Genomic DNA, 72,089 nt, shown 5'->3' with positions numbered 1-72,089 from the left:
CCAAGGCTTGTCTGTGTAAATTCCTACCCCGCTAGGCAGAAATTAGGCGACCTAAAGTCGTGCGGAAGTAAAATCGGTCGTCATGGTACTCGAACGAAACTGAGTGCTTTAACGCTCGCCGCTCGGCCCCACAGCCGTCCAGAGACTCGGGGGAGGCCTCCCCTGAAAGCTGGATTCCCACCGATCGTTTGTTTCAAATCTTAGCCCACTAGCTCAAAAGTAGGCGCTAAAAAGTCCTGCCAAAGTCACATAGGCCGTCACGTTACAATTTAGTCAATAAAGGCCTACTACTGGAGCGAAACCAAGTGCTTTGACGCTCGCCGTTAGGCCCCACGACCTCTGAGAGGCTTGGAAGTGGCCTCCCCTGAAAGCTGGATTCCCAAGGATTGGCTGTGTGAATTCCTAGCCCGCTAGGCTGAAATTAAGCGACCTAAAGTCGTGCCGAAGTCAAATCGGTCGTCATGGTACTCGAGCGAAACTGAGTGCTTTAACGCTCGCCGCTCGGCCCCACAGCCGTCCAGAGACTCGGGGGAGGACTCCCCTGAAAGCTGGATTCCCACCGATCGTTTGTTTCAAATCTTAGCGCACTAGGTCAAAAGTAAGCGCTAAAAGGTCCTGCCAAAGTCACATTGGTTGTCATGTTACAATTTAGTCAATAAAGGCCTACTACTGGAGCGAAACCGAGTGCTTTGACGCTCGCCGTTTGGGCCCACGACCTCCGAGAGGTTTGGAAGAGGCCTCCCCTGAAAGCTGGATTCCCACCGATCGTTTGTTTCAAATCTTAGCCCAGTAGCTGAAAAGTAGGCGCTAAAAAGTCCTGCCAAAATGACATAGGTCGTCATGTTACAATTTAGTCAATAAAGGCCTCCTACTGGACCGAAACTAAGTGCTTTAACGCTCGCCGTTCGGCCCCACGAGCTCCGAGAGGCTTGGAAGAGGCCTCCCCTGAAAGCTGGATTCCCACCGATCGTTTGTTTCAAATCTTAGCCCAGTAGCTGAAAGGTAGGCGCTAAAAAGTCCTGCCAAAATCACATAGGTCGTCATGTTACAATTTACTCAATAAACGCCTACTACTGGAGAGAAACCGAGTGCTTTGACGCTCGCCGTTCGGCCCCACAGCCGTCCAGAGACTCGGGGGGGGGGCCTCCCCTGAAAGCTGGATTCCCACCAATCGTTTGTTTCAAATTTTAGCCCACTAGCTCAAAAGTAAGCGCTAAAAAGTCCTGCCAAAATCACATAGGTTCGTCATGTTACAATTTACTCAATAAAGGCCTACTACTGGAGAGAAACCGAGTGCTTTGACGCTCGCCGTTCGCCCCCACAGCCGTCCAGAGACTCGGGGGGGGGGCTCACCTGAAAGCTGGATTCCCACCGATCGTTTGTTTCAAATCTTAGCCCACTAGCTCAAAAGTAAGCGCTAAAAAGTCCTGCCAAAGTCACATAGGTCGTCATGTTACAATTTAGTCAATAAAGGCCTACTACTGGAGCGAAACCGAGTGCTTTGACGCTCGCCGTTCGGCCCCACGACCTCAGAGAGGCTTGGAAGACGCCTCCCCTTAAAGCTGGACTCCCACCGATCGTTTGTTTCAAATCTTAGCCCAGTAGCTGAAAAGTAGGCGCTAAAAAGTCCTGCCGAAATCACATCGGTCGTCATGTTACAATTTACTCAATAAAAGCCTCCGACTGGAGAGAAACCGAGTGCTTTGACGCTCGCCGTTCGGCCGCACGAAGTCCGAGAGACTTGGAAGAGACCTCATCTGAAAGGTGGATGGACAATGATCGAGTGTGTCGAACGTCAGCCCACTAGCTCAAACCTAAGTGTTCAAAAGTTCTGCCGAAATCACATAGGTCGTCATGTTACAATTTAGTCAATAAAGGCCTACTACTGGAGCGAAACTGAATGCTTTGACGGTCGCCGCTCGACCGCACGAAGTCTGAGAGGCTTGGAAGAGACCTCATCTGAAAGGTGGATTCACAACGATCGATGGAGTGTGTCGAACGTCAGCCCACTAGCTCAAACTTAAGGGTTCAAAAGTTCTGCCGAAATAACATTGGTAGTCATGTTACAATTTCGTCAATAAAGGCCTACTACTGGAGCTAAACTGAATGCTTTGACGGTCGCCGCTCGGCCGCACGAAGTCCGAGAGGCTTGGAAGAGACCTCATCCGAAAGGTGGATTCACAACGATCGAGTGTGTCGAACGTCAGCCCACTAGCTCAAACTTAAGGTTTCAAAGGTTCTGCCGAAATCACATCGGTCGTCATGTTAAAATGTTGTCAATAAAGGCCAACTACAGGAGCGAAATTGAATGCTTTGACAGTCGTCGCTCGGCCCCACAACCGTCCAGAGACTTGGGGGAGACCTCCCCTGCAAGCTGGATACAAAACGATCGAGTGTGTCGAATGTCAGCCCACTAGCTCAAACTTAAGGTTTCAAAAGTTCTGCCGAAATCACATCGGTCGTCATGTTACAATTTAGTCAATAATGGCCTACTACTGGAGCGAAACTGAATGCTTTGACGGTCGCCGCTCGGCCCCACAACCGGCCAGAGACTTGGGGGAGACCTCCCCTGAAATGTGGATTCACAACGATCGAGTGTGTCCAACGTCAGCCCACTAGTTCAAACTTAAGGGTTCAAAAGGTCTGCCGAAATCACGTAGGTCGTCACGTTACAATTTAGTCAATAAAGGCCTACGACTGGAGCGAAACGGAATGCTTTGACGCTCGCCTTTCGGCCGCACGACCTCCGAGAAGCTTGGAAGAGACCTCATCTGAAAGGTGGATTCACAACGATCGAGTGTGTCGAACGTCAGCCCACTTGCTCAAACTTCAGGGTTCAAAAGTTCTGCCGAAATCACATAGGTCGTCATGTTACAATTTAGTCAATAAAGGCCTACTACTGGAGCGAAACTGAATTCTTTGACGGTCGCCGCTTGGCCCCACAACCGTCCAGAGACTTGGGGGAGACCTCCCATGAAAGGTGGATTCACATCGATCGAGTGTGTCGAACGTCAGCCCACTCGCTCAAACTTAAGGGTTCAAACGTTCTGCCGAAATCACATAGGTCGTCATGTTACAATTTAGTCAATAAAGACCTAGTACTGGAGCGAAACGGATCCACTTTCTGAATTGCGTTCTGTCTAAGCAATTCAGAAAGTGTTGTGTAGCTATAAAATGTTTCCACCTCCTAATAGATGATTTAAAGGGGGACAGTTTCAGGGTTAATGCCAATTGGCCAACCTCACTGACATCACACAGTGTCACTGCAATATGTACAATATTTTCTACACATTTTGTTTGCAAATTTCTGAATGTCCTTGTTTACAGTGTGTTTAAAAAGTGTTTTTAATAAGTTTGTGTTTAAAACATGATGGAGGAGGGCAATTACTTTTTTAAATGATTAATTACGTGGTCTTTTGCAAATTTTTACCTATTGCAGGTGGGTCTGGAATGTATTCCCGCAATAAATGGGGATTCAAAGTACAAGTGAAAACCCCTTTACCATTTTTACAATTTTTCTGTCAAAATACACGAAGAATTACAGCGCAGTTAATATCCACTTGTCACAAGCTGGTCCAAATCATCACGCAAATACAGAGTACTGCATTTGTTACCATGATGACTGGGGCGGAGCTAGTGCATGGAACTTAGAAAATTGTAAACAGCGTTGTCAACTTTGGCTTTCCAACCTCTAGCGACATTTTTTCAATAAATTCACACTTGAAGGCTAAGCAGGCACCCCAGAGACCCAACTATTTGTATCCAAACAATAAAAAGTAAATTTTTCCATAGTTTTTCCGCTTTACTAAAATTGATCAAACCTTAAAACTGTTTTTATCAAGTGTCTGTCAGTTTTGAATAGTCGGAAGCTGTAATGCAACAGAAATCTAAATGTATGTTCCATAGAACACCCTATTTACTTAGCATCTTCAGAAACCTCTATTTAGTATATCCCTGGCCAATCTGATCATATTACAATTTCTTGAGATAACAGAGTATTAGGATCCGAGATTAGTCTCCTTATGTCCTTGTCTGTTTTGACAGTGTTGACAAATTAGATTTTGCCTCTTCCCTCGTTCAAAGAATGAGGACCTGTATGTCTTTCAACTCCAGAAAATGAAGATACCAAATCAGGTCAACGGCCGCAAACAAGTTCTCACGAAGGTACTATTTACACCCTAGTAATTCCTTGTGAGTCAATTTTAAGAAGCAGGTTAATGAATACTTTTTTAAATATCCCTCTCAGAGCTTCTCGCCCATACCAGCAGTCAAATGAACAACGGGAAAATTTGAAATCCCAGGTAGGTTTCATTTACAATGTTCCCATGGAGGTGGATTGCTTCCAATCCAATTCAACTTTATTAACAAAGCAAACAATAGAATGAAAACAAATATTTCAAAATGAAAAAAAAATATATATACAAAAAATATATACAAGTGAATCAACTGTAAGTAAAGTGACCAGCAGAGAGACCTGTTTGGATGTACTAATAAGATATTCTGGTGTGCCGACCTTGGTCACCGGGAGGTAGGACTGTACAGTATAATATAGTCATGTGGACAAAAAAAGAAGAATAGACTTCTTCTGCTGTAATACTAACTCAATAAGTCGCTATAATACTCGTTGTTTTTTGAAGGGGTTGAAGAATATATGCCTTGTGATTATTGTTATTTTATCTGCATGTGTTTAAATATCCGTTGCTTAAAGGGTTATAAAATTGTGACTGTTGGTGCTAACGTTAGCATGTCAATGGTGTTTTTCTTTTATTTTTAGTTTTTTCTTTACATCAAGCTAGCAGAATTTGAGGTATGTGCTGAAGGAACCTGTGTTTAAAATCTCCTATTCAGAATCATCAGAATCATCTTTATTTGCCAAGTATGTCCAAAACACACAAGGAATTTGTCTCCGGTAGTTGGAGCCGCTCAAGTACAACAGACAGTCAATTTACAGAACACTTTGGAGACATAAAGACATTGACAAAAAACAATTGTGCAAAAAGATGCAGAGTCCTCTAGTTCGAATGACTAATATTGCAATAGTCTGGTGCAATGACCATTGTGCAAAGGGCGCTGAGACTTCAAGGAGTATATGCGGTTTAAAGTGACGAGTAGTGCGATCATCTGGGACAATGTTGGTTGTGCAAATGTTACAGATACTCCTCAATCACTGTGCAAATGGAGCAGATGCTACTCTGGCATGAGTGGCCAGTATATGCAAATAGTGCAGCATGGCGAGACAACTACAGTGAGTGCACGAGTAATACATAATTGGCCCCACAGAAATGTGACAACGAACTCAAGTCAAAAAATTGCCAGCTTATTGTAATGGAATTATAGGTTAGGTGTTTAAGAAGTTGATCGCAAGAGGGAAGAAGCTGTTGGAATGTCTACTAGTTCTAGTTTGCGTTGATCGGTAGCGCCTACCTGAGGGAAGGAGCTGGAAGAGCTGGTGACCGGGGTGCGGAGGGTCCGAGAGGATTTTGCACACCCTTGTCTTAGTTTTGGCAGCGCGTCTTAGTTCTGGCAGCCTCAATGGTGGATAGCGGGGGTACCGACAATCCTTTCAGCAGTTTTGATTGTCCGTTGCAGTCGGAGTTTGTCCTTTTTTGTAGCAGCGCCAAACCAGACTGTGATGGAAGAACACAGGACCGATTCGATGACCGCTGTGTAGAACTGTCTCAGCGGCTCCGGTGGCAGGCCGTGCTTTCTCAGAAGCCGCAGGAAGTACATCCTCTGCTGGGCCTTTTTGAGGACGGAGTTGATGTTGGTCGCCCACTTCAGGTCGTGAGAGATTGTAATTCCCAGGAACTTGAAGGTCTCGACGGTTGACACAAGGCAGCTGGACAACGTGAGGGGCAGCTATGGCGAAGGATGCCTCCTGAAGTCCACGATCATCTCTACAGTCTTGAGCGTGTTCAGCTCCAGGTTGTGTCGGCCGCACCACAGCTCCAGCCGCTCCGCTTCCTGTCGATATGCAGACTCGTCACCGTCCTTGATGAGGCCGATGACAGTGGTGTCATCTGCAAACTTCAGGAGTTTGACAGTCGGGTGCGCTGAGGTGCAGTCGTTCGTGGAGAGAGAGAAGAGCAGCGGAGAGAGGACACAACCTTGGGGCGCCCCAGTGCTGATGCTGCGTGTGGATGAGGTGGCCTCCCCCAGCCTGACCTGCTGTGTCCTGCCCGTCAGAAAGCTGTAAATCCACTGGCAGATGGCAGGTGAGACGCTGAGCTGGAGAAGCTTGGTTGAAAGTAGTTCAGGGATGATGGTGTTGAACGCTGAGCTGAAGTCCACGAACAGGATCCTCACGTAGGTCCCTGCACTGTCGAGGTGTTCTAGGATGAAGTGCAGTCCCATGTTGATTGCATCATCCGCAGACCTGTTCGCTTGGTAGGCAAACTGCAGGGGGTCCAGCAGGGGACCTGTGACACTCTTGAGGTGGTCCAGCACGAGACATTCAAAGGACTTCATGACCACAGATGTCAAAGCGACAGGTCTGTAGTCATTCAGACCAGAGATTGCAGGTTTCTTGGAATGATGGTGGAGCGTTTGAAACAGGATGGAACTTCGAACATTTCCAAAGATCTGTTGAAGATCTGAGTGCATAGATCCTCTTTGCAATGTTAATTTCTTTAGTAAGCTGGTTTCTAGCTCGATTATACAGGGCCCTGTCCCTGTATATGTATATTACTCTTGTGGTTCCCAGCGTGCTCGTTTTCGTGAAAGAACTACGTTCATAACAATGTATTAAAAACCAACCAATTTATTCCTGACAGAGGAGTCTTTACATTTTGCAGAGCTCTGGGTTCGTAACTATCCCTATCTTATCCTTAGCAGATAGAGTAGTCGAACAAAAACTTTCTGATTCTACCCCAGACTTATACAATGTTTCAAATGGGCCAGTATGGAATCGCTGTCGTCTGATTGGTCCGTGGTCTCATCTGACGTCATCATTGTTCTGCAGAATGATGACCATTTGAGCTGGCTCCAGGTGTCGCCTCCAGACGGCGTCCCACATTCCTGAATTCAATGCCTGTAGTGGCTCCCCGCAGTCCTCTTCTTCCTTGACATCTGTTTCTTTATTGTCTCCATACACCCTGATGAGGGGGCTTTCCTGCAATAGACTCCTACCCCCTTATCTGATTATACTGCAATACACATCCTTGCTTACCTTCCAAACTAGTTACACCATGAAACTCCATATTATATTATATTACATATAGAATTACATATTAGAATATAAAGTATTCTATATTTCCTTCAATGAGCTTCCTTTTTAAAACCAATATACACATTGCAATCATATGTTCAGAACAAGTTGATGATACAATTTCAAAAAGTTACACATTGTACACAAACATTTTATCTTCATCAATAAGTGATTCATGAGTCTACTTAAGCTTTGGCTTTAAGCTTCAAATGGATAACGTGGTTACCATGGTAACACGTTGGCCCAGCGCATCAGTGGACACAGGAGACGGAACGCCACAGCCATGGATCACATCAATGGGCGTGCATTTTTACATTACATATTTAATAGTTCACAAATAAAAATTCATATTCTTCACCTAATTTGACGTAAACGCGTATACACGCACATTTCCCCCATCAAGGAGTCTGTAAAGTGCGAGCCCAGACACAGTAAACTTGAAATGAACGCCACATTGCACACACCACTGGAGTGTGTCGCTTTACTTGGCACAACACCACAAAAGCCTGGAAGGCAAAAAGGCAGCAGCGCACACTGGATGCAGAAACAGCACCCGACTACAGTGGAGCTTGGCGATGCTCGACCGTGAGCGGAAACAAGCATGTTCCTGCACGCGCTATCATTTTGTATGCCCCTCACAGCAAGCATCTGCTTACACTAAACATGCTTATGCAAACGACGAATTTGCCCATTTGGCCAACTTGATTTTTTGATTGATCCTATCGTGTTTATGAACGCACGGGGTGGGGTGGGGGGTGAGGGTGTTTGGGGGGGAACCTGGGGGGTGGTGGGGGATTGGACAGCAAACCCACGAGAGCAAGACGATAAGAACAATTGGGAACTACTGGCAAAGCAAACATTCACATTGGTGCATTACATCTAGAGTCAGCTGATCATGAACCACCCCCATGATCTCTTTAGTTGAGGTCACGACAAGCCAAACAAAGTCAAAACCACTTGAGCACCTTGCATGTGCACATCATTATCAGTATTATTATCGGTAGTATTATTAACAGCTCAACGCACAAATACATTCACTGTTTTTCTTTTATGTTCAACGTCCAAGATTTCTGCACATCGGCTTCTGGTGTCATTGCATGATGTAGAAACAAGGTGTCCCCGAAAAGTCTCATTTCAGTCTGAAGGCGGTTTCGATCGTGTTGTTTCTAAAAGATGGCTGTACTCTGCTGCATACAAGCAACGTGTAGACACTGCTTATGACAAAATGACATAATTGTAGGCTCTTTCATTAGCACAGCAGGCCAGTGGAGGAGCAATGCAAGTGACACTGCTTCAAAAAAAAATGCACAGTAAGGAAACGCAATCCTTGCCGCCTACGCCACAGTCAGGACAGCGGGTGCCGGCAGATAAGAGGACGGCATCTCCTCACTCGCGGCGGTCAAGGTTCGGGGCCGGAAAAGATCATCAGTTGCCTGGCGATTCTGCTTCAGGAGTCGTACACTTGACATCCCATGTTCCTAAAGCGGCACGACCACAAGCGATTAAACTCCAAATGCGCGTTCATACAAAAACCACGCTGTATCCTATAGGTTGGATATCATTGGCGTTGGGTGGAATACTTGCATGTCCAAAACCATGACTTTTCAGGAAAACAAAATAACTACGTCTTTATTAACACTGCATCATCAAAGAGCAAGCAATTTACAACGCTCAGTCATTTGTAAGAATAACAGACCCACGTGTGGACTGAACAGCAGTATCAATAGGTGAAAAAATATTCAATTGAACAGATTTGGGTAAGTCACTGATGGTGTAGTGGTGCACTTGCCTGACTTTGATGCAGGCAGCGTGGGTTCAGTTCCCACTCAGTGACGGTGTGAATGGTTGTCCCTGTCTATATGTGCCCTGCAACTGACTGGCGACCAGTTCAAGGTGTCGTCCGCCTTTCGCCCAAAGTCAGCTGGGAAAGGCTCCGGCGCAGCGCCCCGCGACCTTTACCGGGATAAGCGGTGTTGAAAATGGATGGATGGACGGACCAAATTTGGACATGTAAGATTTTGGCCCGATGCCCGCAATATGTACTCTATATACACGTGCACACAAAAATGATTTTAACAATTGGCCACAACTTCAGGACTAATTATCATGTATAAAATACTTTTTGGATTGAAAATGTCAGAGAGGTATTTATTTAAAAAAAACTCACTACGCATGCTACTTTGTGTTGAAAACAATCGGAGCTGGCACGCTGACATCTAATTATGTTAATGTTGCAACATACATCGGCAGTGTGCAAGCACACATGTTCTCAGGACAAAGGCTATTTCGGTGGGTGAGGCTCTCAAAAAGGAAAGGAGAATAAATTGGTGGACAATATGGAAAGGGGGGAAAAGGAATGCTGTGTGAAAGCAGCTTCAAGTAGCTGGCCATGCAGCTGCAAATTCTACCTCACCAGGCCACTAGAGGGAAGCAAAGTAACCTGCTCAAAACAACAGTCCAAATTCCAATTTGTCTGCTCGATGACTTTGGGTGTGTTTTATCGGCTGTTCCAACCTGAGAGCGAGCTGTTTGACTTCTGCTTGTGGAGCTTTTCCTTCTCCCTCTTCACCTTGGGCATGATCTCAAGCTATATGCTGCTTTTACTCCTGGGACGCACCAACCCCTGGATGCACGCACAATCACATTTGGCACAACGCACGCACGCCAGGGTGTTTCGCAATCCTTACCTCCTCAGCACAGTGCATCACCTGCCATCTGCCAGTGGATTTACAGCTTTCTGACGGGCAGGACACAGCAGGTCAGGCTGGGGGAGGCCACCTCATCCACACGCAGCATCAGCACTGGGGCGCCCCAAGGTTGTGTCCTCTCTCCGCTGCTCTTCTCTCTCTACACGAACGACTGCACCTCAGTGAACCCAACTGTCAAGCTCCTGAAGTTTGCAGATGACACCACTGTCATCGGCCTCATCAAGGACGGTGACGAGTCTGCATATCGACAGGAAGCGGAGCGGCTGGAGCTGTGGTGCGGGCGACACAACCTGGAGCTGAACACGCTCAAGACGGTAGAGATGATCGTGGACTTCAGGAGGCATCCTTCGCCACAGCTGCCCCTCACGTTGTCCAGCTGCCTTGTGTCAACCGTCGAGACCTTCAAGTTCCTGGGAATTACAATCTCTCAGGACCTGAAGTGGGCGAACAACATCAACTCCGTCCTCAAAAAGGCCCAGCAGAGGATGTACTTCCTGCGGCTTCTGAGAAAGCACGGCCTGCCACCGGAGCTGCTGAGACAGTTCTACACAGCGGTCATCGAATCGGTCCTGTGTTCTTCCATCACAGTCTGGTTTGGTGCTGTTACAAAAAAGGACAAACTCCGACTGCAACGGACAATCAAAACTGCTGCAAGGATTGTCGGTACCCCCCTACCCACCATTGAGGACTTGCACGCTGCCAGAACCAAGACAAGGGCGTGCAAAATCCTCTCGGACCGTCTGCACCCCGGTCACCAGCTCTTCCAGCTCCTTCCCTCAGGTAGGCGCTACCGATCAACGCAAACTAGAACTAGTAGACATTCCAACAGCTTCTTCCCTCTTGCGATCAACTTCTTAAACACCTAACCTATAATTCCATTACAATAAGCTGGTAATTTTTTGACTTGAGTTCGTTGTCACATTTCTGTGGGGCCAATTATGTATTACTCGTGCACTCACTGTAGTTGTCTCGCCATGCTGCAGTATTTGCATATACTGGCCACTCATGCCAGAGTAGCATCTGCTCCATTTGCACACTGATTGAGGAGTATCTGTAACATTTGCACAACCAACATTGTCCCAGATGATCGCACTACTCGTCACTTTAAACCGCATACACTCCTTGAAGTCTCAGCGCCCTTTGCACAATGGTCATTGCACCGGACGATTGCAATATTAGTCGTTCGAACTGCTCTAAGTGCTAGAGGACTCTGCATCTTTTTGCACAATTGTTTTTTGTCAATGTCTTTATGTCCCCAAACTGTTCTGTAAATTGACTGTTTGTGGTACTAGAGCGGCTCCAACTACCGGAGACAAATTCCTTGTGTGTTTTGGACATACTTGGCAAATAAAGATGATTCTGATTCTGATTCTGATTAGTGGACAGATCCAATGGATGTCATCCAGCTTGTAGAGCTCAGCACTCAGGCTGTTCAGGGTTAAGCGGAGCCCCCCTTCCTCAGGCAACTCGGACTGTGGAGGATAAGAAGAAGGGTGCGTGAGAGATCAGATGGCCAAAAAGTGGCAGCAGCTAGTGGCGAGAGAGGTTACCAGATGTTTTCCATCCAGAAGCATGGCTGTCTCTGCCTGGAGAACTTTGCTGCTGTTGACAATTTCCACGGCTGAGCTGCGACTCCAAAACTGCAAATTAACAACACTGGTTTGAGTGATTTATCCAAAACCTACAAAACATGTATTTTTGGGAAATAAAGTCAAACATTTGGGGTTAGTGCTACATCAATAGCAGAGTTGTGGCGCACTTTTCTTTTTAAATCCATGACATATCAGGCCACATGTTCTCTGGACGACAGTAAAGTAGTCCTGTAACATTAGTCGAGCCCGACACTCACTTTATTCGCGTACATCAGAATATGGTACAAAAATGGTATGAAATTCACACAACACACCGCACTTTAAATGCTGTATCACGGGTACTTCGCATTGATGCACTCTGGGATGGTTTGGGGATGACACGTAACAGCATCCCCGCACATCTCACGTACAAATGTGCATTGAGTGGGTCCAACGGGCCATCTGTAGTCCCGTCTGGACCCATCTGCCTACACCTGGTGTCCCTACCTCAGGGCTGGACAGCTTGGCCTCGGTCAGCACCGTGGCACTGGCATTGACAGCGTGTGCCAGCTCCTGCTCCACCAGCTTGTGGGTCTTGGTGGCCTCGCGGATCCTGGGGATGAGTGAAAACAAGAAAGGATGATATATCAAGTGTTATAAAAAAACAATGGTATGTCAAGTTAGGACATCATTCTGTTGGATATACATTGATTTATATGGACATTACAAAACATTTGGCCATTATGGGGTTAATTTCTACATTGAAACACTAAATGTTAGTGGTGTAAAAAGAAAAGTAAATACAATGACAGCAGAGGTTATATAAGGATGTGCACTCAGTTTGGCTCAGTTCGAGTTGGTTCACCGGAGTGCGAACATCGCGAACCTGCTGTGCTGTGACTGTGTGCCATTACACCTGAGGAAGGCTCAAGGAGCCGAAACATTGTCTAGGCACACAGAATTGGACCGCAAGTCACAGCCTATTTCAGATTTGGCCATTTTTTGAGTTTTTTTTTTAACTTTTTTGGGGTTTATTAATATATATATATATATATATATATATATATATATATATATACTTTATCAATACAGATCTAACCTAATAAATAGCACAATTGAAAAAAACATTCTTATTTGTATGGCAAAGGCGAAACCATTACAATTAATAAATACATAAATATTACTGAATAAAATATAAATATACACATAAATTAAAAACACAAAAATGTGAAATGAACAGTGGACCCAAGTCTTCTGTGGACGACAACGCCAAATAGGCGCGTCACCAGGAACGGGAACAGGAGGACAGAGGGGAGCTTTGGTGGAAGGACCGTGCACCTCCCTCCCGATCATGGAAGGGGGATTACATCCCTGTGTCCAGGAGAGGGAGGGCTCGGTTCCCCTCGCCTAACCCCTAACTAACCCTAACAGAAAATTTACTATTTGGACACAACCACTTATAAAGGACCTGGATTCAAGGAACACAAAAAGATGGACATTAAAGTTTATTTCAAACAAATATTGTATAAAAGCTGTGATTGGATGACTCTGACTTTATTTACTTTATGGAACTAACCTATGCAACCATGGTTACCCACTGAAGTAAGGTTTGTAGAGTAAACAAGTAGGCAGGGCATTGAGCATTCCAGCATTTTCAAACATGAATAGTTCCCCTCTGGTCAGAGAAGGCAGAGAAACATGCTGGAAGAGCAGACAGAGAGATGCTTTGTCTCCTCCTTCCCACCTCAAAGTTTTGCACACCATTCCTCACTCAAGTCTCACAAATGCTTCGTCCTACTTCTCCTTTCCATCATTCCTTGTATTCCCAAAACTAACTTGAACCAAAGACATGCTGGCTCCTCACTGCCGCGTGCTATTGCTCATCCTTACTCAACAGGTAAGACGTATTTTGACTTTTATTATAACACAATAAAAGACATAAAATAGCATAGTGGCAAAATAAAAATTGTTGTCTGGTCACTATTTTCTTCAGTCACAATACTGACAGTTTAACAATTTTAAATATCTTTGTGTGTACCAAGCATAAATAACTAAGCATATCAAAGACCCCAACGCTTATTCCAGGGTCTTGTGTGCTGACCTCACTTCTGCATTTGAAAAAGTTAATGCACATCTGCTTATAAAAAGCTTATTCAGCTGAATGCTAACATTTTGATTGTTGAATGCTTTTCTAGTCATCAAATAGCCCACAGTGAGTTCTCTTTTTTTTGGGTTAAAATTTACATTCATTCATGGTGCTTCACTATTCCCATATTTTGATGTTACAGCCTCATTCCAAAACGATTTAATTTCTTTTTAAGAGGGGAAGTAACAATAAATAGTATAAATAATTTGTCCACCCTCGTACAACTGGGAAGTGGCTTTATTTCAAATTAATCAATCTCATTCAAACTTATGTTAAATGAGAATCAGCACAGACCTGCAACCAGTTCAAATGCCTCTGACTAACCCCAAATAAATTGTAGTAGTCTTTTCCTGACATTTTTAAAAATCTTTCAAGCAGAAGCCAGGTTTTCAGCTAACATTAACTATAATTTTGAACCGTTCATAATTACCGCCACCTTATCTAAGGCCACAGCTCCAGCTGAATAAAAACAACCCCAGATGTATAATGCTGACACCACCATGGTTCACAGTAGTGATGGTGTTCTTTTTGAGTTTTGTTGCCATCAGACATAACTTGTAATTATGGCCAAAAAGTAAATATCTGGTTTCATCAGACCACAACACATATTGTTACCTCCCAATGAAAACAAGTTCGAACTGTTTGGATATAATTCCAGAAGGCAGAAAATCTTCAAGCTTCAACTGGAAAGCAAAAACATTTCTCTTTACAATGCACATTTACAGTGAGTAACAAAAGTTTTGAGACCCCTTAAAATTTGCACTCTTTTTTAAATTGCAGCCATTTTCTAAAATAATTTAAATTCATTTTTCCCCCTCATTTATGTTCAAACAGCACCCCATATTGACAGGAAAAAACTGAATTGTTGAAATTTTTGCAGATTTATTTATAAAGAAAAACTGAAATACCACACAGCCATAAGTTTTCAGACCCTGTGCTGTGACACTCATATTTAAGTCTGTTGCTATCTGTTTCTTCTGATCATCCTTGAGATGGTTCTACACCTTCATTGGAGTCCAGCTGTGTTTGATTATACTGATTGGACTTGATGAGGAAAGCCACGCCTGTTTATATAATACTTTACAGCTCACAGTGCATGTCAGAGCAAATGAGAATATAGGTGAAAGGAACTGCCTGAAGAGCTCAGAGACAGAAATGTGGCAAGGCACAGATCTGCCCAAGGTTACAAAAAATTTCTGTGGGACTTAAGGTTCCTTAGAACAAAGTGGCCTCCATAATCCTTAAATGGAAGACGTTTCGGACGACCGGAACCCTTCCTAGAGCTGGCCACCTGGCCTAACTGAGCAATTGGGGAGAAGAGCCGTGGTGAGAGAGGTAAAGAAGAACCCAAACATCACCGTGGCTGATCTCCAGAGATGCAGTCGGGAGATGGGAGAAGTTCTAGAAAGTCAACCATCACTGCAGCCCTCCACCAGTCGGGGCTTTATTGTAAAGTGACCCAACGGAAGCCTCTCCTCAGTGCAAGACACATGAAAGCCTGCATGGAGTTTGCTAAAAAAGACCTGAAGGACTCAAAGATAGTGAGAAATAAGATTCTCTGGTCTAATGAGACCAAGATAGAATGTTTTGGCCTTAATTCTAAGCGCTATGTGTGGAGAAAACCAGGCACTGCTCATCCCCTGTCTAATACAGTCCCAACAGTGAAGCATGATGGTGGCAGGGGTGTTTTTCAGCTGCAGGGACAGGACGACTGGTTGCAATCGAAGGAAAGATGAATGCGGCCAAGTACAGGGATATCCTGGACGAAAATCTTCTCCAGAGGGCTCAGGACCTCTGCTCAGCACCTCAGACTGGCCCGAAGTTTCACCTCCCAATAAGACAATGACCCTAAGCACACAGCTAAAATAACGAAGGAGTGGCTTCAGAACAATTCAGTGACTGTTCTTGAATGGCCCAGCCACAGCCCTGACTTAAACCCAATTGAACAATCTCTGGAAAGACCTGAAAATGGCTGTCCACCAACGTTCACCATCCAACCTGACAGAACTGGAGAGGATCTGCAAGGAAGAATGGCAGAGGATCCCCAAATCCAGGTGTGAAAAACTTGCTGGATAATTTCCAAAAAGACTCATGGCTGGATTAACTCAAAAGTGTGCTTCTACTAAATACTGAGCAAAGGGTCTGAATACTTTTGGCTGTGTGATATTTCAGTTTTTCCTTTTTAATAAATCTGCAAAATTTTCAACAATTCAATTTTTTTCTGTCAATATGGGGTGCTGTGTGTACATTAATGAGGAAAAAATTTATTTTAATGATTTTACCAAATGGCTGCAATATAACAGAGTGAAAAATGTAAGGGGGTCTGAATACTTTACGTACCCACTGTTTGTTAGTGTACATTTATACATACAGACATAAGTACATTTACAGAAGTATTTAGAAAATCGCTTAAGGTTAGCAAGTTAGCTTTTCGTGGTTTTTAGGACCACCCTCTGATGAGGATTTGCTGCAAGTGGTTGAGAGCAACCACTCTTCAGAAGGATCCGAGACCGTGAACGGGTTTGCGGAATAATTCTTCGTTCAGATGAGGAGCACCAGTCCTCTTGAGAGGGGTTGGACTCTTTCACTCTGGAGTTGTCCACGATGAGAGGCGCCGAGCAGGTGTGGGCATACTTATTGCCCCCTCGACTCAGTGCCTCTAAATTGGGATTTACCCTGATGGACAAGCAGAGGGAGGCTTCCCTCCGCCTTCAGGTGGGGGGACGGGTCCTGACTGTTGTTTGTGCCATTGTACCAAACAGCAGTTCAGATTACCTGCCCTTTTTGGAGTGAGTAAGTGGAGTGAGACCTGGAGGGGCAAGATTGGGAGGAATGACCTGCCGACCAGAACCCGAGGGGGTTAGGTTAGGAGGAAAAGTTATAAAAAGCTTTGACAATTGGGAGGCACATGTAGCCCCCCAAGACGTCCAAAAAAAGTCAGCAGAAGCCATTTCCTAAAAGCACAGCAAGTGAGCTATTCATTTTTTAAAATCCAATTCTGGACATTTTTAGACCATTCCCCCCCCCACATTTACAGCTTTCATCCAATTGACTTAAACTTGGTGTGTAGCATCTCCAGACCTGGGACATTAAACATTGTTGAAATCATTTTCATTTTGCCATACTATATGATGTTCCTTCGCGAGAAAACATTCCGAACTTCACATTTCATGACTGACATTACACATTACTGTTACTGACATTACACTTCCCTCTCAGGGAAGAGAGTGGACAGGGCTGAAAGATTCGCCACTTGTACTTGTTTTCCTTGTACTCTTTATGCGATCATGAGAAGAATGAAGAACCGAAAGCCTGCTGACAACAGATGTATTAAAGATATACCCACTGGAGAGGTGATGCAAGGGTGACAAATGACGTTATAGTGCTCAACGCATGCTTACACAAGTGGAGATATCTAGTGCTTACAGGCAGCATCACTGGTGGTCAAGAAGGGATGAAATAGAACTCTTCTGGGTGCATTATCAGAACAAAAATAGTCACTCTGTTGAAATAAATCAGGTGCACTGAGAAAAGCCAAAGGTATAGGACTGTGCACATAAAGACATGTTGAGATAAGTAACATTAAAAATCCCACTGTGCATTGCGGTGACAATCTGTGACCCCTTTCACTTTAAAGGTGAGTAAATACAGCAAGCTTCAAATTTTTAATATTTATGAGTCTCTGTGATTATGTAAATAACTTGTGTTAAGGAGAAAATCCACGTCACACATTGTTGAACAAAGGAAAATTAACTCTAAAATGATGTCCATATAAAACTCCAAATTATTGTTATTGTTGACATCACATGTTTAGACTATGATACTATTACAAAGGCTCAGGTTTATTTTTTTCAGTGTACAAACTCTACAGTATATCAATATGTGGGCATCCTGAAATTAATTGTGGAATTTATTTTGCCTTTTTATTTAGTGTTTTTGGAGGGTTCTGGTCAATGGGCAGCATCTGGTTCATCGTCATGGAAGTGACCACGTTATGGCTAAGAGGCAGCAGTTCTGTCAATGGCCCTGCAAGTGTGGGCAAATACCTCAGTGTACACCAGGAGTGAGTTCTGTGCTGGATGGGTGTGGCTGCTGCAAGAGTTGTGCTCAGCAAATTGGGGATCCCTGCAACGAAAGGGACATCTGTGATATTCACAAGGGAATGTACTGTGACTTCTCAGCTGACCATCCAAGATATGAAATTGGAGTATGTGCCTGTGAGTATCATTTGCATTAATAACATATTGTATATTGTACACATAAGATGTAGTTGTAGATGTTCATGTTAGTATATCTATCTCATGGACCAGGAACCATCCTTCTTCCCAACTCGTCCTTGCATGGTGGAGAATAAGTAGAACAGTGTGATTCTCTTTTTAGCCTCAAACCAGTATATTTGTTGTGCATTAAAATCAACACCGCTCAGTTCTATGCTTGAGCAAGGTGATATCATCACATCACATCACATGAAGATCAACAGGACATTTAGTACCATAAGACATGGAGTAAGGACACACTTGTATATCAGTAATTAACAGGGGGGGGGGGGGGGGGGGTGTGCCCCGTCTCCCGCTCCATAAAATAAATATATACATATATTTTTAACTATCTGCACGGCCAGTATCACACGGCAACAACAACGGATTGTGACCATGACCAAGCACACCAACATGGTTAACTCATTCAGTGCCAGCCCTCTCAGTAAAAGTTGTCACGATAGGTAAATGTTTCTAATTGGACTGGACCCAAAAGCAGACTGGAGCGGAGGGAGTAGATGAGAATGGTTTATTTACAACCCTAATTCCAATGTAGTTGGGACATTGTGTAAAACATTAAAAAAAAGAAAATACAATGATTTGCAAATCATGTTCAAACTATATTTAATTGAAGACACTACAAATTTCATGTTCAAACTGATAAACTTTCTTGTTTTTAGCAAATAATCATGAACTGAGAATAGGGCTCCAACACGTTCCAAAAAAGCTAGGACAGGGTCATGTTTACAAGTGTGTTACATCACCTTTTCTTTTAACAACATTCAATAAACGTTTGGGAACTGAGGACACAAATTGTTAAAGCTTTGTAGGTGGAATTCTTTCCCATTCTTGCTTGATGTACAGCTTCAGCTGTTCAACAGTCCGGGGTCTCAGTTGTCGTATTTTACGCTTCATATTGCGCCACACATTTTCAACAGGAGACAGGTCTGGACTGCAGGCAGGCCAGTCTCGTACCCGCACTCTTTTACTACGAAGCCACGCTGTTGTAACACGTGCAGGATGTGGTTTGGCATTGTCTTGCTGAAATAAGCAGGGGCGTCCATGAAAAAGACGTTGCTTGGGTGGCAGCATATGTTTCTCAAAATCCTGTATGTACCTTTCAGCATTAATGGTGCCTTCACAGATGTGTCAGTTACCCATGCTTTTGGCACTAACACAGCCCCATACCATCACAGATACTGGCTTTTGAACTTTGCGTCCATAACAGTCCGTATGGTTCTTTTGAACCTCGCCCCATCTTTGCTTGTGAATGACTGAGCAATTCAGTGAAGCTCCTTTTATACCCAATCATGGCACCCACCTGTTCCCAATTAGCCTGTTCACCTGTGGGATGTTCCAAACAGGTGTTTGATGAGCATTCCTCAACTTTCTCAGTCTTTTTTGCGACCTGTCCCAGATTTTTTGGAACGTGTTGCACCTATAAAATTCTAAGTTAATGTTATTTGCTAAAAACAATAACGTTTATCAGTTTCAACATTAAGTATCTTGTCTTTGTAGTGTCTTCAATTAAATATAAGTTGAACATGATTTGCAAATCATTGTATTCTTTTTTTATTTATGTTTAACACAACGTCCCAACTTCATTGGAATTGGGGTTGTAGTAGTGGCTCAGAGTTTGTGTATCCAAGGTATGATCGTGGTCTGTCTGAACGAGTAACGTGCAGGAAGTGGGAACGTGAGGGTTAGGGGTAACCTAACCCTAACCCAGCTCCAAAAGATGAATTGCAGGGCACAGATCATGACATACGTTTTGATAAAATGTAAAACTTTTCAAACATTTTCAAGGTTATTTACAATAACGTTGTACTGTAGTGGGTCTTTTAGGCCACAAAAAAAAAAAAAATACTTTTGGACTGTACATTAATATGGGATCAATATAACAGACAGTCGGTCTTAACCTCCTGCCCCTATTAGTCCATTAATCGAGGTTCCACTGTATTATATACTGTATTATATACTGTATATGTGTATATATATATATATATATATATATATATATATATATATATATATATATATATATATATATATATATATATGTGTGTGTGTGTGTGTGTGCAACTCCCACCTCTGGCAGAAATTCGCCCATGCCCCAGGGGAGGTGGAGGACATTGAGTTCGAGTGGACCATGTTCCGCGCCTCCATTGTTGAGGCAACCGACCGAGGTGGTTAAAGATCTCCTCGGTGGCAAGGCCCCAGGGGTGGATGAGGTCCTCCTGGAGTTCCTGAAGGCTATGGATGTTGTAAGGCTGTCCTGGTTGATAAGCTCTTTGCAACATCGTATGGACAACGGGGACAATGCCTCTGGATTGGCAGACTGGGGTGGTGGTCCACCTTATTAGGAAGGGGGACCGGAGGGTGTGTTCCAACTATAGGGAGATCATAATCATCAGCCTTCCTGGTAAGGTCTATTCTTGAGTTCTGGAGAGGAGGATCCGTCAGGAAGTCGAATGTCAGATTCAGGAGGAACAGTGAAGTTTTTGTCCTGGCTGTGGAACAGTGGACCAGCTCTTCACCCTCGGCAGGGTCCTGAAGGGTTCATGGGAGTTCGCCCAACCAGTGTACAAGTGTTTTGTGGACTTGGAGAAGGCATTCGACTGTGTCCCTTGAGTAGTCCTGGGGAGGGTGCTCTCGGAGTATGGGGTACCCGATCCACTGATACAGGCTGTTTGGTCCCTGTATGACCGATGTCAGAGTTTGGTCTGTTTGGTCAGCAGTAAGTTGAATATGTTTCCAGTGAGGGATGGATGCCGCCAAGACTGCCCTTTGTCGCCAATTCTGTTCATTACCTTCATGGACTGAATTTCTAGGCGCAGTCAAGGTGTTGACGCGGTCGAGTTTGGCGACATCAGTATTACGTCTCTGCTTTTTACAGATGATGTGGTTCTGATGGCTGCATCAAGCTGCGACTTTCCGCTCTCACTTTACCCAAGCAGAGTGTGAAGCAGCTGGGGTCAAAATCTGCACTTCCAAATCTGAGACCATGGTCCTCAGTCAGAAAAGGGTGGAGTGCACTTTCCGGGTTGAGGAAGACATCCTGCCCCGAGTGGAGGAGTTTAAGTATCTCAGGGTCTAGTTTACGAGTGAGGGAAAAATGGAGTCGGACATTAACAAGCGGAACAGTTGCAGCGTCCGCAGTGATGCAGACTCTATATCAGGCTGTCGTGGTAAAGAAGGAGCTGAGCCGAAAGGTAAAGCTATAAATTTTCCCAGTCGGTACGTTTCTATCGTCACCTAAAGATCGTGGATACAGCGTCCAAAATGAGTTTCCTCCGCATTGTGTCCGGGCTCTCCCTTAGAGATGAGAAGGATGAGAAGGAGGGGCTTATCCGGGGGGGCTCAGAGTCAACATAGTGTTTTTTCATTTGCAAACGAAAAAGATGCAAAAGAACGAATCTTTTTAGTGAATGAATTTAACTCAAATCAGTTTATGAAATGGTTCGTTCTTTGAGCTAGGCCGCTGCCCGCCACCGTGAGGCAAGCGAGTCAGCTGGGAGCGGAAATGGAACTGCTGAAGCATTCTGTCACTTACTTCTGAATCTTCGGCGAATGACCAATGAACAGCCAGCGTGCAGGCGGGGGCGGGACTTCATTAAACGTACTGCCATGTGATTTGCGATTTGAGAGCGTTGTCACTCATTTCCGCCAATGACCAATGAGCAGCCAGTGTCAAGCAGCGCCGTGAAGGCGGGGGAGGGACTTAATAGAAATGAATGTACTGGTGTACTGGAGAACTGAAGAGTGATTTATTTGGGAGAGGGACTTAAGTGAACTGAATGTACTGGTGTACTGGAGAACTGAAGAGTGATTCATTCGGGGAGGGACTTAAGTGAACTGAATGTACTGGTGTACTGGAGAACTGAAGAATGATTCATTCGGGAGAGGGACTTAATTAAACTGAATGTAAATGAAATTGAAACACCCAGACTCACCCCTAATTATTCCTGGTGACTTTAACAAAACTAAACTCAACCACGAACTCCCCAAATACAAGCAGCACATCGATTTTCCTATCAGGGAAAATAACATTTTAGATCACTGCTATAATACGCGAAATAACGCTTACCGTGCTATACCTCGTGCAGCTCTGAGCTCGTCTGATCACTGCTTAATTCACCTAATACAAAGATAGAGGCAAAAACTTAAATGTGCGAAGCCTACGGATGAAAACAATGAAAAAGTGGACCAACAAACCATAGATAGAACTTCAAAGCTGTTTCGACTGCACAGACTGGAGTGTTTTGAATATTCAGCTGCCAGCCCGGATGAATATACAGACACTGTAACATCCAATATCAGTATCTGTGAAGAGGAACAATGTCATTTCGCACGCATATTGAAGTGGGCATGGAGGCCTGTATAACTGCGCTAGACACCAGCTGACTAAAGAAATTAACATCGCAAAGAGAAATTATGCTGTAAAGTTCGACAAAGAGTTTACCGCTAACGGCTCTAAATCAGTCTGGCATGCATTACAATCGCTAACCAATTACAAGCGACCATCCCCCCAAGCTAAGAACATTAAAAGACTAGCCGATGACTTGAACACCTTCTACTGCATATTTGAAAAGGACACTTTCACACCCCACATCCAACAGCAGTTTGCCTACCGAGCAAACAGGTCTATGGATGACACAGTCAACATGGGACTGCATTTCATCCTAGAACACCTTGACGGCGCGGGGACCTACGCGAGGAACCTGTTTGTGGACTTAAGCTCTACGTTCAACACTGTCATCCCCGAACTCCTCTCCTCCAAGCTTCTCCAGCTCAGCGTCTCGCCTGCCATCTGCCAGTGGATTTACAACTTCCTAATGGGCAGGAGACAGCAGGTGAGGCTGGGGGAGACCACCTCTAAACGCACCACCAGCACTGGGGCACCCCAAGGTTGTGTCCTCTCCCCGCTGCTCTTCTCTCTCTACATGAATGACTGGACCTCAACGCACCCGGCTGTCAAACTCCTCAAGTTTGCAGACGGCACCACAGTCATCGACCTCATCAAAGACGGTGATGAGTCTGGGTATTGACAGGAAGTGGAACAGCTGGAGCTGTGGTGCGGCTGAGACAACCTGGAGCTGAACACGCTCAAGACTATGGAGATGATCGTGGACTTCAGGAGGCATCCGTCGCCACAGCTGCCCCTGACGCTACCCAACACAGTCGAGTCCTTCAAGTTCCTGGGAATTACAGTCTGTCAGGACCGTAAGTGGGAGATCAACATCAACTCCGTCCTCAAAAAGGCCCAGCAGAGGATGTACTTCCTGCGGCTTCTGAGGAAGCACGGCCTGCCACAGGAGCTGTTGAGGCAGTGCTACACAGCGGTCATCGAATCAGTCCTGTGTTCTTCCATCACAATCTGGTTTGGTGCTGCTACAAAAAAGGACAACCTCCGACTGCAACGGACAATCAAAACTGCTAAAAGGATTGTTGGTAACCCCCTACCCACCCTTGAGGGCTTGCATTCTGCCAGAACTAAGACGAGAACATGCAAAATCCTCTTGGACCATCCACATCCCCACCACCTCTTCCAGCTCCTTCCCTCAGGTAGACGCTATTGAACAATGCAAACTGAAACAAGCAGACATTCCAACAACTTCTTCCCTCTTGCCATTAACTTCTTAAACAGTTAACATACAATTCCATTGCAACATGGTGACAATTTTTTGTCTTGAGTTTGTTGTCACATTATACATAATTATACTGTACGTTACTCGTGCACTCACTGTAGTAGTCTCGCCACTCTGCAGTATTTGCATATCTGTTGTTGACCAATTCTGGCCCCTCATGTGCTTGAGTAGCATCAGCACCAATGCACAATTGACATTGTCCCAGATTATCGCACTATGTGTCACTTTAAACTGCATCATATTCTCTGCGCCCTTTGGCACAGTCGTCATTGCACCGGATTATTGTTCTATTCGTTAGTTCAAACTGCTCTAAGTGCTAGAGAACTCTGCATCTTTTTGCACAATTGTCAAAAAAATAATAAAAAATAATAATTTGTACCAGCACTACCACATTACTGGTAACCTTTTATTATTTTATTTTTTTATGCCTTCATGGCTCAAAGGTATTCTCTGTCAATTGACTGTCTGTTGTCGTACTAGAGTGCCTCCAACTACTGGAGACAAATTCCCTGTGTGTTTTTGACATACTTGGCAAATAAAGATGATTCTGATTCTGATTTTGATTCTTATTCTGCTGTACTGGTGTACTGAAGAACTGAAGAGTGATTCGTTTGTTGATCTTCATTCAGGATCCGTTAGACACGAGTGATTAGTTCATTGAACTTCTTCGCTTGTGATCCGCTAAGGAGCGAAGTACTAGGATGATGATGATGAGTGATTCGTTTGTGCAAGGAACGACGTACTAGTGATCACATTCATTTAGTGATTTTAACTGCAAGTCCTGACATCATCGTGGGGATAGCTTTCCCAAGCAGCCTTTTCTCCAAGCTAACGGCTAATGTTGAGTCAGTCAAGCACATGAAAACAAGCACACACATTAAAAATAAATGTAAATGAATAATAAATGTATATACGTACACATACATATTCCCTCTGTGTCTCTAATGCGATTATAAAAGCTTTTTATTTCATAATAATAATAGTAATAATCATACATTAAACTTACATACATTAAAGCGCTTCTGAAGACACTCAAAGACGCTTTACACTAATCAGATGACAGCCGGAAGCCTGGGTGGCGGTTGCTGGTGTCAGCGATAAAGTCCACCACAGTGAAATGCAGAAAAGTCTCGGCAGCCGGCAAGAGCTGAGCTGGACGTCAGGTGATTCGGTAGCTGAGCTCGCTGCGCGCATGTTCACAAGTCACAACCGAAGCCGGGTGTTCGAGAGATAGGTAGGTGATAATTTAGCTTAAGTGTTTTTTTTTTTTTTTTTTTTTTATATAAAATCTCCCCACCTTTCCAAGTTTACAATACGTGACAATATCAACGCATAGTCCTTCGGTGAACGTGTTGAGTTAACGTAAACCTCAGGGATTGATCGTTAACTGAATGAGGATGCACTTGAATGATTTTTTGAAAAAGAACTGATTCTAATGATTCAGTGCACTCAAAAGAATTGGCGTGCCCATCACGAAGTCAAGCCGCCTTTCCTCCTAAAGAGGAGCCAGGTGAGGTGGCTCGGGCGCCCCCGGACGCCTCCCTCGTGAGGTGTTCCAGGCATTACCCACCAGGAGGAGGCACCAGGGATGACCCAGGACACGCTGGAGAGAGTATGTCGCCCGGCTGGCCTGGGAACACCTCGGGATCCCCACAGAAGACCTGGATGAAGTGACTGGTGAGAGGAAAGTCTGGGCTTCCTTGCTTCAGCTGCTGCGACCCGACCTCGGATAAGCGGCAGTAAATGGATGGATGGATTATCATTACTGTTATGTAGAGCCCTCAGTCTTTCCATGGCTGTCAAAAAAGAGGTATCACTTTAAATTAAGCTTGGGTTATTCATTTTCTGTATAAGCATGAAATAAATCATGAAAGGTTTCGACAGATAATCAAAATTGCTCCTTTATCTGAAATTTTACACTGAATCCCGATAGGAAACAAGGTTGGGAAACAAGGTTGGCACAAGGGTACAAAAGTCCCAGATTTATTCCTTCCTAGATAATGTCATAATACAGTAATTTTTACCTATACAGGAAGTCCTCGAGTTACGACGCACTCGGCCTACGACGTTTCGACTTTACGACGCGCGTGCCTCGTCCGCCATTTTGTCCCAGCACCATAATGTTTTTGCTTAGCTAGTGCATAGTGCTTGTCTGTGTTTGTGCGCCGGGAGTATCTTTGCCTTTTTCGCCCTCCTTTTTTCACGCTCTGAGCAGTAATGGTAAGTACAGCATCTTATTTTTTTATTTTAATGTATTTTAGTTTCTTTATACGAAGTGTTAACCTTTCCTGCTATGGTCACCTGACCGTGGTCGGGAGACGCAGGGGTTAACTCCCTTCTCTCGTTGCACAGCTGAGTGGGTTAGGGTTAAACCCTAACCCTGGGTGGCGGCAACAATAAAGGCACGAAGCACCCATTTGCTGCTTTAATGGCTTTATTAGCTCCTCTGCACATTCAACGTCAACGGATCCTCCGCTAATCGCTACTCTTCCCCGGTCGCCGTCACTACATTTGTACTGTACACACTCGCACCGGCGCGCACTCCTTCCTCTTTCACAGTCCCGTCTTACTCACACATCGACGCCCACACACACTGAGGTTGCTGTCACAATCATGTGGGACAATACCCGTAACAGAAGTATTTCGCCGTAAATTTCGACTTTAACCGTGAAATCCGACTTACGCGGAAAATCGTGTCACGTCGCCAGCGTAGGAACGAAACTCGTTCGTAAATCGAGGTCTTCCAGCATATGGGCTATTACCTCTGTGCTCTCTCTGGACATCAATAAGGCAGCTATCCACAAGCGATGTAGATAGCCACAAACCTGTACCTCAAATTGTTCTCTGCTCAAATTTAGAGTGGGTATTTGAAAGGGATTGGTCAAAAGTCACACAGATTTAAAAACAAAAACATACCAATAAAAAATGGTCAAATCTTTAGAAAATTTATATCTATTTACACAGAACAAAAATATAAACGCAACACTTTTGTTTTTGCTCCCATTTTTCGTGAGCTACACTCCAAGATCTAAAACCTTTTCTCCATACACAAAAGGCCATTCATCCATCCATTTTCCGTACCGCTTTATCCTCACAAGGGTTGCGGGTGTGCTGGAGCCTATCCCAGCTATCTTCGGGGGCGAGAGGCGGGGTACAACCTGAACTGGTCACCAGCCAATCGCAGGTCACATATAAACAAACAACTATTCGCGCACACATTCACACAAAAGGGCAATTTAGAGCCTTCAATCAACCTACCATGCATGTTTTTGGGATGTGTGAGGAAACCGGAGTGCCCGGTGAAAACCCACGCAGGCACGGTGAGAACATGCAAACTCCACACAGGCCGATCCTGGATTTGAAACCCGGTCCTCAGAACTGTGAGGCAGATGTGCTAAACAGTCGTACACCGTGCCGCTTACACAAAAGGCCATTTCCCTCAAAGATTCACAAATCTTTCTAAATCTGTTCTCCTTTGTCGAGATAATCCATCCCACCTCACAAGTGTGGCATATCAAGATGCGGATTAGACAGCATGATCATAGGCTGGCCACAATAAAAGGCCACTCTGAAATGTGCAGTTTCATCATACAGCTCAATGCCACAGATGTCGCAAGTTCTGAGGGAGCCTGCAATTGGCGTGCTGACTGCGGAATGTCCACCAGAGCTGTTGCCCGTGAATTGAATGTTAATTTCTCTACAATAAAACGTTTCCAAAGGCATTTCAGACAATTTGGCAGTACATCCAACCGGCTTCACAGCCGCAGACCATGTGGAACCACACCAGCCCAGGACCGCCACACATCCACTAACCCGTGATCTCCAAGTCTCACTGGAGCGGTTCACATCCGAGTGTGAAGTGGCTGGGATGAGAATCAGCACCTCTAAATCTGAAACCATGGTCCTCAGTTGGAAAAGGGTGGAGTGCCCTCTCCAGGTCGGGGATGAGATCCTTCCCCGAGTGGAGGCGTTCAAATATCTTGGGGTCTTGTTCACGAGTGAGGGAAGAATGGAACGTGAGATCGACAGGCGGATCGGTTCGCCCAACCAGTCTACATGTATTTGTGGACTTGGAGAAGGCGTTTGAGCGTGTCCCTCGGGGAGTGCTGTGGGGGGTGCTTCGGGAGTATGGGGTACCAAACCCCTGATACGGTCTGTTCGGTCCCTGTAAAACTGGCGTCAGAGTTTGATCCGCATTGCCGGCAGGAAGTCGGACTCGTTTCCGGTGAGGGTTGGACTCCGCCAAGGCTGCTTTTGTCACTGATTCTGTTCATAACTTCTAATGGACAGAATTTCTAGGTGCAGCCGAGGCGTGGAGGGGGTCCGGTTTGGTGGCCTCAGTATTGCATCTCTGCTTTTTCCAGATGATGTGATTCTGTTGGCTTCATCAAGCCGTGACCTCCAACTCTCACTGGAGCAGTTCGCAGCCGAGTGTGAAGCAGCTGGGATGAGAATCAGCACCTCCAAATCTGAGATCATGGTCCTCAGTCGGAAAAGGGTGGCGTGCCCTCTTCAGGTCGGGGATGAGATCCTGCTCCAAGTGGAGGAGTTCAAGTATCTTGTGGTCTTGTTCACAAGTGAGGGAAAAATGGAACGGGAGATCGACCGGCGGATCGGTCCAGCGTCTGCAGTGATGCAGACTTTGTATCGGTCCGTTGTGGTGAAGAAAGAGCTAAGCTGAAAGGCGAAGCTCTCTATTTACCGGTCGATCTACGTTCATACCCTCACCTATGGTCACGGGCTGTGGGTCGAGACTGAAAGAACAAGATCCCGGATACAAGGGTGTCTGGGCTCTCCCTTAGAGATAGGGTGAGAAGCTCGGTCATCCGGGAGGGGCTCAGAGTAGAGCCGCTGCTCCTCCACATTGAGAGGAGCCAGATGAGATGGCCTCCAGGACGTCTCCCTGGTGTGTTGTTCCGGGCACGTCCCACTGGGAGGAGACCCCGGGCACGACCCAGGATATGCTGGAGAGACTACCCCTCTCGGCTTGCCTGGGAACGCCTTGGGATCCCCCCGGAAGAGCTGGATGAAGTGGCTCGGGAGAGGGAAGTCTGGGCGTCCCTGCTAAAGTTACTGCCCCCGCGACCCGACCCGGATAAGCGGTAGAAAATGGATGGATCTGTCTTTATCCTCTCACAAAGCGTCATTGTGATGACTTAATCCCAATAACCGTGTGAGCCGCTTTCTGACGTCACTTCTTCCAGTGCACTCTTCTTCACTCATACTAAATTTAGGAACCTGGCTAGGTTATAAGCCAGGCGGTTCCACTTTTCCACAGTGGAGTATTCATTCTACAACTAAATTTGGAACCTGGCCCTAGGTTATAAGCCAAACTTGTTGCCATGAGCCATTCTGCAGTTCTACTGTTGAAGCCTGGGTGGTGCTTTGCACCCTCTTGCTCTCTTTCTGTCCCCTCTACTCTCTTTCCAGCACCTTCCTCGGCTGCGCACCTGTCACCAATCAGGGCTCGTTAACACCTGCATTTAAGCCTGACTGATCACGGAAAACCTTGCCAGAGTATTACAGCTTCTCCAGCGGTACAACGGCTCCCCAGTCTAAACGTAAGCTACACAATTCCTCGTCTCCTTTCTGACCTCCTTTTCTCTCCTTGTCCTCAGTGTTCCCTCCATGTTTGTTGCCAAGTGAATTCCTACCGCCACACCGCCAAGCCAGCCGCCTGCCCTCGTCACCGCCTGCCACGCATTCCCTGCCTCCACAACCTGCCAGCGCACCTCAAGGACGATCTCCATTTGCCTTTTTCAATAAACTGTTCATCACAACCTCTCAGCCTCCGCCTGCTCTTGGGTCCAGTCTCCATCCGTTCATGACACTTATTCCATTTCCTGATAGAACATTTCAAAAATCACATAAACACTTTTTGTTTCCTTCCTTTGGAAACTCTATCCATTCACTTCATTGTGTGTCTTCACATTCATCACAGAGGGCCACCCCTCCTTATATTCTTAAACTAGAGGGCCATTCCCCCCCTTTTATTCATAAAACCTAAAGAATAACAAATTTAGACGAAGCATTCAAACATCCCCGCCAACACAGATATACAGGCACCCCTGAAACAGCCATTTCAGTGCCACATGCAAGTCACTCACACCGAGAGTGCCGCGTAGCCGGCAGATTCCAAATCGTGAGAAAGTGTTCACCTTATAGCCGGCTGGAAATCTGAAGCGGCCCCACGGCGCCGTCGCTTGGAAGTGCGCCAAAGAAGCAGTTCGGGACGCCAATTTGAGGTGGAATTTTTCGCCTGTGGTTCTGAGCCATTGGTCCTCCGGGAGAACTTCCGTTGAGCAGGAATGAATGAAGACTTCAAGACACCATGGCTTTTGGGCTAATTAGATTTATTGAACAAGCCTTAGTATCATAGCAGCTGCTTCCAAAGCCAGAACAAGGGAAAAAAATACATATTTGGAGTGTTCTGCTGGCCACAAGGTGGCACTCTGTGTTCATGAAATACCCACCCGCCTGCTGGCGTCCAAAAGACTGACCAGCCGAACCGATGGTGCACTTATCTCGTAAGATGCAAAACAGACTTATTTTAAGACTCAAACCCCTCTTGTAAACTAAAGACAGGTTATTGTCTGAAAAGAGAAGGCTAGCCCTAATAAATGCACAAATGGCCTTTGATGTAGAAATAGGAAGAAGGGATGGTTGGCTTGATTACTGTCCTCTAAACACTTGGTCCTCTCATAAGAATTCTGACTTCTGTAATGTTTAAATATACTACACAGTCATCTGGGGTGGCACCTGGGGGGTCCAGTTAGATTTCAGGGGGGTCTGTGTCAATGCTACCCTGGTCCCCCTCTGGCTCCGTCTCTGCCTAATCCCCTAAAAGTTTGTGGGGCTTGATTTTTGCCACAATCATATTACTTACTACCACCTTTGTAAACAGACAGATCGATTCATCCCATGGGATGAAATTGAAAATTGTGTTGTGAGATTATATATATATATTGTTTGTATTCTTTTATTTCTAGACTTAATGGCAGTTGGCTGTGATCTTAACGGGGCCCACTATGAGAACGGAGAAGCGTTCCAGCCGAGCCCCCTTTACAAGTGCACATGCATTGCAGGCGCCATTGGCTGTACTCCTGCATTCTTGCAGAAGCCTGCAGGTCTTTTGGACCCCACCCCGCTGATGGGAAACCTGCCAGCAAGCCTTCATAGCAGCAAGATTTCAAAGAAACATGCACAGGATACAATCTACATGTCAGGTGTGTATTGGGGGAGTATCTGTAGAGAAAGCTGCCAGAGACATTCATCATGCAGTCATTGGTAATCAGACAAAATCATTCATCCATCCATCCATTGTCCGTACCGGCTATCCCAGGGTCGCTGCCGTGCTATAGCCTATCCCAGCTGACTCTGACAACCATTCACACCTACGGGCCATTGAGAGTCTTCAATTAACCAACCATGCATGTTTTGGGGATGTGGGAGGAAACCGGAATACCCGGAGAAAACCCACACAGGCACAGGGAGAACATGCAAACTTTACACAGGGGAGGCCGGGTCGTCAGAACTGTGAGGCAGATGTGCTAACCAGTTTTCCACCGTGGCGCCCCAGACAAAATAGAAAAAAAAATTGCTGTACACTTATGATAGCATTGTGTTTAAAAAGTGAGTAAATCTTAAATCTCCTAATTTCTATTAATTCCATATATAAAATTTAATTGAGAACACTGCACATTACATTCACAACAAAACAAACAAAAAAGGTTGTTTCGTTCTTCCGATATAAATCTTCCAGACCCCTAGGCTATTCATTTGTGTCCACTGTAGTAGACATTTGGTTTTGGTCTTTAACTTTTGACTAATTTGAATTACCTAACCCTAACCCAAGTACTGTGCGCAGCAGAGGACATCCTGGGCCTTTCCAATGATATCTCGTGTGTTTGGGTGAGTTCTAAGTAACTGTGCTTTCTTCCTGAGACAAAACGGAGAATCCAGCAAAACAGAAATGCCAGGAAAAGAGAAAAGGTAAATTGATATTATAAAGATAATGTTTTTTCAGCAAAGGCAATCTTTCTTGTTTATGAACATGTTTTGAGTCACACTTCAGTTGAACTTTTTGTTTAGAAAAAAATAGCCCTTTTTATAAATGTCGACTGTGATGGACATGAGGATGATTTGATAATGTTAGCTAATAGCTAAATAGCTTGCAAGTTTTTTTTTTTTTTCTTTTAACATTCCATTTTCTGCCCTAAAACACATTTCTTTGTGGGGTAATAAACATGCTCTGCATTAAACAATGATAGGTTCAAGGTGCTTTTATTGTCAATTCTTCAATATGCGTAACACATACAGAGGATTGAAATGACGGTACTCAAGGGCCCGCGGTGCTACAAAAGACAGTAAAGCTAAATAAAACTATGGTATATACCGTATAAAAAGTATTAATTGAAAGTGCAAATATCAAAGATCATGTGCAACATAGCTAAGGTCAGAGAACCAAGGCAAATAAGACATACAAATCAGATGACCAAACCCCAATGCTGCTAAAGTGGCTGGTGCGTCCCTGAGTCTGGTGTGCATATGTGTCTGTGTGTGTGTGTGTGTGTGGGTGTGTGCCTGTTTGTGGGGTGTCAGACTTCAGGAGGGGCAGAGGACAGAAGAGGTAGAGGGGGCAGAGCGGGCAGAGAGTTCAGATTGCTGACAGCCTGATGAATAAAACTGTCTTTGAGTCGGCTAGTCCTGGCCCGCAGACTGCACAGTCTCCTCCCTGATGGCAGCGGACTGAAGAGGCTGTGTGATGGATGGGTGGCATCCCCCGCTATGCGTAGGGCTTTGCAGGTGAGGCGGGTGCTATAAATGTCCTGCAGGGATGGAAGAGAGGTTCCAATGATCTTCTCAGCTGCCCTCACTATGCGGTGGAGAGTTTTGTGGCAGGATGCGGTGCAGGCTCCGTACCACATAGTGATGCAGTTGGTCAGGATGCTCTCTATGGTCCCTCTGTAGAATGAGCACATGATGGTGGTCAGGGCTCTGGCTCTTCTCGGCTTGCAAAGGAAGTAGAGTTGCGCTTTCTTGGCCAGTGATGAGGTGTTGCTGATCCAGGAGAGGTCCTCTGTGATGTGCACTGCCAGGAATTTGGTGCTGTGCACTCTCTCCACCGCAGCACCGTTGATGTTCAGAGGAGCATGCTGGGAGTGCGCTCTCCTGAAGACCACAACAATCTCCTTGTTTCTTTCCCACATTTAGGGAGAGATCATTGTCAGTGTACCACCCGGCCAGACGGTTCACCTCACTCCTGTAGTCTGTCTCGTCCATGTTGCTGATGAGACCCACCACTGTTGTGTCGTCTGCAAACTTGATGAAGAAGTTGGAGCTGTATGTCGGTGTGCAGTCATAGGTCAGCAGGGTGAAGAGGAGGGAACTCAACACATAACCTTGAGGGGCCCCTGTGTTCAGAGTGATGGTGCTGGATGTGTTGCTGCCAACCCATACTGCCTGCGGTCTCCCTGTCAGAAAGTCCAGCAGCCAGTTGCACATCAAAGTGTTGAGCCCAAGCTGGTCCAATTTGTAGATGTTGTTGAGGGCTGATGGTATTGAATGTTGAGCTGAAGTCTGACACATGAGTGCTTAGACTCCAGGTGTGTGAGGGCAGAGTGGAGGGCAGTGGAGACGGCGTCATCGGTTGACCGGTTGGACTGATATGCAAACTGGAAGGGGTCCAAGGAGGGGTGGAGGGAGGACTTGATGTGGTGCATGACTAGCCGCTCGAAGCACTTCATCAGGATGGAAGTGAGCACTACCGGACGGTAGTCATTGAGGCAGGACGGAGACGACTTCTTCGGGACCGGGATGATGGTTGTGGCTTTGAAGCACATGGGGACAACACCCTGACTTAAGGAGGTGTTAAAGATGTCCGTGAAAACATCTGTGAGCTAAACTGCGCAGTCCCTCAGAACACGACCAGGTATGTTATCTGGGTCCGGGGCCTTTCATGTGTTGATCCTGTTTGAGAGAGCTTTTCACGCTGTCCCGGGTCAGTGTCAGCACTTTGGTCACCAGGAGGGGGTGACCAAAGTGAGGGGGTGACCAATGTGCAGGGGTGCTGTTGTGTGCCTCAAAGCAAGCAAATAAGTCATTTAGCTCATTTAGCATGGAGGTGGAGCTGTCGCAGATCTGTGGTGAGGGTTCATAGTCCGTAATGGTCTGAATACCAAACCACAGACTCCTGGTGTCACTGCTGTCACAGAAGCGGAGGACGATCTTGCTGGAGTACTCCCTGATGCCGCGGGACAAATTGGTCCCAGCCGTCGTCAGCCCCTCCTCATCCCCATATTTAAAAGCCACGTTGCGGACCTTCAGTAGACTGTAGACCTCCCCCGAAGCCATGGCTTCTGATTAGCATGGACAGTGATGGACGTAGTGGTGGTGGCATCATCCATGCACTTCCTGATGTAGGCAGTAACAGTCTCTGCGTACTCCTGAAGGTCTGTGATGGAGTTGTAAGCGGCAGCCTGTTTGAACATGGTCCAGTCGGTGGTGGCGAAACAGTCTTGAAGTGCCTCAAGGGACCCTTCTGGTCACACTCGTACCTGTTTCCTAACTTTAACCAGTTGTCTGTAAGCTGGCATTAGAATAACAGTGAGATGGTCTGAGGCGCCGAGGTAGGGGAGGAGAAGGACCTTGTAGGCCCCTCTCAGGATGGTAAAAGCATTGTCCAGAGTGTTATTTCCCTGTTTTGGAAAGTCAATGATTGAGTAGAGTTGAGAAAACACAGCCTTGGGTTCAGCATTGTTAAAGTCCCCAGCTAGGATGAGGAAAGCATCTGGGTGGGCCGACAGCTGTTCCCTGATATGATGATATCGCCTCACTCCTGTTATTGCTGGAGTTTGGAGGAATATAGACTGCCACAAGCAGTATGGCAGTGAATTCCCTAGGTAAATAAAATGGTCTGCACTTCAGAGCCATAAACTCCAGTAGCGGTGAGCAGTGTTGACTGACCAAGATAGCGTCCCAGCACCAGGCATCATTGATGAAAACACACAGTCCGCCGCCTCGAGTCTTACCTCCTGCGAGAGTTCTGTCCGCTCGGTAGCATGCCAGCCAGTCGAGCTGAATCGCTCTGTCTGGAACGCTGCTGTTAAACCATGTTTCCACAAACACAAAAACACAGCATTCTCCCACAGTCTTACGGGGAGAGTAGAGCAGTCAAATGTAATCCAGCTTGTTGTCCAGCGAGCATACGTTGGCTAACATGATAGAGGGAATAGCCGCCTTGTGTGGTTTAGCCGCTAGCCTAGCTTGGATACCTCCATGCTTGCCCCGTTTCTCCTTCCTCCTTCGCCGTGCATGGCGCCTTCACTATAGGCGCGACGCAAGAGTGGGGGTTTGCAGCTGTTGTAGGCACCCGGAGCAGACCGGATTTCCGTAGCTCCTCAGTGAGAGTACAGTTTAACGCCGTAAAAGTAGTTCTGGCGATGTCAAGCAGAAGCTTACGACTCTATCTGCGTCTTGGAACATGTAGACATGGCGAAGACGGACTAAAACACCGTGACGTATAAGACGAAAGACACGAAAACACAGTTTGTTTGGGAAAAACAGCAGCCGCTGCGTATGCACGCGTCACCATCTTGAGGAAAAAACTAAAGACAAACTTGAAACCTATTTTATTGGACTCCTTCACCCCAAGAATGTGCACTTTGACACTAAATTTGTCTTTATAGATATAACAGAAAAAAAGATATGGGCTTCTCAAATATGCTTGGTGGCCATTTTCTTTTTTTTTTTTGTCTATTTCCCATACAAAGTGGGATCTCACTTCTGTCAGGATAAATCTATTTCTACGGCCCTAACGTACTTCCATGCCAAAGGGGACCTTTGCAAGGGGACCTTTTCATCATGACTTGAACTCAAAAGTCACTAAACCTCCCTGTTAAACATGAGCATGCTGATATGGAATGATTGAGAAAATTATTAACAGCAGCAAAAATAGTGAAATTTAAACACAGTTAAACTTTGACAATAGGAAGGCAGTGCAAGACAAAAAAATATAAAGCTGGCTCCACAAAAAAGGTACCCATCCGTGCAATGGGAAGAATAAAGACAAGCATTTGAGCCTGATATTAACAAAGGTGCCAGTGTGTCAAATGCAACTTTTGCTGCTGATGCAGGACACCGTGCAGAATCTTCTCCAAAATTGGGCATATAATTTATGAAAGAAAAAACAAAATCAGCTCCTCAGAGCTGAGGCTTTTGGTGTATTTCTGTGTTAATCTTAACCATAGAGAATTTATCTGAATGCTGATTTATTTTTTTCTTGTTATACACAACTTCTATTTTGTTGTCTTTTGCAGTGATTCTGTGTTGGTTCACTTCAAATTTGTTTAACAGAAAAAAGTTAAAAGCTTAAAATAGTTAAAAGTTCAATTGGGAACTCTGGTGCCGCTCTGACAGGATGGACATGTAATCGTAATCAGAATCATCTTTATTTGCCAAGTATGTCCAAAAACACACAAGGAATTTGTCTCCGGTAGTTGGAGCCGCTCTCGTATGACAACAGTCAATTTACAGAACACTTTGGAGACAGAAAGACATTGACGAAAAAAACAGTCACTGAGCAGTAAAGGGTTGCTAGTTATCTGGTAATGCCGGTACATTTTATTTTTTTTGACAATTGTGCAAAAAGATGCAAGTCCTCTAGCACTTAGAGCAGTTCGAATGACTAATATTGCAATAGTCCGGTGCAATGACCATTGTGCAAAGGGCGCTGAGACTTCAAGGAGTGTATGCGGTTTAAAGTGACGAGTAGTGCGATAATCTGGGACAATGTTGGGTGTGCAAATGTTACATGAGCTCCCCACGATCGGATTATAAAAAATACCTCCAATTAAAATAATTCAACATTACAACTGACCTACCATGATTATGAAGGGAGGGAAGCAACAACAAAGTCTAAAGGGTGCACAGAAAGTGAGCCAAATGCAAGATGTAGAGCAGACTACAGTAGCTAGCATGGCCAACCACGAGGCCGTAATGCAGTTTATTGCTCCTTACCGGAGTTTAAGGATTTCAAAGGCGACTGGAAACAACAACTTAGCGACCTTAAAGCCAAAGTCAAGAAAACAAGAACAGAATACTTCGTCAAATTCAAGAACAAAGTTCTGAAGGAACTACAAAACCACAACGCTAGCGTCATGGAGGCACAATCCACAGTTCCACAATTAATGGAACTAGAGTCGGCAAACATTGGACGCGCTGGTTTGGCTCACCACGACGCTCTCAGGTCGTGATGAGCCCGGTCTTTTGGCTTGAGAATGCAGGTGCCAATAAAGTCACCAGGCTGTCCACAATAGATGCATAACCTCTGAGTGAAGCAGCGCTGTCGTTCCTGGGGGTCTAACCGGGTCATGCCTCGTTGCATTGGCTCCTCTGGTCCAGTGGGAGATGAAGAGGAGGTGGTAGGGGGTTCAGCGTGCAGCTGAGTCGTGGGAGGCGCAGCCCTTGTGGGTGGAGTGAAACTGTGTGCCGTGGTTCTTCGCTCACGAGCTCTATCACGGAGGTGGTTGTCTAGTTTTATGGCAAATGAAATAAAATTCTCGAGGGAGGTGGGTTCGTCCCTGGTTGCAACCTTGTCTTCAAGTTGTTCGGATAACCCCTGAAAGAAAATTACCCTTAGCGCTGCGTCATCCCACCCGCATTCACTTGCGAGTATCTGGAAATCAATAAACGCGACTCACTCACACAAGACTGGCTAAACATTAGGGAGTCTACCCCGGATGTTCTTTCACCAACTTTCGCAAATTCGCTCAGTTTTTTTCTCTGAGTTACTCATCCTGGTGAGGCGGCGGCTGCAGTCTATGGCGCATGGAGGCGAAGGCGACGAATGGTGAAGCGCGCCGGCATCCAAGTTAAGCTCCGCAAGAGAGGATACAGATTGGCATTCCCGTCGATCCACCTCATGAATCTACGCTCCCAGCCCAACAAAACCCAAAGACCAGTAAAGACCGCCCACCGCCCTGTGCTTTACAGAGACATGGATTTGTGAACGCGTCCCCAATGGCGCCGTAATGCTTCCGGGCTTCCAGCTACACCGGGCAGACCGTGTCACGGAGTTATCGGGAAAAACAAAATGTGGGGGGATATGCTTCTATATCAACGAAAAATGGTGTACTGACATTACGGAGCTCAGCACACACTGCAGCCCGGATTTGGAGTCGCTGTTTTTGAACTGTAAGTCATTCTTCTCGCCTCATGAGTTTGCATCTTTCATTCTCGCCGGTGTTTACATTCCTCCTCAAGCTAACACAAATGCCGCACTGCTAATGCTCGCTGAACAAGTAAACGAAATGGGGGAAAAAACACCCAGACTGACCACTCATTATTTTTGGGGACTTTAACAAAGCTAAACTCAACCATGAACTCCCTAAATACAAGCAGCACATCGACTGTCCTACCAGGCAAAATAACAGCTACTGCTAATAGCTACTGAGCAAACAGGTCTGTGGATGACGCAGTCAACATGGGACTGCACTTCATCCTAGAACACCTTGACGGCACAGGGACCTATGCAAGGATCCTGTTCGTTTACATCAGCTCTGCATTCAACACCATCATCCCCGAACTCCTCTCCTCCAAGCTTCTCCAGCTCAGCGTCTCGCCTGCCATCTGCCAGTGGATTTACAACTTCCTAACGGGCAGGATACAGCAGGTGAGCCTGGAGGACATTACCTCATCTACAAGCACCACCGGCACCGGGGCGCCTCAAGGTTGTGTCCTCTCTCCGCTGCTCTTCTCTCTCTACACGAACGACTTCACCTCAATGCACCCGACTGTCGAACTCCTGAATTTTGCAGACGACACCACAGTCATCACCCTCATGAAAGACTGTGACGAGTCTGTGTATCAACAGGAAGTGGAGGGGCTGGAGGTGTGGTGCAGCTGACACAACCTGGAGCTAAACACGCTCAAGACTGTAGAGATGATCGTGGACTTCAGGAGGCATCTTTTGCCACAGCTGCCCCTCACGCTATCCAACTGCCCTGTGTCAACAGGTCGAGACCTTCAGGTTCCTGGGAATTACAGTCTCTCAGGACCTGAAGTGGGGGATCAACATCAACTCCATCCTCAAAAAGGCTTAGCAGAGGATGTACTTCCTGTGGCTTCAGAGGAAGCACGGCCTGCCACAGGAGATGTTGAGGCAGTTCTACACAGCAGTCAGACTTATGTGAACACAGGACTGATTCAAAGTCCTGTGTTCACATAACAGTCTGGTTTGGTGCTGCTACAAAAACAGGACAAACTCCGACTGCGACGGACAATCAAAACTGCTGAAAAGATTGGCACTACCGAACAATGCAAACTAAAACTAGCAGACATTCCAACAGCTTCTTCCCTCTTGCCATTAACTTCTTAAACAGCTAACTTCCAATTCCATTGCAACATGCTGCCAATTTTGTCTTGAGTTTGTTGTCACATCTCTGTTGGGCCAATTATACATTACTCGTGCACTCACTGTAGTATCTCGCCACGCTGCAGTATTTGCATATCTGTTGTTGACCAATACTGGCCACTGATGTGCAGTAGCATCTGTAACATTTGCACAATCAACATTGTCCCAGATTATCGCACTACTAGTCACTTAAAACTGCATACATTACTTGAAGTCTCTGCACCCTTTGCACAATGGTCGTTGCACCGGACTATTGTTCTATTAGTCATTTCAAACTGCTCTAATTGCTAGAGGACTCGTCACCTTTTTGCACAATTGTCAAAAATAAATAAATTCAAAAAATTGTACCGGCATTACCACATTACTGGTAACCTTTTATTGCTCAGTGACTGTGTTTTTTTATGTGTTTATGTCTCAAAATTATTCTCTGTCAATTGACTGTCTGTCATACTAGGCCGGCTCCAACTACCAGAGACAAATTCATTGTGTGTTTTTGACAAACTTGGCAAATAATGATCATTCTGATTCTGATTGGGACACAACCCAAAATGGTATTCTGATATCACCCATTACCAAATTGGAAACGGAAAAGGCCATGAAGAAACTCGAACCAAACAAAAGCCCTGGCAGTGATGGAATACCTTCCGAATGGTATAGAAGATTTATGACAGAACTTGTACCCTACTCAAATCTTCATTCAATTGTACACTGAAACATGATCTACTGCCGCCATCTTGGAATGAGGCCTTAATACCTGTAATCCCTAAGGGAAAGGACCGCGAGACATGTTCAGGCTATAGACCAATCTTGTGCACCATAAACTGGATACTTCAATCATTGCAAAGCGGTATCAACATATAGTGAGTTATCTAATTGATGAGGATCAGACGAGATTCATAAAAGGACGCCAGACTCATGACAGCATAAGAAGGACAATACATATAATTGACCACATTAAACACAACAATTTTAAGCGTAAAACGTAAACTGGTCCTTTTTATTTCAGGTTTGGAAAAATTTGGAGTAAATGAAAAAGCACTGGGGTCACTGATAGTGTAGTGGTGCATTCGCCTGACTTCGGTGCAGGCAGTGTGGGTTCAGATCCCACTCAGTGACAGTGCGCGAGTCATTGTCCGTGTCTGTATGTGCCCTGCGGCTGACTGGCGACCAGTTAGGGTGTAGTCCGCCTTTCATCCGAAGTCAGCTGGGATAGGCTCCAGCACCTCGGGACCCTGAACAGGATAAGCGGTATTCACAATGGATGGATGGATGAAAAAGCACTTAAACTGCATCAAAGCACTTTATCAAAAACCGACTGCACGAATAAAGATAAATGGTGACCTGACCGATAGCATAGAACTACAGAGGTCAACCAGACAGGGATGCTGTCTTTCTCCAGTCCTAGTTTCAATTTTTATTGAACCTCGAGCACAATTAATTTGGCAGAGCACAGATTTAATGGAATACAGATAGGTGAAGAAAAACACATAATTGGACTTTTCCCAGAATAGAAGCTATAATAATTATCATACTCCTGAGGCTTCTTTACTTATTTCAAGCCCTACCAATTGATATACAGTACCTGACAAACAATTTCAGTATTGGAATAAAGTGATCTCAAGATTTGCATGGAATAATCGAAAACCAAGAATTAAATTAGGAACACGACAGGCGAGAAAAGACAAAGGGGGCGCGGCACAACCAGATACCAATACATCCATGCTGCACAAATGAGGGTGGTCGTTCACTGGTGTGATGTAAGCATTATCTCAAAATTGAAAAATTTAGAATGGATTATTAACGGCTCTGGATGTTGTAGGGCTGTCCTGGTTGACACGCCTCTGCAACATCGCGTGGACATCGGGGACAGTGCCTCTGGATTGGCAGACTGGGGTGGTGGTCCCCCTTTTTAAGAAAGGGGACCGGAGGATGTGTTCCAACTACACTCCTCAGCCTCCCTGGTAAGGTCTATTCAGGGGTGCTGGAGAGGAGGGTCCGTCGGGAAGTCGAATCTCAGATTCAGGAGGAGCAGTGTGGTTTTCATCCTGGCCGTGGAACAGTGGACCAGCTCGACACCCTTGGCAGGGTCCTCGAGGGTGCATGGGAGTTCGCCCAACCAGTCTACATGTGTTTTGTCGACTTGGAGAAGGCGTTCGACCGTGTCCCTCGGGGGGTCCTGTGGGGGGTTCTTCGGGAGTATGGGGTACCGAACCCCCTGATACGGGCTGTTCGGTCCCTGTACGATCGGAGTCAGAGTTTGGGCCGCATATACGGCAGTAAGTCGGACTCGTTTCCGGTGAGGGTTGGACTCCGCCAAGGCTGCCCTTCGTCACCGATTCTGTTCATAACTTTTATGGACAGAATTTCTAGGCGCAGCCGAGGCATAGAGGGGGTCCGGTTTGGTTGCCTCAGTATTGCATCTCTGCTTTTTGCAGATTATGTGGTTCTGTTGGCTTCATCAAGCCGTGACCTCCAACTCTCACTGGAGCAGTTCGCAGCCGAGTGTGAAGCAGCTGGGATGAGAATCAGCACCTCCAAATCTGAGACCATGGTCCTCAGTCGGAAAAGGGTGGCGTGCCCTCTTCAGGTCGGGGATGAGATCCTGCTCCAAGTGGAGGAGTTCAAGTATCTTGGGGTCTTGTTCACAAGTGAGGGAAGAATGGAATGGGAGATCGACAGGCGGATCGGTGCAGCGTCTGCAGTGATGCGGACTTTGTATCGATCCATTGTGGTGAAGAAGGAGCTAAGCCGAAAGGCGAAGCTCTCGATTTACCGGTCGATCTTCGTTCCTACCCTCACACCTATGGTCACGAGCTGTGGGTCGTGACTGAAAGAACAAGATCCCGGATACAAGCGGCCGAAATGAGATTCCTCTGCAGGGTGTCCAGGCTCTCCCTTAGAGATAGGGTGAGAAGCTCGGTCATCCGAGAGTATCTCAGAGTAGAGCCGCTGCTCCTTCACATCGAGAGGAGCCAGATGAGGTGGCTGGGGCATCTGATTCAGATGCCTCCCAGACGCCTCCCTGGTGAGGTGTTCCTGGCACGTCCCACCGGGAGGAGACCACAGGGACTACCCAGGACACACTGGAGAGACTACATCCTTCAGCTGGCCTGGGAATGCCTCGGGATCCCCCCGGAAAAGCTGGATGAAGTGGCTGGGGAGAGGGACGTCTGGGCGTCCCTGCTAAAGCTACTGCCCCCACGACACGACCTCGGATAAGCGGTAGAAAATGGATGGATGGACTATTTACAAACTGCATTTCATGTTTACTTGGGTTACCTTTGTCTTATATTTACAGTACATTTGTTTGATGATTCCTACCTACCTACCTACCTACTACCTACCTACCTACCTACCTAATTATTACTGAAGCTTACAGGGATCCTCCTTTGGCCTGGAAAAAAAACTGTCTGATCCAAACTACATTCTGGAGCCCCTGTTCCAAGTCCTGTGGCTTGGGCATCTCTGTGCGTGTCAACAATGACAACCACAAATGTGAGATGAGGAAGTACATGCGTCTGTGTCTGCTCCGCCCCTGTAAGAACAATGTGATGAACAGCACTCAGGTGGTTACAAAATGTTAAGTATTCACATGAAAATGTATCATGTACATGAATAGAAATAAAATGACTTGGAATTTTCACACCTAGGTGCCAAAAGGAAAAACATGCCAACCCCAGTTCCAGGCAAAAAGGGGGGAAAGGTTTGTGCTCTCAGGCTGTACAAGTACCAAGAGGTTCAAACCCACATACTGTGGTTTCTGTGCTGACAAGCGCTGCTGTTTCCCCAACAAGTCAAGAATGATCATGATCAACTTCAAATGCACAGGAGGCGCTAAGATAGAATGGAAGATGCAGTGGATAACATCTTGTGTTTGTCAAAGGAAATGCAATGATTCATCCGACATGTTTTCAGACCTGCGTTTAATGTAACCAATGCAGCCTTCAAGATAGAGATGATAATATAGCGCACGCTGGTGTAATGGATATTGGCTCGACTCACCTATTCTGCTTTGCAAACTCCACTCCACAATACCCCATTATTCCTGGAAGGGGACCCAACATACTGGCAAGATGTCTGAGTAAAATCAAATAGACATTTAACCAGATAAAGTTCGTTCTTTCCCCCTCATAAAACCTAAAAAGAACCAGGACTTCACTGTGGAGACATGCAGAATGGCCCAGAAGTTCTGCATGTCTCCTCATGAGCCCCACAGCATGACTGGGGGAAAGAAAGTGATTGATGACAGTTTTAACAATGGAACAGTGCTTCTCTTATTGGCCCTCAAAATGCCTATCAGCAGATTCACGAAGAACAGACATCCGGTGGGAACGAGGAGTCACACCTCATTAATGGAACACGATCACCCCCCAGTGGTGACTGAAAACACTGCAAGATGGACCTCCTTTAGTGACCCTACATTATGTGTCAAGAGTGAAAAAAAAAATTTCAGGAAATCCCACATCTTGTAAAGGCATGCATGATTACCCAGAAGGTGCACCTTGGGTTCTGTCGTTCTGCAGTTATGGCGATAAGTCTGCTTACAAGGACTTTGTTTCAAGCCAAAAGTAGGAAATGACTTTGGATTGAGCAATATAATGCCAGAACAAGATTGAAACAAGCTCCTTTTGTATACTTAATGTCTGCTTGAGACAGTTTCAAAGTTGGGAATCATTTTGAAAATGTGTGGCGTTCACCCGTGATTAGGGCGTGACCCGTGCATTTGAGAACGAGGCGTGATTTCTTTCTCCTGCGAAGATATGAAGGCAGACTCTTCACTTACTGCTCTTGCTTCATTGATTCTGCTTCTGCGCTAGCCTCCCTGATCCTTTCGGCTCCGGCCATTCCTTCCCCCCACCCCCTTTTTCCCTTGTGGTCGCCACACGGCTACCCGGACACAGAGAAAGACTCGATCCGGCGCCAAGGCTGGGGTGCTGCTTTTGTTTTCCCTGGCTTTCTAATTTGTCAGGCGACTAGAGGAATCTCTAGTATTCCCGCAAGTCATGGTCTTAACCAAGCGTAAAAGCGTGGCCCGCCAACAAGTCCAAACTGCAGGAAAAGTTACGATTGGAACTTCCCGCACCTGCGTGACCATCAACTTTAATTTTTGTAGTCCTTTTCCGTTTTTCTTCATTTTGTCCATCTTCTTCCCTGTTTCATCTGCCTTATTTCTGTCTGAGACAACAGAGACAAAGGGCCTCCTACTCTGTGACCACCCGATCCACGAATAGTGAGTAAACATTGGAGCAACTACCAGAATAAGTACAAATTGGTGCATAGTCGCTTGGGGTTGGTTTAACGATCTTACGAGTCCCAACTTTATTGTCTTTCAACACGCATCAATTAATTCACGCTCATCTCACGAGTTCAGCTGTTCACTCTCTCTTCTGCTGTGTTATGTATTCTTGTCTTTTGTTACGTCGTAAATTCCTTTGGCATGTGTCCCCAAATTTCCCTGTAGTTTCACATTAAATTTTCTCCATATTAAGCATCCTATTGTGTACTGTGTGTATATGAGTCAAAGATACTGACCTCCGCAATTGAGAACTAATTTACATAACTGTGGCAACCCTTTCAGAAAAAGACTGATCCATGAGGTTTTTCATCATTTTGTCCAGCTGTTAACTAATCAACGACGTGGTTCCCCACGCTGGTGCCCGCCTGTGTCCCCCGCTCTGGCTGCTGGTGGGGGCGATGGGCCCCCCCCCGTCGCTCCTCGGGCCTGCTTCCGCCTCTTCTCTCCATTCCTTGTGTCCCGCTGCGGTCAGTTGTCGGTGTGCCTCGGTGGGTCCGGCGGACCGCCCTGGGTCCCTCGGTGTGGGACGTGTCCCGTTCACCAGGCTGCTTTTGGGTGGACCCCTGGGCCCGATCCCGCTCATCAATTGAATGGTTGGGGTCCTCAGCCTCCGCGGTGCGGGCACAGCAATTACAGGACACTTCTGTCAGTTTTGTACATGTAAAACGGTTTCAATTCACTTGCATGTCTCCGCAGGCACACACCCTGGGACTCTTTCGCTGGGTGTGGGGCCACTCACTTATTGCAACATTCATTTTTTACAGTACATTTTGTACCATTGTACCACCCTTGAGGACTTGCACGCTGCCAGAACTAAGACAAGAGCGTGCAAAATCCTCTCGGACCCGGCACATCCCGGTCACCGGCTCTTCCAGCTCCTTCCCTCAGGTAGGCGCTACCGAGCAATGCAAACTAGAACTAGCAGACATTCCAACAGCTTCTTCCCTCTTGCGATCAACTTCTTAAACACCTAACCTACAATTCCATTACAACATGCTGGCAATTTCTTGACTTGAGTTCGTTGTCACATTTCTGTGGGGCCAATTATACATTACTCGTGCACTCACTGTAGTTGTCTCGCCATGCTGCACTATTTGCATATCTGTTGTTGACCGATACTGGCCACTCATGCAAGAGTAGCATCTGCTCCATTTGCACACTGATTGAGGAGTATCTGCAACATTTGCACAACCAACATTGTCCCAGATTATCACGCTACTCGTCACTTTAAACTGCATACACTCCTTGAAGTCTCGGCACCCCTTGCACAATGGTCATTGCATCGGACTATTGCAATATTAGTCATTCGAACTGCTCTAAGTTCTAGAGGACTCTGCATCTTTTGCACAATTGTAAAAAAAAAATAATAACAAATAAATAAAAAAAAATTGTACTGGCATTACCAGATAACTATTAACCCTTTATTGCTCAGTGACTGTTTTTTGTCAATGTCTTTATGTCTCAAAAGAATTCTCTGTCAATTGACTGTCTGTTGTCGTACTAGAGCGGCTCCAACTACCGGAGACAAATTCCTTCTGTGTTTTTTGGACATACTTGGCAAATAAAGATGATTCTGATTCTTGCTTGCTTGTGATTTTTTCCACTCCTCGTCTCGCTGGCACCTCGCCAGCTGGGCTGGCCTTCGGCCACCCCTTTCCCCTGCCCTCTCTTTGTTCTGGCACACCTTGGGAATGGAGACTTGGCTTCCCAGCCTAACTGTGGGCCACCGCTAGGCGATCAGAGCAGGTAATACCAGGTACGCCTCCAGCCAAGCGTTATCGCTCTGAAATTGCCAGCGAGCTACAAAAAAAGGCAGGAAGATAAACAATTATTTTCCCCGTCTTCTGTCTCTTTTGTTTCTAGTTTTATTTTCTACGTTTTTTTTCCGGCTTCAACCAAATATGCCTCCGTGCTCCTTGGAAGCGGGCCGAGAGCGATTACCACCCACCAGCAGCTACGGTCGTGAGTAGAAACGGCAAACCTTTGCCAGACTACAAGATTAGTGGCTAATAATTTCGGGGAATTACTAGCTTCAGACAAAATCTCAATTTTGTCCTCTCTCTCTCTCTCTCATCCGCACTGGACGCAGCAAAGGCTCACGTTCCCAACTTTAGTCCAACACACGATGTTCTATTTCCCTTTTCGTACGCCTATCTTCCTTCTTTTTATCATTATTAGTGTTATTTTCTTTCTTTAGTTGGGCCCCTTTGTGTGTTTCCCTCTAGATCCCGTCATTAAATATACCATAAAATTCCACTCTTGGTGGTTTTTGTGTGTGTTCTGAGTTTAAGTAAACCTCTGTCATCAAGAACTCAAAATTTCTTAAAGTGTCGCAACCTTCAGATTACAAGACTGATAAAAAGGTTTCTCGTCACTTTCCCTAAAATGTATACCTATAAAAAGTAAGGTGGTGCCCCTTTACGAGAGTTTGATTTCAACAATTAAACTTTAAATTACGGTAAACCGGAAGTAATGCAAGCGTTGCTTCAGGCTTACTCTTTTCTCCTAAATTAATAAAATTTTTATTAAACCTTTATACGCTAGACCCTTAACCCTTTTTCTCACTCTTTACAATATATCCGCTACTTGATGGGTTTTATTGGTTCCTGTAAATGGAGAGTAATTAATAGGATAAATAGAGAAAATAATAATACGATAAGAGCAACAAAAGTGACCTTTTTATTGATATTGTAGACTAGGTATATCCCACGAGGGGGCAGTATGTTTCCCCCTTTTTTGCCTGTAACAGCAAACGGTCATCAGCTGACAGAAAGCGCCCTTTGAACTCAAGGGGAGGGCCCCCTGAAGGACACACCTGGCAATTAGCCGGCTTTAAATTGCCGAGGTCTGGCCACCTTTGATAATTTACCTCCTGAGGGATTTTCCACCTTCTTTATTATTTTTGTCAACTAATTTATTTTTTGAGACTTTCTTGTTCACTTCCATCAAGTTGGACCAGAACTTGCGGCTTCTGGGAAGTCCGGTTTCTGCCTGTGTGAAGGAAACCACCGTTTCAAGCAAGTCAAACTTTGGGCTAATTAGCTTCTCCTAAGAAGTCTTTTTGGACTCCCTGGGTGAGTTCCATTTTTTTTTGTCATAAACCTACTTCGTGTGGGGATGAACTTTATGGACAGAACTCATTTTTAGGGGGAACTTTTTTGGTCCCAGAGTTGGTCTAAGAGCCTTGGTTGAAGTGAGTTGTAACGACTATAAATTTGAAAGTAGTCGGATTCTCTCACTCCCCAGGGAAATCTCTTGTGTAGGGTTGAAAAGAGACTGTTTGGCTGTTAGCTTAACAGCTTTAAGTTCTGCCTTTCATTGGGTTTAATCATATTTTTGACCCGTTTTTGCCACTAGTGGGAGCTATTGTATTACTTGGCTAAGCACACTGTAAACACTGTACCAGCCCCAGAAATCGATTCCCATTTCGTTTAGTTTTTGGAGAAATCTTGGGCTTGTACCGTGTCAGAAGGTCTTTATTATTCCCTCGGCGGCATCATCGGGGTCTCTTCTCGGGAATGTTATGGTGGCATGGCTGTTACTTGCTCACCTTATAAGTTTTGGGTGAGTGCTTCATGAAGGATCAATTTCCTTTGAATAATTCCCATATCCCGGCATACGTATATGGTGCGGTTTATATAGTTTTCTTGTATCGTTAAAGAAGTAAACCAATTGAAAAGAACAACTCAACAACCGAATTTCACCTGGATACCAAGATGAGGCGACTCCACGCCCGATCACTCCTAATGAACCCTGGAGAGGCTTCGTCTCGACTGGGGGGGTCCCTCCTGTGGTCCCATTGCAGGACTGAGTATAGCTTCCTCTGCAACCTTGAAGACACAGCAAAATGATCAAAATTTTACTAAAAAATATTTCAAAATATTGCAGGCAGTTAATCATTCTGAGATTGTAACTACGTCACTTGAGAATGAGGTCTTTCCAAGAGGCATGTTGAATAAGGTGAATAAACTAGCAGCGTTTATCAAACCAGCTTCTCCCAACTCCGACACTCTCTTGCCCATTAAAAACAACACAAATCAGTGGATGAGAAATAATTTTATTATTATGAGAAATCATAATGTGGTCATTACAAATAATTTGGAGTCACTTTCAACCTTCCAAGTGGAGGCTTGTAAATCATAGTCTGTCACCTGCAGTTCCTTTTTTGGAATTTGGGTGGTGCTTTGTGCCTCACCTTCCCCTCTCTCTCTCTCTCTCTCTCCCCCCGGTCACCTCCACCCTCTCTCATGCGCACCTGTTCCTCATCAGCACTCATCACTGCCGGTATTTAAGCCTGCCAGCGTCAAGAGTTCGATGCCAGAGTATTGACGTACACCTGTGGTACATCGGCCAACTCTCATGACAATTCTTGTAAGTTACTCAACTCCCCACGATTGTGCTTACCCCATATTGTGTTCTTCTCCTCCTCCAGTGCTCCTTCCGTGTCACCTGCCTCGCCGTCGGTCGCAGCCACGCCGCCAAGCACTTCCTCCTGCCAGAGCCTCCTTGCTTCCTGCATGTTCCCTGCTTCAGCCAACCACCCTCACGCCTCGAACATCCAGCCTCCGAGATATCATTCAATAAAACTATTCTCATTTACTTCCGCCTGCTTTTGTGTCCCATTCAATATCACACGATCACCGATCGTGACAGATACTGTCCTTAAAATGGGGGACTTTACAGCTCTCCCTCCAGTGTCTCGCAGTATGTCACCTCTCTGGCGTCAAAAAGAACAAGATATGGCTTGTAAAAAGCCATATTTTCCTCCCTTACCAAAGAGAGGATCACAGACAAAAAATACCCTGGTTCTAGAAAAGAAAGAACAAACACCGATATTGGGAATGGAGGTTTTTCGGCCAATCTTGACTTGAAACATACATCGACTACTAATCAAGAAATACAAAATTCATTACCGGCAGCTCCCCAAGCGTTGGAATTGGGGTCAGCTAAAACGATAGTTGAAGGAGAGATAGTTGAACATACCTGTAAATTTTGAATTATCTACACGATACGTTACCTGGAAGTCCAAAGCCGCAGAGTTTACCTAGGGTTAAAATGACGTCAGAGAATGTGAAGTTGGAACAAAACAAGAGTTAAGACTATACTGCTACCGAGCTCCCCTAAAGAAAAAATTAATAAACCTATTAATATTCAAGTGACTTCAGTTTCTAACCCAAATCTTAGTCAAGAACCGTGAATTTCAATAGCAAAAATGAATAGATTAAGTTGGACAAGAGGAAAAAAATGGAACACCTTCAGAGAAAAAAGGGGAACAGTTGTCCCCTAAAAAAACAGTAACGAATATTGTATCAGTCTTACATATAGATGATGACATTTTACCTTCAAAATTTACATCCAGCGTGACAGACGTGAGACGGGGCCGTATTCTCCAAGTGTCCTTCGTGAGATTGAAAAAGAACAAAAACAACAAAAAAATCTCCAGAAAAGATCACCTCTGGGGGTCAGTCGAAAGGGCGAGGCAGATGTGATGAAGGGTGATAAGTTGCAAAGTCTTTTGAACTTAAACATCTCCCAATCTGAGCCTAACCCTCCAATTTTAGATGAAGACTTGGAGCAAAAGCGGGCCCCGTTCTCTCGAAAGGAACCTTTTCGACACTGTAATACAGATAGAAAAGTAAAAGATTGGAATCTGAAAGTCAGTAAACCAATACTAATTGTGGGGGATTCGAATTTGGCTCGCTTCCCTCCATTGGAAGATTTGGAGATACAGATGGACAGCTTCCCTGGGGCTCAACTGTATCATATCCAACAAATATTTGCAAAATTGCAACCCGATCATGAAGTTAGAAAATTAATCTTATCTGTAGGGTTAAATAATTGTCTGGCTTATTACCATCTACAACAGACAACTTCAGCATTTGATCAGTGATTGTGGATCTGAATCATATCGAATCGCAGAATATATCGAGCGATACATCAACCCTCAAGCGCAATTATATCCCAGTTACGTCAAGGATACGAATGAGTTTGTAGAAAAATTTAGAAATTTAACTGTGCCGAAGGATACTTTTCGGTTTTCAATCGACATAGACTCCTTATACACTAACATCGACACTGAATTGGGACTACAGGCCGATAAAAAGCCATTTCAAAATTCCCCTCAAGCATGACACCCGGATGAAGACCTACAATTTCTTGAAATCACGTTGACTGGGAATGACTTAGAATTTAATGGTAAACATCTCCAAGTTTGTGGTTGCATGATGGGAAGAAAGTATTCTCCTTATGCTGATATATACTTAGCTGATTGTGAGCTTTTTTTAAGTGTCGCCAACAGCCCTTTTTATATCAACGTTATTTGGATGACATTTTTGGCCTCTGGGAGAGCTCGGTAGCTGACTTTCAAGATTTTTTGCAAACGCTCAATTCTCATCATCCAAAAATTCAATTGAAGCACCACATAGAACAGGAAAATATAGAATGTTTTGACACGATTGTGTTTTTTGTAGAAAATGAATACGAGTGCAAATACAAAACTTTAGCCTATAAGGTGTATTTTAAAGAAACAGACAGACATGCTCTGTTACATAAAACTAGTCATCATCCACGGCACACAGAAAGATGTGAACCGTTGAAAAGATTTAAAACGATAACGGCTTTTAGGAGAAATCGAAATTTGGGAGATTTGTTGTACGGCTTTAGATCATCATAAAAATGGGAAGAAATACAAGGATGCAGTCTTTTTGGGGCCTTCAGCCTTTATTTGTAACAGATCACGGGTCAGGGCCAACCAATACGCCGACAGCTGGGTCCTGTAACCATGAACGTGGTATATGCCATTCAATGTCAAAATCGCGATAAACTTTATATTGGTGAAACGGGAAGAACTTTGAATTTCAGAACATCAATATTATAGGAGGGAACAGAGTCGCACTACGGTGCTTTATCGTCACTTTCAGGTGTGTGGAATATAAAATTTAGGGGCTTGGAGAATAAAATGAACTGGACTCGGGATCAAAGATATAAGGTTGAACAAAGTTGGATCCAAAAGTAGGGCACCGTTGACCCTAATGGACTTAACGAGAAATATTAATGAGGAGATGTCCTTTGGAATTATATTTTGGAGAATAGGGCCAAGAGGTTTCATATACTTCATGTAGACATCGTACCCAGAATTTGGAGGAGGAAATGCAATGCCTTTTTGAAAAATTAAAAATAGTGCTTGTTTTATAATGAAAAATTTATTCATGTGAATGACAAGTGCTTTTTGTATATTTAAGGCGATTCCATATTTTGTTGAAGTCAATCTGCATGAATTTGGATTGAAAAATGTACCGTATTTTCATGACCATAAGGCGCAATTAAAAGTCTTAAATTTTCTCCAAAATGGAGGGGGTGCCTTATAATGCGGTGTGCCTTGTGTGTGCACAGAGTACCAAAATATATATATACACGAGTATATATGACAGACGGAGCAGACTAGGACAAACTCTCGGATGTCCTTGCCTCGACTGGGCCATCAGAAGTGTTGCTGGATGAAATGGATGGGCTCGTGTGATGCCGGGATGACAGATGAGCTTGGAATTGTGGGCCCACTGAAGGACGTCAGAGCGTGCGGGATCGGGTACGAACAGTCGGTTAGGAGGTCCGGTCTTGGGATCCGGGTGATTCTTCTTAGCGTCTTTAACCACCTGTTCGATTTTCCAAGTGGCTGCTCCCACGAAGCATGAGGAAGGGAGGATGGGTTCTGGTTCAGTTGGACTGGAAGGGGGAGCAAACATAAGGGAGAGGGCATCAGGCTTTACCATTGCGTGAACTAGGGCGGAAGGAGAGGCAGAAATTGGACCGGCTGAGAAATAAAGCCCAGCGAGTTTGCCGGGGATTAAACCGCCTGGCGGAACGGAGTTTGGCTAGGTTTTTGTGGTCAGTCCATATAATAAAGGGTGTAACGGTCCCCTCCAACCAGAGCCTCCACTCCTCCAGGGCCCAAACTATGGCTAGCAGCTCACGGTTCCTGACGTCATAGTTACACTCGGATGTAGACAAGTGACGGTAAAAAAAGGCACAGGGATGAAGTTTTTGGGAAACAAGGTACTGCTGGGAGAGGCCAGCTCCTGCTCCCTTGTCATAGGCATCAACCTCCACCACGAACTGGAGGGAAGGGTCAGGGTGTCGCAGGATGGGAGCACTGGTGAACAGTTCTTTGAGGCGTTTGAATGCTTGTGATCCGGCAGGGGTCCAATGCAAAGGTGAGCTGGTGGAGGTGAGACTGGTAAGAGGTACGGCAACCTTGCTGTAGTCACGGATGAAACGTCGATAGAAGTTGGCAAAACCCAGGAAACGAAGCTCCTTGCGGTTGGAGGGAATGGGGCTGTTGATGACTGCTTGGATCTTTGCTGGGTCTGGTTGTAACTTTCCTTTGGCGATGATGTAGCCCAAGAAGTGGAAGAGGTGGAATTCACATTTTTCAGGTTTCACGAAAAGACTGTTCTCAACAAGGAGTTGGAGGACTTGAAAGAAATGCTGGCGATGTTCTTCAGGGGAGCGGGAGAAGATGAGTATGTCGTCAAGATAGATGAGAATGAACCGGTTCAGCATGTCGCGGAGGACGTCATTGATGAAGGTTTGAAAAACGACAGGGGCATTGGTTATAATCCAAATGGCATGACCAGGTCCAAGGGGGGTATTGAAAGCCGTTTTCCATTTGTCCCCTTCTCTGATGCGGATGAGATGGAATGCGTTGTGTAAATCCAATTTTGGGATTATGTGACCGTCACAGAGGGGTTCAAAGGAGGGGTCAATAAGGGGCAGTGGAGCTTTGCTTTTTACAATGATGTCGTTGAGGCCTCGAAAGTCAACGCAGGGGCGGAGAGAGGCCAGCCCCCACGGGGGACGAAGAGGGCCGGATGAGTCCAGAAGCCAGGGCATCGTGGATATAACATTCCATAGCCTCTTTTTTCTGGACGTGTAAGATTAAAGAGGCGGTTGAAGGGAAGAGGGGCTCCTGGCAAAAGATCAATGGCGCAGTCATAGGGGCGGTGGGGGGGAAGAGAGATGGCAAGGTCCTTGCTGAACACGGGGGATAGATCGTGATAATCGTCTGGGACTCGGGAGAGATCAGTAGGTGTAACAGGCGGCTGAGGTGTGCTGGAGGACGGGACGACCGAAAGGAGACAATGGGAATGACAGAAGTGACTCCAACAAGTGATAAACAGGTGGGTCCAATCTATGGCAGATTTGTGTTTTTCTGAGGATTAGTGGCGTCTCTGGGGAATGGATGATAAATAACTTGAGTGTTTTGCGGTGATTCCCAGAAATGAGCAGGTTGAATGGTGCAGTTTGGTGGATGACAGGGGAGATGAGTCGCCCGTCCAGGGCCGTGACCTTCTTAGGGCATGGGAGGGGGTTGAGGGGAAGGTGGAGCTGACACGCCAAGCCGGCATGGATGAAATTGTCATCCGCACCAGAGTCGATGAGGGGAGAGACTGGTGTGTTTTGCGGACGGAGCCAATACATGCGGTAACAGTTATACGGGAGGGAAGAGCTAAAGGAGGTGTTGGTTTGGCTCACCACAATGCTCTCAGGTCGCGGTGAGCGAGCCTGGTCTTTTGGTTTGAGAGTGCAGGTGGAAATTAAGTGCCCAGGTTGTCCACAATAGATGCATAGCCGCTGAGTCAAGCGGCGTGGTCGTTCCTGGGGGTCTAACTAGGTCCTGCCTAGTTACATAGGTTTTCTGGTCCAGTGGGGGGTGAATAGGAGGCAACAAGGGGTTCAGTGTGCGGCGGAGTCGTTGGGGGCGCAGCCATGGTAGGTGGAGCGAAACCACGCGTCTTAACGTCCCGCTCACAAGCCCTCTCTCGGAGGCGGTTGTCTAGTTTAATAGCTAATGAAATAAGGTTCTTGAGGGAGGTGGGTTCGTCCCTGGTCAAGAGCCTGTCCTTCAGTTGTTCTGATAGCCCTTTTAAAAAAATTCCCCTTAGTGCTGCATCATCCCACCTGCATTCACTCGCGAGTATCCGGAAATCGATGGAACAGGACACCACGGAACTAGAACCTTGGGTGAGAGCGAGGAGACGCCGAGTGGCTTCCCTACCCTTAACAGGGTGATAGAAAACGTTTTTGAGTTCTGCCATAAAGGAGTCTAGTGAGGTCAGTACCGGGGAGGAATTATCCCAAAGCGCAGTAGCCCATTTGGCAGCTCTTTCGCGCAGGAGGTTAATGACAAACGCAATCTTATATTTGTCGGTTGGGTAGCTCAGCGGTACTAAAATGCAGTTGAATAAAAATTTGATACATGCACCTCGATCCCCGGAGAAGGACCGTGAGAGGCGGGGTTGGTCGGAGGTGCGGCCAAAAAAGACCGATAGGACTCCTCCTTCAGCTTGACGGCATCCCTCACCGTTGGTGTCCACCAACGGGTTCGGGGATTGCCGCCACGACAGGCACCGACCACCTTACGGCCACAGCTCCGGTCGGCCGCCTCAGCCGATGGAGGCGCGGAACATGGTCCACTCGGACTCCATATCCCCCGCCTCCCCCGGAACATGAGCAAAGTTCTGTCGGAGGTGGGAGTTGAAACTCCTTCTGACAGGGGATTCTGCCAAACGTTCCCAGCAGATCCTCACAATACGTTTGGGCCTGCCACGTGGGACCGGCATCTTCCCCCACCATTGGAGCCAACTCACCACCATGTGGTGATCAGTTGACAGCTCCGCCCCTCTCTACACCCGAGTGTCCAAGACATGCGGCCGCAAGTCCGATGACACTACCCACAAAGTTGATCATCGAACTGCGACCTAAGGTGTCCTGGTGCCAAGTGCACGTGTGGACACCCTTATGCTTGAACATGGTGTTCGTTATGGACAATCCGTGATGAGCACAGAAGTCCAATAACAGAACACCGCTCGGGTTCTGATCGGGGGGGCCGTTCCTCCCAATCACGCCATTCCAGGTCTCACTGTCATTGCCCACGTGAGCATTGAAGTCCCCCAGCGGAACGATGGAGTCCCCAGCGGGAGCGCTCTTCCAGCACCCCCTCCAAGGACTTGAAAAAGGGTGGGTCCTCTGAACTGCTGTTTGGTGCATCGGCACAAACAACAGTCAGGATCCGTCCCCCCAACCGAAGGCGGAGGGAGGCTCCCCTCTTGTCCACCGGGCTGAACCCCAACGTACAGGCGCCAAGCCAGGGGGCAATAAGTATACCCACACCTGCTCGGCGCCTCTCACCGTGGGCAACTCCAGAGTGGAAGAGAGTCCAACCCCTCTCGAGAGGACTGGTACCAGAGCCCAAGCTGTGTGTGGAGGTGAGTCCGACTATGTCTAGTCGGAACTTCTCGACCTCACACACCAGTTCGGGCTCCTTCCCTGCCAGAGAGGTAGCATTCCACGTCCCTAGAGCCAGCTTCTGTAGCCGGGGATCGGATCACCAAGGGCCCCGCCTTCGGCCACTGCCCAGCTCACACTGCACCCGACCCCAATGGCCCCTCCTACAGGTGGTGAGCCCATGGGAAGGGAACCAGTTTGATATAAAACAATTATATACAATATACACATGTAGGGGGTCCTGGCTCCAGCTTTCCATCATTTAGGGGGTCCTTGGCCTGGATATCGTTGAAGACTCCTGTAATAAACCATTAAACAACTATATCGACTATCGGTATTGGTAACAGCATGAAGAAGCAGGAAGTTACTGGTTATTGGTATCAGTACCAAAAAACAGTTACCGTGCATCCCTAATTAAAAGTAGCTCATGTGTCCCTTGAGCTTTAGAATTAAAAACCTGTAGCATTGTTTTTTTAATCGCAGTACTCAAATTACTCAAGGTGTCATGGTGCGAAGTCTCAAATTACTCAAGGCGTCACGGTAGGAAGTCGGATGTGAGTTGGACTGGACCGAAGAGCAGACTGACGCGGAAGGAGTAGATTTAGAATGGTTTATTGCAGTTTGGCTCAGGATAAGGATATGCAAGGCGAGGTGGTGGACCGTCGGGAACAAGGAGCGAGCAGGAAGCGGCAACGGGAGCAGGTGGAGTAGCTTGGCGGTGTGGCTGGTGTCGTCATCGAGACGAGGAAGGCAAGGAAGGAACACTGGAGACGCAGAACAACGGGTGAGTTCAGATGCCGGTCGTAGGATAGTCACTTTCATACCACAAAACCTGGAAGTACGAGAGGAGAAGGCTGCAGAACTTGACAGGCTTTAAATGCAGGCAGTAATAAGCGATGCTTGAAGACGGTTGTGTGGCCCAGGTGATGCTGGTGAGAGAGCGAGGGGAGAGAGAGAGAGAGAAGGCGCAAGGCGCCACCCAAGCTCCAAAGGAGCAACTGCGGGGCATGGATCATGACAAGGACTCGTTTCAACCCGACTAGTGTTTGATGTGCGGCATTTTTGTTGTGAAAAACATTTAACAAAGGCAACATCAACATTTCGGAAATATTTTTATATCCCCAAGCAAATTTTACCTAGATTCATTAAACACAACCAACATGGCTTGAAAATATTTTATCACACAAATACAGGTAGCCCTAGAATCTCTTAAAACAAGGGACATTGGTTTCTTAGCAACAGCAATATTTTTCCTGGGTCAATTTGACCCGCAATGTTTTGTTATACAAAAGTGTCTTGTTGACGTGTTAAAATATTTAAAATGTGCATTTTCATTCTCTGGCGAACCACATAAAATATACTGAATGCTATCATACAGTATATTTGCTATGTTGCCTTGACAACCTATTATAAAACCATTTCCCTTTCTTTAACTACCTTACTTATCAAGATGCGTCACCTAAGTGTACACCCTTTTGCACACCCTGCCTCTCCTTTAGCCATACTCCACTTTTGGACTTCAACCTTTTATACTGTGAAATTTGAAGCAACCTTATCATAGACTTGTAGCCCCACGACTCGAACAGGTTTGTACATGTCTTTGCTTTGATTGTTGTTGTTTTTCCCTGATTCTAAATTGTTGGTGGAAAGTTGTTATAAAAAACATTATTATATTATGAAGGAATTTAGCTCATTAGAACAGAGGAGATCATACTGTATATGTACACAAATAACATTTGGATGAGACACTGTAAATCTTTTTGTAATATTTATTTTAAAAACAATTACAATGGGAAGACAGACGCAATGCAAGGATTTGAAATTGATCACATTTGTCATCAAACAAGCTATTGAGCATGAATTTCATGTTAATCCTCACGTAATGTTTGTTTCTCTGTAACAGCACAAAGGTTCCCGGCTCAATTTGACCCATGGCTTGTTTAATCTCGAACTGTCAAAAACTGGGGGAAAAAAATCCCAATAACCATTATTTTTATCTCATTATTAAACAAATTACTAACCATTTCACTAAATATTTAGTGCATTACCTCTCAAAGATCATACTTCAATGAGTAAAATTCACTTCTCATTTAAAAGATTTATCAATGGGTCATTCGAGGATGCTTAAAATTACAGCAATTTGCTACTAATTGTCCACGATTTATTTGAAAGTCTGTAAATTGAATGTTATGAAAGGCTATTTATGGCATTTATGTTGTATATTTTAAATTATTTAAAGGAAATTCCTTTTATGCTGCTGTATTTGTGTTGCATGCATTAAACAGTATACTATATAATCCACACAATGACACGGGGGGCGGAGGGGAAGGAGACTGGATTGATACTTCATGTCACTGTGTAGACTCACCTGATACTTCAGTTAGATTTGACAAAACCAATGAAGAAATAAATTGGTGGGGGAAAAACATCATGACATACTTGATTTTAGTCTGAATGGCATACCCCACTCAACTACCAAAGAAGTAATTAGTTTTCCTCTATGTTTTATTTTGTTGGTAATTAGATACAAAAAGGAAAACACCTATCTATCGATATTAAATGTCTTTTCAAACATTATTAGAATATATTTTTAAATTTACATTGTATATCAAATCTTATGGCCCTGACTGTAACACAAGGATCCAAAACATTTTGTGTGTTGTAAAGAAACAAACCCAACAGGAGGGTAAAATATTAAAATTCAAGTACTATTTTTGCAATAATAATAGTACTAGGTAATCGTCGAAGTAACAGCACCCTCTCCAAGTACTCCAAAAAGGGTGGGTACTCTGGGCTGCTGTTTGGTGCATAAGCACAAACAACATCAGAACCCATCCCCTCACCCGAAGGTGGTGGGAGGCTACCCTCTCATCCACTGGGGTGAACCCCAACATACAGTCACCTGCTTGTCGCCTCTCATCAGACACAGCTGCTGCTTTCAGATGACTATTTTGTAATCATGTAACAAACCAATAAACCATCCGTGTATGTTGAAATGGAAACTCCCTGACTATTTGGACCTTTGGACTCACATATCTTATAGTATAAAGGCTAGCCACGTATGTGGGTGTGTCAGGAGTAAAACAAGATCTCAGAGGAGATCTGAGTGAATACACACATGCAGAATACGCGGTCATAACAACTGATATGTTATCCGGTGAATTGGCATGCATGCTTGAATGGGAGCCATCGGAATGGACTAAAACTGATTACTAATAGTGTGATTGTTTGTTGTATTCTTATTAAGCTAATTCAGGACCGGAAGAAAGACAAGACGGTGCAAAAGGCGTCCATCTTCCTTGCGATGGTAAGGCAAAAAACACACTTTCTGCTCTAAAATACAATTCTTTTGTATCGCCCATACTCTCTGTGATCATTTCCTGGTAGGATGTGGGGTTGTTGGAAATCCCTGCCGAGCTGTCAGCAAGGTTTCGCAGGGCAGCAGGTGATCGTAAAGAAAAACACTAAAGAAAATGTTTTGACAGGTTGTAATTTCAATTTTACTTCCTTAAATCAGGGCATCGACATGCAGCAATAGTGACAGAGGTTGCACCTCCGCAAGTAAAGGCAACACACAACCTCACTCTGCCTCAAGATGTAGACAGATACCCATTCTCTCACTATGCCAAGTCCATACTGAAGGTCAGTAAGAAGACTCTCTCTCACACGCGCACACAAACACATGCGCACACACAAACACACTATTTAATTTTTAATATCGGACATCTTTCATTCTTCTTGGCCTTGCTTGCATTTTTGTTTGCAAAGTGTTTCGTAATCATATCTTCCTCTTTGTGAATTAATAATTTACTTGTTCTGGCATTTGATTTGTTCTTGCTTTGTTATTGGTTTGGCCCTTCGTTACTCGAGCTGTTTGCCAGGGGCGGACCCAGGGGGTGGCGAGGGGTGGCCGTGGCCACCCTGGAATAAAAGTCGGCCACCCCAATGGTCACCCCCCACGTGTGTCGGCAATTTTTGTTTCAAAAGGACCACAACACACCAAGGAATAATGGTAAAAATTCCATTCGTACGCCACCCCAACCCCAGTCAACGTTGACCAACCCACTGAAAAGTTTATGGTTGTGCCACTGCTAATTGCAGCAGAAAATTTCTCAAGCTTAAGGAAAATGTGGTTTCTTTGTAAATGTTAATAGACTTCTGTTCAGATGATATATGGACAGAAGTACTGCAAAGCAACCAGTGTTGGTGTCATGGGAAATGCCCCCCTAAATGAGTTCCTGTGTCCCCCTGCTCCCTCTTGTGAAGTGTTTTGTGCCAAACTTAATATTTTTGTATATTTTTTCTACTGTATGTATAAATTTATTGATTTACGTCGCTCGCAGTGAGCTAAAGAAAAAGGAAAAACTAATTAAAAGAGAAAAATAATGTTGATTATTTGCCCGTAATGGTCATGTCACATCCTTTCAAAGTAGCACACTCATCTGATAGTGATGCCTAGTGAACTAACTGCTTTCAAAACTGCCTAACCTTTGCCGAGTCCATGGCAATTTGCAAGAATTTATTTACCACTCTGAGAAATGTGTTTTAAGGCCATTGGTGCACAATGCTTCATAAAATTAAAGGTCCTATTGTTCTAGCTAGTGTTGGAAAGGGATGTAGCCTCAAAATGCACAACTGAGTTGAAGGACACTGTCACATATAGAAACGTGACCAAACTCACCACTTACAACTCTACTCAAGCTAAACCATGTGTTTAATTTATTTTGCCTGCTTGGCATTGCCTATTTATAATGCTTAATTCACAAAGGTTGAACTGGTCGAAGACGTTTTATCTTATACACAAAAGGCTTCTTCAGTTCCAAATCTTAAGTGTCGAGTCTCCCTATATGTATATACAGGTATGCCTCTGGAGGGATGTCCCCTGGGGGGTGGTTATAACAGAGTTTTTGTTCTTGTTGCCCGGTGACTGGTGAAGGACCAACCTGCATACGAACCGGTCAATCATCTGCCTGGTGGCAAAGCAGCCAACCTTCCTGAGGAATGAGACAATCTTAAGGGGATGTCAAGAGTCACTACACAACAGGTGTCAAACTCAAGGCCTGGGGGCCAGATCCAGTCTGCCATATTAGTTTATGCGATATGGACATCACAAGAACATTGGACAAACCAAATGCACTGCTTCAAGTGTTTTAGGACAGTTGCGAATTGTCAACACCTGTCCAAAGAAGGCTTTAAAAAAAAAAAAATACATACAGTATAATACAAAGTAGATTATACTGACAGACAAATCAATAATATATACAGATATTTAAAATGAGTGTTATACTCAGTAATTTTTATGTTAAGCATCTAAATGTTCATGTGAGCAGCTCTGCCTAGACAAACATTTTAGGATTAGTCTCCTGTCTCAACTTGATGGAGAGCAAATTCCAAAGACTGACTTCAAAACAATGACGGCACAGAACTATTCACACATTTAAAGATGAGTTTCAGTATACTAAAATTTACAGTTTTATGTGGCTCGTGAGCATTTTATGTGCCCCGTAAAAGCAAATCACGTGTGTCAATTTCCATGATTCTTGCTGAACTACGTACCAAAATATCAAATTGTTATATGTAGAAATAATACTGTAATTTTGACATTGGACAGCACATCTGCCTCACAGTTCTGAGGACTGGGGTTCAAATCCCGGCCCCGCCTGTGTGGAGTTTGCATGTTCTCCCCGTGCCTGCGTGGGTTTTCTCCAGGGTACTCCGGTTCCCTCCCACATTCCCAAAACATGCGTGGTAGGTTGATTGAAGACTCCAAATTGGCCGTAGGTGTATATGTCAGAATCAGAATCAGAATCAGAATCATCTTTATTTGCCAAGTATGTCCAAAACACAAGGAATTTGTCTCCGGTAGTTGGAGCCGCTCTAGTACAACAAACAGTCAATTTACAGAACACTTTGGGGACATAAAGACATTGACAAAAAACAATTGTGCAAAAAGATGCAGAGTCCTCTAGCACTTAGAGCAGTTCGAACGACTAATATTGCAATAGTCCGGTGCAATGACCATTGTGCAAAGGGCGCTGAGACTTCAAGGAGTGTATGCGGTTTAAAGTGACAAGTAGTGCGATCATCTGGGACAATGTCGGTTGTGCAAATGTTACAGATACTCCTCAATCAGTGTGCAAATGGAGCAGATGCTACTCTGGCATGAGTGGCCAGTATATGCAAATAGTGCAGCATGGCGAGACAACTACAGTGAGTGCACAAGTAATAAATAATTGGCCCCACAGAAATGTGACAACGAACTCAAGTCAAAAAATTGCCAGCTTGTTGTAATGGAATTATAGGTTAGGTGTTTAAGAAGTTGATCGCAAGAGGGAAGAAGATGTTGGAATGTCTACTAGTTCTAGTTAGCGTTGATCGGTAGCGCCTACCTGAGGGAAGGAGCTGGAAGAGCCGGTGACCGGGGTGCAGACGGTCCGAGAGGATTTTGCACGCCCTTGTCTTAGTTCTGGCAGCGTGCAAGTCCTCAATGGTGGGTAGGGGGTTACCGACAATCCTTTCAGCAGTTTTGATTGTCCGTTGCAGTCGGAGTTTGTCCTTTTTTGTAGCAGCACCAAACCAGACTGTGATGGAAGAACACAGGACCGATTCGATGACCGCTGTGTAGAACTGTCTCAGCAGCTCCGGTGGCAGGCCGTGCTTTCTCAGAAGCCGCAGGAAGTACATCCTCTGCTGGGCCTTTTTGAGGACGGAGTTGATGTTGTTCGCCCACTTCAGGTCCTGAGAGATTGTAATTCCCAGGAACTTGAAGGTCTCGACGGTTGACACAAGGCAGCTGGACAACGTGAGGGGCAGCTGTGGCGAAGGATGCCTCCTGAAGTCCACGATCATCTCTACCGTCTTGAGCGTGTTCAGCTCCAGGTTGTGTCGCCCGCACCACAGCTCCAGCCGCTCCGCTTCCTGTCGATATGCAGACTCGTCACCGTCCTTGATGAGGCCGATGACAGTGGTGTCATCTGCAAACTTCAGGAGCTTGACAGTCGGGTTCGCTGAGGTGCAGTCGTTCGTGTAGAGAGAGAAGAGCAGCGGAGAGAGGACACAACCTTGGGGCGCCCCAGTGCTGATGCTGCGTGTGGATGAGGTGGCCTCCCCCAGCCTGACCTGCTGTGTCCTGCCCGTCAGAAAGCTGTAAATCCACTGGCAGATGGCAGGTGAGACGCTGAGCTGGAGAAGCTTGGTTGAAAGGAGTTCAGGGATGATGGTGTTGAACGCTGAGCTGAAGTCCACGAACAGGATCCTCGCGTAGGTCCCTGCACTGTCGAGGTGTTCTAGGATGAAGTGCAGTCCCATGTTGACTGCATCATCCGCAGACCTGTTCGCTTGGTAGGCAAACTGCAGGGGGTCCAGCAGGGGACCTGTGACACTCTTGAGGTGGTCCAGCACGAGACGTTCAAAGGACTTCATGACCGCAGATGTCAAAGCGACAGGCCTGTAGTCATTCAGACTAGAGATTGCAGGTTTCTTGGGGACTGGAATGATGGTGGAGCGTTTGAAGCAGGATGGAACTTCGCACATTTCCAAAGATCTGTTAAAGATCTGAGTGAAGACTGGAGCGAGCTGGTCCGCGCAGACTTTGAGGCAGGATGGGGACACATGGTCCGGTCCTGTTGCTTTGTTAATCTTCTGTTGTTTGAAGATGCGTCTCACATCCTGTTCATGGATGGTTAACGCAGAAGTCAGAGGTGTGGTTGTGGTCGCGGGTGCGGCCGGGTGGGTGTGTGGAGTGAAACTGTCCTTTTCAAATCTGCAATAGAAGGTATTCAAGTCGTTGGCTAGTGTGCTATTGTTCTCAGCTTGGGGGGATCGTCGCTTGTAATTAGTCAGCGATTGGAATGCACGCCAGACTGATTTCGAGTCGTTCGCGCTTAACTGTTTTTCCAACTTTGCTGCATAGATCCTCTTTGCAATGTTAATTTCTTTAGTAAGCTGGTTTCTAGCTCGATTATACAGGGCCCTGTCCCCGCTCTGATATGCATCTTCCTTAGCTTGGCGAAGCTGCTTAAGTTTAGCAGTGAACCACGGCTTGTTGTTGTTGAATGTCCGAAATGACTTTGTTGGTACACAAACCTCTTCACAGAAACTGATATAGGATGTGACAGTGTCCGTATATTCATCCAGGCTGCCAGCTGAATTTTCAAAGACACTCCAGTCTGTGCAGTCTAAACAGCTTTGAAGTTCCATCTTTGCTTCATTGGTCCACTTTTTGACTGTTTTCACTGTAGGCTTCGCACATCTAAGTTCTTGCTTGTACGTCGGTATTAAGTGAATTAAGCAGTGATCAGACGAGCCCAGGGCTGCACGAGGTATAGCACGGTATGCGTTTTTTACCGTAGTGTAGCAGTGGTCCAAAGTATTATTTTCCCTGGTAGGACAGTCGATGTGCTGCTTGTATTTAGGGAGTTCGTGGTTGAGTTTAGCTTTGTTAAAGTCCCCGAGAATAATGAGGGGTGAGTCAGGGTGTTTTTTTTCAATTTCGTTGACTTGTTCGGCGAGCGTTAGCAATGCGGCGCTCGTGTTAGCTTGCGGTGTGATATAGACTCCAGCCAGTATAAACGATGCAAACTCACGTGGCGCGTAAAATGGTTTACAGTTCAGAAACAGCGACTCCAAATGCGAGCTGCAGTGTGTGCTGAGCACCGTGACGTCCGTACACCATTTTTCGTTTATATGGAGGCATATCCCGCCGCCCTTCGTTTTTCCCGATGATTCCATGTCGCGGTCCACTCGATGAATGTTGAAGCCGGGAAGCGTGACGGCGCCATCGGGTACGGCGTCGCAAAGCCAGGTCTCCGTGAAGCAAATGGCCGCGGAACGTCCGAAGTCTTTACTGGTCTTTAACAGAAGATGAAGCTCGTCCATTTTGTTGGGTAGGGAGCGTACATTCGCGAGGTGGATCGACGGGAACGCCAATCTGTGTCCTCTCTTGCGGAGTTTCACCTGAATTCCGGCTCGTTTTCCTCTGTGGCGCCGCTTCCGCATCCATGCGCCGAAAACCGCGGACGCCGCTCCGGTGAGTAACTCGGGGAAAAAACTGAGCGGATTTTCGAAAGTTGGTGACAGAAAGTCCGGAGTAGCCTCCTTGATGGTTAGCAGGTCTCCCCTTGTGTAAGTGAGTCGTGTAAGGTCTCCAAAGACGGACGAAAAACACAAAAACAAAGACAACACTAGAGAGCGCGTTACCGAGGCGGCCACACTGGTAGGCGCCACCTTGACATCTTGCCTTGCGATTGGCTGGCGACCAGTTCAGGGTGTACCCCGCCTCTTGCCCGATGATAGCTGGGATAGGCTCCAGCACGCCCGCGACCCTAGTGAGGAGAAGCGGCTCAGAAAATGGATGGATCACATTTCTTGTCCAGTGTTTTGACGTATATCTGCTGTTTTTTTTAACCAAACAAGTCTGCTGCACTCTTAACATGCGGCTTCTTGTTTAACGTCACTTTCCTTGAATCAAAACGTGTCCAGAGAACGGATGTTGATCCCTTTCTCAGGCGCTCGTGCCAAATTTTGCTGTACATGCTTCTCTAGGCATGACTGATGCGCATAATTCCACCAAGAGTGACTGAGAGGCTCACACTGCAGGGAGTGCTGGGCGCCGCTCCTTCTTCTTTAGGCAGTTTAATGAAGCCTTAGCCATCCGTTCGCCCCCTGGTGGCTGGGTGACTAGGTTGAGAAATAATCAGAATCATTTATTTGCCGAGTATGAAAAAAAACACACAAACAATTTTTGAGGATAGAGTTGATGTTGGTCTCCCACTTCAGGCCCTGACAGAGTGTAATTCCCAGCAACTTGAAGCTTTTAAATGGTCATATACTGTAATTTTCCATGTTGCATCCTGACACATAGTGGAAACTAACATAAAATGATTCTGGGGATTGCTCCCTTTTGCTGTTAAATATCACCTTCAACATACCCTAAAATTCAAAAGAAATCTGTTCGTCTGACAAATTTGATCAGTTTCAAGCATTTCATTAGACATATCACTGCCTAAAATGTACATGAAAAACTTTCCAAGTTTATAAATTTATGTTTTCAACTATACCTCAAATCATTGAAAGCAGAATTTTCAAGCATTACCATTCCATACGGGATTAAGGCAACATCAGTAACCTTCTAGGCAGCTAAACAATCTTTACAGCCGAATGGCGAAACTAAAATACAGCTCAAACATAAAATAGAAAACATTTCTTTGGTTCTTTTTAGGGATGGAGTGTATATTGGTTTGGATAAAAAAAAATATATATATAAAAAATAAGCCTGAAACGATACCTGCATTACTTCCGGTTTAGCGTGATTAGTTTTTGTCTGGCAGCTGCCTAGGCACACGAAAGGGTAGCTCGGGGCACTGGCAGGGTGCCCTCTGGGTAACCCTTTCTATGGTCCCTCTGTAGAACAAGCACATGATGGGGGTTGGGGCTCTGGCTCTTCACAGCTTGCGAAGGAAGTAGAGTCACTGTTGAGCTTTCTTGGCCAATGATGAGGTGTTGCTGGTCCAGGAGAGGTCATCGGTGATGTGCACTCCCAGGAACTTGGTGCTGTGCACTCTCTCCACCGCAGCACCGTTGATGTTCAGGGGAGCATGCTGGGAGTGCAGTCTCCTGAAATCCACAACAATCTCCTTGCTTTTTTCCACATTCAGGGAGAGATTGTCGTCCATGCACCACCCGGCCAGGCGGTTCCCCTCACTCCGGTGTGCAGTCATAGGTCAGCAGGGTGAGAAGAGGGGGCTTAACACACAACCATGAGGGTCCCCCATGTTCAGAGTGATGGTGCTGGATGTGTTGCTGCCGACCTGTACTGCCTGCGGCCTCCCTGTCAGAAAGTCCAGCAGCCAGTTGTACATCGAAGTGTTGAGCCCCAGCTGGTCCAGTTTATAGATCAGTTGTTTAGGCATGATGGTATTGAATGCTAGGCTGAAGTCTATGAACAGCATTCATATGAGTCCTTAAAGTCCAGGTGTGTGAGAACAGAGTGGTGGGTGGTGGAGACGGCGCCATCGGTTGACCGGTTGGACTGATATGCAAACTGGAAGGGGTCCAAGGAGAGGGGCGAGGGAGGACTTGACCTGGTGCATGACGAGCCGCTAGAAGCACTTCATCAGGATGGCAGCGAGCGCTACCGGACTGGTAGTCATTGAGGCAGGAGGGAGATGACTTCTTCAGGACCGGGATGATGGTTGTGGCTTTGAAGCACATGGGCACTACACCCTGACTTAAGCAGGTGTTGAAGATGTATGTAAAGACATCTGTGAGTTCAACCGCACAGTCCCTCAGAACACGACCAGGTATGTTATCTGGGCCCAGGGCTTTTCGTGTGTTGATCCTGTTGAGAGAGCTTTTCACGCTGTCCCTGGTCAGTGTCAGCACCTGGTCACCAGGAAGGGGTGGAGTCTTGTGTGCAGGGAGGCTGTTGTGTGCCTCAAAGGGAGCAAATAAGTCATTCAGCTCATTTAGCAGGGAGGTGGAGCTGTCGCATTTCTGTGGTGAGGGTTTATAGCCCGTAATGGTCTGAATACCTCGCCACAGACTCCTGGTGTCACTGCTGTCATTGAAGCGGTGGGCGATCTTCCTGGAGTACCCCCTCTTGACCTCCCTGATGCCATGGGACAGAATGGCCCTCGCTGTCCTCAGGCCCTCCTCATCCCCAGACCTTCAGTCGTCTGTAGACCTCCCCCGAAAGCCATGGCTTCTGATTCCCATGGACAGTGATAGACTTAGTGGTGGTGACATCATCCATGCACTTGCTGATGTAGGCGGTAACAGTCTCTGTGTACTCCTGAAGGTCTGTGATGGAGTTGTAGGTTACAGCCCGTTTGAACATGGTCCAGTCTCCGGTGACAAAACAGTCCTTCAGTGCCTCAAGGGATTTTTCTGGCCACACTCGTACCTGTTTTCTTACTGGTTGGGGGACTTTAACCAGTGGTCTGTAAGCTTGCATTAGCATAACAGTGAGATGGTCTGAGGCGCCGAGGTGGGGGAGGGGAAGGGTCTTGTAGGCCTCTCTCAGGGGGATAAAGACATTCTCCAGAGTGTTATTTCCCCTTGTTGGAATGTCAATGTTTGAGTACCTAACCCTAACCCTCGGAAACACAGCCTTGGGGTCAGCATTGTTAAAGTCCCCCGGCTAGGATGAGGAAACCATCTGGGTGGGCCGTCAGCTGTTCACTAATATGATGGTATACCTCATTCAGTGCCTCACTCCTGTTATTGCTGAAGTTTAGAGGATTATAGACTGCCACAAGCAGTATGGCAGTGAATTCCCTCGGTAAATAAAATGTCCGGCACTTGTTGCAGTGGTGGTGGTTGTGATACCCTATGCATGGCCCAAGGACCCAGATTACAAATGCATAAACTACCACCACACTCACCAATTTTTGCGTGTTCGTTTTCTCTCAGGAAAAGAGTTTACTCCAATGACTCACACAGGTTGCAATTTTTATCAGTTTATGTTTCTCAGAAATTCAGCAAATCATGTTGACAGAATTCTAGGCGTTTTCCTCTTGCCTAAAGCTGAGCCTCACGTCTGCAACACCCCCCTTCCAGCACAAGCAATGGAAGGGGGGCGTTGTTCCTCCTCGCAGTTGGCTTTTGTCCCGGTCAGCTTGACCTGACATCTCCACCACTTCGTCTGATGGATGACTTGTTTTTTCCCGTAGCTGTCAACTAAAACATTCCGTAGCCCTTCCTCTTTTTACTGTTCTTGACAGGCTTTATGTGGGTGGGCACTGTGTCACCCACATTTGTTTGATGAGCATGAACTCATTTCAATGAAAGCTCAACATTGTTCATTAATAATGACTTTTCCACCTAAAGTTGTATAAAATATAGAGCGAACTGTGGCTTCTGTGACGTGACTAGTCAGTCTGGTAAAAACTTGCTCGGAGCAACTTACCTTTAAATGTGTTCATAAATGTTCCTTCACAGAAGGGTTTGTCTGTGCCGAGGATGACATGGTGTATGGCATCCTGCTCAGGTGTCTTTCTCCTTCTTCTTGACATCTTTGCTACAATAATATCCAGAGAACAAGCTGAGTAATAAGCGATGTGAGCAGTATTATTCAAGAAAATTAATCCATATACATGCGTTCAATATAGTCTCGTAGATTAGTTTAGTGGATGCTCATTCTTTGGTCAAAACTATATGACTACACAGTCGTTGGCAGTTTACCAAGGGAAGCAAACTACATCAGCACAACAATCTAGTTTTCACCCGTTCTTTTGTGGTGATTTAGCCTTCGTGCTTGAATGGGACACTTCATTAGGGACAGCGACAAGTGAACGCGACCGCGTATGTTATTTAAAAGCTTTGTTATTTGGAGAGGCAAACGAAAATATTAACGAGGTGTATAAACTACATCCATCACTCCAATAATTTAAGAGAACGTGGTTTGTTTTATTTATCTCGCCACGACGACGTAGCAAGTGAATGTAATGTGAACACTATGTGTCACAAGTCGCGGCGGCTCGTGGTTTCACTCGTTACTACGGCAGAAAACCAATGATTCGCGATTTTTGTTTTTGAATATATCAACAGTTGCTATGTGGTTTTAAGAAATACATTAAACGGCGACAATGTCAATACTCTCTTGGAAATGCTCTATTTTCTGACATTTTCGCTGGATAAAATCGTCCACAGTCACACTCGATCATTCCCGTTTGTCTGCTAATAAGGGAAACCTTTCATCGACTTCATGACAAGTTTCTGAAGAAAAAACAAAACAAAAACATAAGCTTATACGGGCAGGAATTTGGTGTTCAAGTCGACCCCCTACTAATTACGTTATGTTAACTTCGTAACTTGCCCTAAAAAAATAGCGCAAATAGAACGTTATTTGTGAGAAGAGCAGTCGAATAGGTCATGCTCTTGAATCATTTCTTTCATTAACGTATTTGTCAGAACATTTTAGAGGAGTTTGAAGTGCTAAATCTGTGATTTCTTGAATAAAATCCCCCCCATACTTTTTGTAGTTCATACATCACAATATAACTATCACTTACCTATTCGGCAACTGGGAATCCATACGAGTCCAGGCAGCCATTAGACTCCAAATGATTCACACCTCTTAGCTTGAGCGTCACTGCGACCTCAACAGTCAAACGTTGACCAGGATGGTAAAGCGTCTGCGTGATTGACCTCAACTGCAGCCAATCAGTGACCAGCAATGTCAGCCAATGAATGGCCCTCATTTTGTGTATAAAGACTGAAGAATTGTGTATGGGATTGCAAGACTGCAAGGTACCGTTGGTCGCGATTAAACATTCTGAGCACACACTGCGACACACTAGAATTCAGGTTTCACATGACTCGAATTGTGACGACACACTGGGACAATTTGAGAAAAGGCGGTAGGGAGTCTGAACCATGCTCAGGTGTGGTTCTACACTACTTTACTTGTGAGGACATGGCGTTTGTCCTCACAAGTAACCCATGTCTTCATAGTGTATGTATGTATTCAGATGAAATGTCCTCATAATCCAGTGGTACAAATGCGCGCGTGCGCACACACACACACACACACACACACTCACATACACTACATATAGTTCTTCTGATACCTGTTTACAATATCTGTTTGACTGTCATCTTTTAACATCACTGTCAGAAAAATTACATTTTGGGCCAAGTTCTGAGGATGGTATTAAATGTGATTTATAAAGGTTATTGTCCAGTACAGTGTTTATTGGAAAGCACTGAAAAGGAATCATTGAGCAAATGTAATTTACTTTTACTTGGGGTTGGCAGTGGCTCATTTTAAAGGACTTAGAAAGATCATAGTTCAAATACAGCTGTGGACAAATGTAAAAATTGCAATTAGTTGTTAGAGAGATGCTAGTCTGTTTCCTGGCTACTGTTGAAGTGACCTTGATCAAACGGGCACCATCCCCAGCTCGGGAGGTGAGGCACTGTTTGTGCACCCCTTTCACTCACACAGCTCTCCTTGCATGCCTACATGTGTGTGATTTGGTTTAATGTGTGGTGTGCAGCACAAAAATAAACAGCAGTGTGAGTTTACATTTCCCCTTGAATAATTATAATGAGTATAATAGATTTAATTTAAAAAATTCCACCCACAGGATACATGGTGCCAACCTCAGGGAACCCCTATCCAAAGAGCGCTCACCCCTCTTGAACCAGACGATGCCCGCACTGCACTGGAAGTTTATAAACTGGTATTGGAAAGATGGCAACATATTACAATCTGTTGTTCCTGTCATTCACAATTTTTAATCCACTTTTTTCTTAGATCATGCGGTTCACAGGTGAGACAGACCTCAGTGACTCGCAGGAGCAGATTTTGGGAAACTACATAATTGAGAAAGGCCAGAACCAACCTGCCTTAAGGGATGAGATCCTGGCCCAGTTGGCTTACCACACATGGGGTCTGAGTGAAGAGCAGCGTAGCCTGCAAGGCTGGTTGCTTCTGGCCTGCTGCCTCTGTGCCTTCACTCCATCACCAGTACTGGAAAAACCCCTGCTAAAGTAGGTGGAATATTTGTGTTGACCTTTATTTCGGTTGGCAAAGACCTTTTGCCACATAACCCTAACTGAATATACACTCAACATAACACCATTGTTGAGGAGTCTATGGGAAGGACTGTATGACGTCACTATATGTTCCATTTGCCCCCGGGGCATCAGTTAAGACACACTTGACAGGAGAGTGAAATTTGTCTCTAACTACTTTATTTTTGTTGTAAGCACAGATAAGTTACAGTAAAGGAATGGGTTTGCGGATGATCGGAGGGTAGTATGGCACAAGCACTGAGTGTGGATTATGAGGCGTGTGTTTTTACGCGTGTGTTTCTGTAATAAACAGCAAAACAAAGAGTCCAAAATACCATCCTTCAGTATGATAATCAATACTGCAATGATATAAAACAGTACGGTAGTTTTGAGTCGTAGTTTTTAGCATCCCAGACAGAGAGAGAGTCTTAATTGGTGCAGATTTTAATGGACATGTTGGTAAAGGAAACAGGGGTGATGAAGTGATGGGTAAATTGAGTGGGCATTCAGGGTAGTCTGGTCTGTCTGAAGTGAGCCAGGAATTGAAGCTGTTGGACCTGGCCTGCTTGGGTAGGTGATAAACGACACTTGGCACGGGCATGGTGCTTACTCACTTGGTCATGTAGGTAAAATCTGCCGGCAGCTAGGCTCTCCCGGAGTCTGTCTACTAGCTGTCTGGCTTTCTTAGGCATAGGCAGGCTCTGTAGTTGTTTGTCTACAAAAGAGCACCACTCTATGGAGAAAATCAAGTCCTCTGCTGGCTGGCTATGTTAATATACCTGGCATTACAGGCCAATCATAACACACCAGGGACTACAGGTTATGTTGATCAGTAGAACTTGCCACTGGAACACTACTGAAGGGTCATCTCTGCTCAAGTCACACCAGACGAATGAGGGAATGGTCTGTAGGGAAGAGGCGGACTTGATGGAACATCCCTTTAAAATCTGTGCTAAAGGCAACATGTTTTGCACCAGTCAATCAGGATTGCATAGGTGACTATGGTGCGGTCGCCATGATGGAGAAACACTCTGACACCCTAC

The 72,089-nt window shown here is 45.6% G+C and overlaps 2 protein-coding genes across 2 annotated transcripts in view; both read left to right on the top strand.

Annotated features, from left to right (window-relative positions):
* Positions 1-13,289: 13,289 nt before the first annotated feature.
* ccn6 (cellular communication network factor 6) lies at positions 13,290-42,999 on the top strand. The gene is made up of 5 exons (XM_061706327.1): positions 13,290-13,383; positions 17,564-17,849; positions 30,526-30,762; positions 42,321-42,514; positions 42,599-42,999. The coding sequence occupies exons 1-5, from the start codon at positions 13,336-13,338 to the stop codon at positions 42,878-42,880; spliced, it is 1,047 nt and encodes a 348-aa protein (XP_061562311.1). The 5' UTR covers positions 13,290-13,335; the 3' UTR covers positions 42,881-42,999.
* A 13,424-nt stretch (positions 43,000-56,423) lies between these two features.
* myo15b (myosin XVB) overlaps positions 56,424-72,089 on the top strand; it is a 97,037-nt gene continuing 81,371 nt past the window's right edge. The window contains exons 1-6 of the mRNA XM_061664044.1: positions 56,424-56,459; positions 58,775-58,834; positions 58,915-58,972; positions 59,045-59,169; positions 70,617-70,712; positions 70,787-71,022. Of these exons, the coding sequence (XP_061520028.1) occupies positions 56,424-56,459; positions 58,775-58,834; positions 58,915-58,972; positions 59,045-59,169; positions 70,617-70,712; positions 70,787-71,022 (611 nt within the window). The remainder of the gene's footprint in view (positions 56,460-58,774; positions 58,835-58,914; positions 58,973-59,044; positions 59,170-70,616; positions 70,713-70,786; positions 71,023-72,089) is intronic.

The sequence above is a fragment of the Phycodurus eques genome, chromosome 19 (genome assembly GCF_024500275.1).
Source record: "Phycodurus eques isolate BA_2022a chromosome 19, UOR_Pequ_1.1, whole genome shotgun sequence".
Classification (NCBI taxonomy): Eukaryota; Metazoa; Chordata; class Actinopteri; order Syngnathiformes; family Syngnathidae; genus Phycodurus; species Phycodurus eques.
The sequence above is the reverse complement of the archived record's forward strand: the minus strand, read 5'-3'. Positions and strand labels throughout refer to the sequence as shown.

What these genes read in the sequence shown, in the direction of transcription:
- ccn6 (XM_061706327.1), top strand. Translation starts at nt 13,336, where the DNA reads ATGCTGGCTCCTCACTGCCGCGTGCTATTGCTCATCCTTACTCAACAG. An exon ending in GGATACAATCTACATGTCAG is followed by an intron (nt 30,763 to 42,320) that starts GTGTGTATTGGG and finishes TTATTACTGAAG; the next exon opens with CTTACAGGGATCCTCCTTTG. An exon ending in ATGTGATGAACAGCACTCAG is followed by an intron (nt 42,515 to 42,598) that starts GTGGTTACAAAA and finishes TTTCACACCTAG; the next exon opens with GTGCCAAAAGGAAAAACATG.